General features: G+C 38.0%; 1 protein-coding gene and 1 pseudogene across 1 annotated transcript; one reads left to right on the forward strand and one right to left on the reverse strand.

Moving 5' to 3' along the window:
* Nucleotides 1–8,697: 8,697 nt before the first annotated feature.
* LOC149210409 (protein DETOXIFICATION 16 pseudogene) lies at nucleotides 8,698–9,908 on the reverse strand (annotated as a pseudogene).
* Nucleotides 9,909–11,272: 1,364 nt separating this feature from the next.
* LOC149210410 (disease resistance protein RUN1-like) lies at nucleotides 11,273–58,324 on the forward strand. The gene is made up of 8 exons (XM_089398953.1): nucleotides 11,273–11,384; nucleotides 54,741–54,826; nucleotides 55,009–55,116; nucleotides 55,443–55,756; nucleotides 55,951–56,102; nucleotides 56,209–57,236; nucleotides 57,351–57,632; nucleotides 57,849–58,324. The coding sequence occupies exons 1-8, from the start codon at nucleotides 11,273–11,275 to the stop codon at nucleotides 57,858–57,860; spliced, it is 2,094 nt and encodes a 697-aa protein (XP_089255079.1). The 3' UTR covers nucleotides 57,861–58,324.
* The last annotated feature ends 13,765 nt before the right edge of the window (nucleotides 58,325–72,089 follow it).

Raw genomic sequence — 72,089 nt, forward strand, 5'->3', positions numbered from 1 at the left:
AACTATTCATTCCCCAATGGAGTCGCCATTTTGTTTCAGGGAAAACTAGTGTCGATTCGAACTTCTAGTCCCACTAAGACGGGTAGCTATCTTAGAAATAAACAATGAAAGCTTTTCAAGAGTTCCTTTAAGTGTGATAGATGGAAGAGAAGAAAAGAGGACCAACCTAGATCTTCTGCTTTGATCCTAGCTTGATTTCTCCTTTCCTTGATAGAATTTGCCACTCCTCTCCTAGTTGTCTCGCTTCAAAGAGTACCTGTAGAGTCAAAGTAACAACAAACTATCAAAGCCTCTCTATCTAAAACATCATAAACAATGTAGAATCGGAAACACATTGACCATACAATTGCATTCATAAACAATAAGATTCACAAATACACGATTATATGGAGGAAAACTAAAAGAACTTTATTAATAGTAATGTAAGAGAGGATTACAACCCAGCTGTCTGATCCAGCATCATCCTCCCAGTTGTAGAAGCCCTCTTCACCTCATGAACAAGCAAATCACCCAACAATGCAATGTCTCTTCTCACCAACAAGCCAACGACACTTCCTTACAAAATACAAAGTTCCAGCCTCTAGATCTCTTAGATGAGGGATCCATTTATAGATGTCTTGCAAGGGTGTGAGTCAGCTCTAGGTTTTTGATTAGTGTCATTCCATTGATAGTTCTTGGTTCCACTTGGAGATTTCAATGATCTCTTACTCATCCCTAGGCGAATTCAGAGAGGCAAGTGTCACAGGAGAAGTTTCTGGAAGATTCCATGATCATCCACCTTGCAAACTGTCTCTGCCATTTGTCTATTCTCGCTGATCACACCCCACAAAAGGCCATTTTAGTATGCATCGCACCTGGCTAGTTAGGCAGTCAATATGCATCACACCTTGCCCATGGAGCAGTCTGTATGGTCCAGTTTTGGCCAGTTCTGAGTAGTTTTTCAAGTGGAGCTTTTGGGAAATGATGTAATCAGTTGACCATGATCCTTTAGGGTATGAAGCAACACTTTTAGGGACTTAAGGAGTCCTTAGTTTATGGACATATGAGTTTGGGGTTGCAGTGCCCAAATATGTCTATAACACTTATGATTAAGAATAGGTTGCTTTTGATGATTTAGTAGTTTGCTTACATTTGTGCTTTTCTGTAGCAGGTTAAGAAGTGATCAGAGAATATTCAAAAGGCTAGCAATAGTACCTTGGCCTCTCTTCCTCCCTCTGGGACCATGATTTGAGGCAAAGACTCTTTTGTTGCCCCAAAAACACAGATTTTCTCATTCCTAGGACTTCTAGTGTTTGCAGCCCTCTAGTAGGTTAATAGTCCAGTTTTGCTCAGATTTAGATCTTCTTTGTCATGTTCACTTCCTGATTTGCAATATTCCTTTTTCATGCTTTTCTTTCTCACATCATTTCGTAGCATTTCCTTATCTACATCATAATTTTGGCCATTTTAATGCAAAACTCTGTTTTTCCTAGGATGCACTCATTTCATTGGTTGCTTGACTTTCTTGGTTGACTGTCAGTTTCTATGTAGAAGATCTCTTCTAGAAGTAGGCTAGCTTACCAGCAGTCACACCCTCTATCTGATCCATGCCCTATAGGTCTCCTAAACCTCACCTCAATTCTGCCCTAGTTTTCCTTCATTTTCCCTAGAATTTCTTCCTCTCTTCTTGAGCAAGCCAATCATCTTTCTCTCTCCTGGTGATTCATGGTAGACCTTAGGCACCCTAGCACCTCATTCCAACCTTCATCCACCTTTTCCACCCACTCTCACACCCTCAAAACGACGAAAACTGCTCTTGTCTCCTCTTGTAGGCCTCCTGTAGTTTCCCTATTTTCTTCCTGTAGTTTTCCTATGTCCTCCTGTAGTTTTTCCTGTAGGCTTTCTTTTGAAGGCAAAGTGTGGGAAAAGCCTCCAAAAGGCCAGCTAAGACCTCCTAGGACCCATCCACACCATCCTACATCCTCCCAAGCTCCAAAGCCACCTTCTAACGCAACTTGTTCACTGCCACACTCACACACAATAAATTAGATGCATGTTAAATTCACATAAAAATCCAAAAATATGTTTTTTGCTTATTTACTTCCAGAAATAGCATGGTTAGATGTTGTTTACTTCTTTTAGTAGGTAATGGCATTTCTTTCATGGTTTTCATAGTGTTTTTGGAAAAAGTAGAATTAGCTTGTTAATTACGGTTTACTAGGCTTTGCTTTACATTCCAATCTTTCTCCTTTTTGCAGTTAGAATAGCAGTTAGAATAGCATTTCTAGAGTAATCTTTCTTTCCTTTCATCACACATAGAGCTTCTTCTGAAATATATAGGAGTTGGTTTGAGCTCCTAGTGATCTCGTGCCGGCTGACCAAGTGACAACCTGCAGTGAGAACTAGTACTTGTGCATATAGCACTGATGCTTCCAAGTTTGTTACGAACTACCGGGTTGATAAGAGTAAATATGGCAGCCCAGGAGTTGTAGCATTCTTGTTACAATACTAGCGCTCACCACACCGACGATGCAGGAAGAAGATTCAATGGGTGCTTCACATTCAGCTGCCCAAGCATCGGTTGCTAGGGTTTCAAGTGAGAAGAGAAAAAGGTTTTTTGGCATTAAGCTCTCTGTAGCACTTGGAGCACAAGTTCATGGTGGTCGCACTCTCGAAGAAGCCGTCGTTGTTCAACCAGTGAATGGGCCCTTCCGAAACTTGTCTCCCATTCCCTTCCTCTTGCATTTTTGAGCTCTCCTGTGATGCATTTTCCAGATGCTTCCACTGTAAGCCCAAGTCTGAAGGCACAGAAAAGCAAAAGAAAAACCCTGAGATAAATCTTTCCAAAACGAGCCCTGCCTCCTCCTGCGCAGACGATTTCACCTGAGAAACCCCGAGTAGAAGAAAAAGAATCACAGAGAAAAGCTTAGCAGATTTTTTTTTCAACCTCTTCGCCCATAACTAAAATGCCCACCATTCCACCGACCATAACTGAAGACCATGATGAATAGTCGATTTGTCTCATCGCACCTCCGCGCCACTGTCGGTTTGTCCCATCGCACTTCCATTCAAGAGAAAGCTGTCAAATTATAGTGAAAGAGGTAGACGGAATTTGGAGGTTAACTGATTCAAAAGGAAAGCATATCGGCTTAAATATGACATAGGAGGGTTGTAAAATGTACATGAACATATTCAAATGCACACAATGTAGAAAATGACACGCATGAGGTTGAGGGTCGAGACTTGAGCCACGGGCCTTTGAAAATTCAAAATTTTGAGGCTTATTAGTAAAGAAGGTTTTTGGTTTTCTTTCAAGTCTAATTTGTGACTTTTTAATGGGAAAGTGTTTTGTGATTTTTTAATGGGAAAGTGTTTTAGTGAAAATACTTCGACCAATTGAACTAATCATTATAGCTAGCAACAAAAACCTAACCAATTAAGCTAAAGAACCCAACCAATCTAACTAGTTCTCAAGACTATTTAAGTATTAAGTTATCTTACTTTAAATTTTAATTAGTCATAAATTTTAATGAGTAATTTAGATAGAGGCTAAGTTAGACAATTTGATTAGTTATAACTCCTCCTCTTTATCACCATGAGTTAGACATTGTTTGTCAAAATAAATATCTTAAACAATTTTTGGGTTTCATAGAGCTGGACTACACTGGCAAGATATTGTGTTTCTTCTCCCGAGGATAACTACCTTCAAACCTAACCCCAAATGTTATAAAATATATACATACAACACTAAATAATTTGACATTCACAAATATACATAGAATAGAAAGTGAATAAAAACAAATAACAGTCATCAAATTTCCTCTTTACAAGAAAGATAAATTTGAAATTTCAAACATACTTGAGCATATAGGTGGTGAGTCGAGGTTCGTGAAGATGTGTGTCATTGCAGGTGGTTGGTGGAGGGTGACGCAGGATAAACTGCCCAAAGGAAATTTCCCTGATTGTCATAATAACCTGATGTGACCCTGTGGGTTATGGACCACCTATACAAATTGAAAGCGTTTACGTTGGTGGGTTTTAAACAAAAACCCAACCAATCACCAAACATCGGAATACAATGAACCTCGCCAACAAACATCGGTCCCACCTGAATGCACAAGACCGGACCTCAAATAGATTTAAACTCGCGTCCATAAACTTCTCAGTTCTGTCTTTCCCACAAATCTTATCAGATAAATTCTCCATCGTTGATCTTCTACCCAATCCAACGGTTGATGGTTCACCTGATCAATGAAACTAATCGTTGGTCCTCCACCATTTGATCAAGGCACTTTTGATACAACGGTTAGCAGCGATATCGCACGCACCATTTGCACCCTTACAGAGCTGATAAGGATTATAAATCCTTAATCTATAAATGTTCAGGTCCATTATGAGATTACCGTCTGATCACTTTATGACCCGATATCCATTGCATATACGAGGTCATCAAATCTACGGCCTGCAGGTCTTCAACTAACACACGGATTACCAAACAGCTTAGCCCTGCAATTGACTGTGACATAAGTATTTGACAATGAGATCGACAGCCAGGATTTAGTCGGACGCTTCAACCACGATCAAGACATCCGTACACTCCTATTCCACGCAGTTTATTCCTCCAAGATTTTTCTTCTGCCATTAATATCTGTCAGTCTAAACGATCCCACGGCTCCCTCTGTGCTTGTTCACTAAAGATGGAATTCGCATTTCCACCCATTAACTCTGCCATACTCTATTCACATTCATACAACAATTAACTTCCTAACATTGGATCGCCATCGATCCTTACAGTGATCGATAGTCGATCAATAAACCAATAACACGAGAATTAACTCAATAACACATAGACATACAAATTCCACATAACATAATTTATATTATACACAATATAATTCCAGTCTAAGGCATTTCAGCCTTAGTCACAAATTCTCCTCTCGACTACATTGAATCCACACTATGTTTACACAAATGTTTCGTACTTCTCTATCACTCTCTGTTTTTCTGTCACACAACACAGACTCTTTATAGAGAAAATTACAAAGTTGCGGATCATCTTAGATCCATGATTTTCTCTTACAAATCGCCTAAATCTCTCAACATACATACATGGCAGATAATTACATTAAATTAAGTCTTCTGGAGACTTATCAATTCCTTCAAGTTAGCCCGTTTTTAACAGAAAATTTCTCCCCATTTACATGATTGTCCACATCTACCCCTCCATAGCTTTGACTTTGACTTTTGATTAAGGGTGGTCGGATGCTCCTGCATTAGACTCCCTAGGCACAAAAGTTTATGACCTCTTGGTCATATGCTTCTCCCTAATCCCATAGCAATTCTACCCAACTTCCTCAGTGGAACTGCCTTCATAATCTTTCTGTGAGCTACAACAAAACCTATGCAGTAATAGTCTTCTCTGCTGCATGATACCTCACCAAGCTTCTCTCCTCAAGCTTAGTCTTTTGGCATCTCTCTGGTTCTCCCTTCTGTGGAACCATATGAGCATTTCATGCTCTAGGTTGCTGCAAGTTTTCTCACCTTCTGCTGCCGCTATCGACAGTACTGTTATCACAAAATCACAACTGAGGGCTGCAATCAAGCATGATTTCATGTAACTATTTCAACCAATCTTTAGACCAAAGATTAGCCTCTTTGATCAGAGAGGGCTCTCTCACAATTCTTGATAAAATACTTCAAACACTAGATGGCTAACTCTTTATTCACTTATGAAAGCATAACTGGTTGGAAACACATCAAACTGGCTCTCATTGGGCTATGGAGTCTATAATATCAAGTAAACAAGGAAAACACAGTGACCTCATGGAAATCAAGGCTCTTAGCATTACATGTCAAACATATTCCACCAACACATAGCTTGCTGTATACACAGGAAGTCAGAGCATATAATTATGAATTCTGAGTGATTGCATACAACAAAACCATAAAATAACATAAAGTATAACACATCATCACTACATTTGATCATGACAATCCTTCGAGAATCTTGAGAAGAGAATAACTCTGTTTTACTATTACTGTCAAAAAAGGTCTTACAATGGCCCAAAACAACACTGTTTTTCTATAAAGTATCCAACCCCTTCTATATTCAACCTTCATCCCTTTATAGGCAAACAAACTTATCCACCTCGAGCTTCCTCCTCCAGCATGAGGGGAGCCTCGAAGGTGGCTATTAACTACTCCTACATGCTTTTAACTACTGCATTAATTACAAACATGCTGAACTATAATTACACACAATCCTAATCAAACTAAAATACTAATTTCATTCTCCTCGTATGCTTGATGCTTTCTTGAATGCTGTGACAACTATCCTCCTTTAGTTAAGTTGAGATGGTTGAGCTTACAGATGCAATGAATGCTGACTTGGGATGCTCGAAAGCGCTGATGGCTCATTTAATGACCAGAAGGTGTGCTCCTATTTATCGGTTTCTGTCTCCCAACATTCTCCTAAAATATAGCAGCCTGCTCTCAAATCTTTTAATAACCCCAAGTATGGAATGATGCCAGGTTTCTGATGTGCTGTAGGTGGTATTTGATAGACAGCTGTTCCTCTTCCTCAACTCCCGCTCACCGTGTCAAACTAGCTGCTCACAGTATCATACTAGCTGCCCTGCGCTTTAAATCATCACCTACAGCAGTTTCGTAGCGCGCTAGGAAACTGCTGTGTGATTTAAAAAACACAGTCCTCCTTTAAACTTCTCACAAAATTGAATAGCTGATGTTGCCAATCTTCGGTTTCACCTTTGCTATGCTGAGATTCAGAATCACATTCCCTGTAACATGAACCTTCATCAGATGAACCAACTGCAATTGATGAGACCACCATGATTTTACCATCTCACTGACTCAACACAGTCCATCAAGCAAAGGATGTAGTCCATTGTTTTCAGCCCGGGCTATTTGGATGGGTACAAGACAAATAAGTTGACAGATCCGGTTTCCCAAAGGTCTCTTTTTATAAGAAGAGAACAAAACATCTACAACATTTGAGTCCCAGCTTTCAGACATGATAACTTGAAACTGAATCCCGAGATTTGAAAAATCCTTTCCTTTTTCTTTCTCTAACTGCTCAATCAGAAGCTGCAAGTATTCTTTACATTTTCTTTGTCCATCATTTTCTTTGTTCAACAAAACATGGAAGGTAAGATGCCTGATACTTTCGCTACAGAGCGCAGAACTAGCAGCATTCTTATCAAAAATGTGATAAATGTAATCTCATGTAGCGCAAGTCTTCTGAGAGCCATGGTTCTTGGAATATTTACAATCTCCCTCTGAATTTGACTTGTGCTTTGGTAATTTTCTAAACTCCAAAACTTCTGTGGCTGGAAATCACTAACATCTTCAGCGATCTTATCCAAGGAAATGTTCTTCAAAAAGGACATGGCATCACTTAGCATGTAAACTTTGAGCTCAAATTCTGATGAGGCCTTGCTTACAGCCTGAGAAGTTTCTTGAGAAGAAGATGAGAAAATCTCCTCTTTGCGGTCTGAACACATTGTAGACTTTTAGGTTTCATCAAAGGCCGATGATGAAGTTTTACCACCCTAACCCTGTTCATGTCATCAACTAGAAGCAATTCTGCTTACCCCAGGAATACACTGCATCCATATTATACTTGTTCTCCCAGAAAACAATTCCAACACAATTTCAACACCTGTTCAATCTATCTTCCGGAATGATTCATCAAACCTGTATATTAAAACCTTGGATACTTGTGCGAATAGGATTACTCCCACGCAGAAATGATCCTAGCTTTGGGGACATGTACAAGTTTAGCCAATTACATACTCTGTCATGGATAAAAATTAGTAACTCAACAGATCTCAGAAATGCCGCCTTTTTAATATCTTCTGTCTCAGGATCACAGCACACTATTTCAAATGGATCCGAAAAAGACGGGACAATGCAATGCATGGAATTTGAAATTAATTCATCTAAATCTTTCTTTGACAGCGCATACTCCCTACAGAGAACATCTGTCACAAGATTTCCGGGAGTTTCAGTTCTTTTAACAACAATAATCATACACGGCAAATGGCGCAACACCACAGCAAAATTTGCGGCTCCTTTATTCGTTTGATAAACACGTCCTTTTCACAATGTGTCAAGAGGTCGATTCACAAATTTCAAATACACCTCAGCACAACCCTGCCGCCAACTGTCACCTTATAATTCAGGTCTCCTGTTACGGTTTCAAGCGGTCAACACGCCTTGCTGATATAGCCACGCACATGGAAATATAATTGAATTAACATTCCATAAGAACATTCTGGTGTATACATTTAATCAAACAATAGGCATGCGTTCTCCAAAGATGCCACACCTCCTTGAATTTCAATCATTAGGATCCATCATAAACTCTAATAATCCCGAAAACAAATCTTCCAAAATTGATTCAACCTTCATATTGATAAGGTTCTGGCTTTTAGCTTCCTCGACCTTCGACATGAACACTTTCAGAACTGCCTTCTTCATATCTGCCTTCGTCTTCTCCATATGATGCTTGTAATCTAACTTCAGATTGTCGACCTTGTGGCAATCAAATTTTATAGAAACCACTTGACACTTGGCATTTAATCACTTAGGACTGCGTGTGTTTTCCGCAGCATCAACCATATGAAGCCGGTGATCTCCACCATTCAATTGTATGGCAGGGGAGTTTGAAAATGGACTCCAACCATGCAGGCCGATAACTTACTGCTCATCCTTTATTATATTACTTGTAACCTTCGGCAATGGTGATGTATAAACTCTTTCTCTTGCCTTTTTTCCCTGCTCTCCCAATTCGTACAAAACGTTATTATCGACAGTAAAACCGTTTGTGCAAATATACCACGAATAAGTCCAAGCCAAAGTCCCCTGCCGCCAGCATGCAGTACAAAGGCCAAAATGACAGCTATAGGCATGCCAACCACATAGTATGCCCCAAGATTTGCATAGGCACCCAACGTTTGCCATCCACATCCTCTAGCAATACCTGATAGAACACCTTGGATGGCATCCATAAATGTTGAGGGTACAAGCAGTGGCATCATGGTTGAAATGTATTCAACTACCTCTACTTCATTGCTATAAGCATAGCCCCATACATTTCTGATAGAGAATAAAATATATCCTATCATAAGAGCCTCAATGACTGCCATACAAACCCCGACACACACTGATAACTGTGCAGTGCGTGAGCGTCCAGCTCCTAGTTCATTGGAAACTCGTGTACTTACAGCAGCACCCACGCCAAAGGGGATCATATATGCAACTGCATCAGTGCTAAGACAGATGGAAAGAACTGATATCTCAAGTTCAGGCTTAGGCAACAAACCGGAGAAGAGAACAAGCATTTCAAAAGACCAGTATTCCAAGCAAAGCATTACTGGAGATGGAATAGCAAGCTTAAGAAAGTTTGTAATGTCATATAAAGCTTCCCTTGAGAAGGATGTCCATGTCTTCTTGCATGCAAGGGAAAATTTAACATAAATTGATAGAAGTGCCACATTTAGCCAATTGGAAATGCTATTTGCAAGCGCAGCCCCTTTATTACCTAATCCAACTTTGAACACCAATACCCAACAAACGGGAACATGGAAACACAGAGTTATTGAACTGCTTAACATCATCGGAAAGACAACACCTTGTGATTGAAGAAATTTCACAAGGGGTTGAAGAGCCGCAGTAGCAAACAAGCTAGGAATCATCCACCTTGCAAAGTTCCCTGCTTCAAAAGATATTAGAGGGTCTTGGCCAAGGGCTACAAGAATGTGTCCCATATATGCCCATATCACAGCAATTGGTATGCTCACACAATAAAGAGCAACAATTGCTCTCTGCAGTTGAATCCCAAGCAAATGATATTGCTTTGCTCCATATGCTTGTCCGCAAAGTGTTTCTAATGCACCTGCCATCCCCATCTTTGTCAGAGGAAGGCAGTTCCAATTCTTCTTAATGGAGGAGAAAGTCGAAAGTAGTCAGTTTTCCTCTTTGCTAATGTTTTTGTTGTTGTTGTTGCATATTTCTTAGATCCATCCATGGTGCCATCATGTTCTCCAGAAAGCAAGGCAGAATTAATAACTCCATTGGTGCTAGCCAATATCAAAGGCTTCTTTCTTCCATCCATTGTCAATGCCTCAGCCAGATTTAGGCTCGATATGCTCATTTCTTAATAAACCACCCCAAATTATACTAAGCAACAACATAGCAGCTATCTGCTTTTAGAGCTTCAGAGTATTTCTGAATTCCTTCATGGACAATTTCTACAAGTTTGAAACTGGTCCCAAAGTCTGTCAAAACAATTACCAAGTACTCCGCAGCATGAACATTGTGGGAACATGAACTTTATCATAAATATTTTTCAAATCTTTCAATCCATTGTGGCGCCCTGCTTTGTGAAAGAAGTTACAGATTGTGAAAAGACAATCCCAAATATCAAACACTCTATGACTTATAAAATTTAATAGATTCTTTGTCTAGAGGATTCAACACAAAATCTCCTGCAAGTCTCCCACATTAGTATGTACATCTTTCACAATCACCCATGAGCCAGAATTCAGAGATAACTCCCTTAATGTATTTGATGGCAATCCTACAATAGCTGCATCATCATAAGGTGTCTCCTTGAACATACTGCCACTGCTCTCACCAACATTCCTGGAGGGAAGTAGAACTCTGTACAATAAGCATGCTAGGATTTGGACCTTCACTGAAAACTCAAACAAATCCCCAGTTTCATAGCACGCTACGAAACCACTCAAACAGATAGCGCTGCGAAACTGCTAAAAAGAATTCTGGCGCTGCGAAAATACCCTGACTTTAAGCTAGACTAAAAAATTTTTGACAACAGCATTTTCAGTGATAACAAGTACCAAGATCATAAACGCTCTAGTCTTCAAAATAACTGCACCTCCTCCTTTTGCACACAAAATCTTCTTCTTCACAGGAAATCTTTCCCTGCTCTGATACCAGTTTGATGCAGGAAAAACCGCCTAAAGGCAATTTCCCTGATTTTCATAATAACCTTACGTGACCCTGTGGGTTATGGCCCACCTATACAAATTGGAAGCATTTATATTGGTGGGTATTAAACAAAAACCCAACCAATCACAAAACAATGAACCCTGCCAACAAATACCAGTCCCACTTGAATGCACAAGACTGGACTTCAAATAGATCCCGCGTCCTTAAATTTCTCGGTTCTGCCTTTCCCACAAATCTTGTCACATAAATTCTCCGTCATTGATCTTCTACCCAATCTGATGGTTTATGGTTCACCCAAACAATGAAACTAATCGCTAATCTTCCACCATTTGATCAAGGCATGGTTGATCCAACGGTCAACAGCGATATCGCACAGACCACTTGCACGATGTTTAATCGCCCTTACGGAGCCGGTAAGGATTATAAATCCTTAATCTATAAATGTTCGGGTCCATTTTGAGATTAACGTCTGATCGCTTTATGACCCAATATCCATTGAATATACGAGGTCATCAGATCTATGACCTATGGGTCTTCAACTAACACATCGATTACCAAACAACTTAGCCCCAAAGTTGACTGTGACGTAAGCATTTGAAAATGAGATTGACGGCCAGGATTTAGTATGGGGCTTCAACCACGATCAAGACATCCATACACTCCTATTCCCCACAGTTTATCCCTCTGCGATTTTTCATCTGCCATTAATATTCGTCAGTCTAAATGATCCGACAGCTCCCTTTGCGCGGTTTCATTGAAGACGAAATTCACATTCCCACCCATTAACTCTGCCATACTCTATTCACATTTATACAACAGTTAACTTGTTAACATTGAATCGCCATCGATCCTTACTGTGATCGATGGTCGATCAATGAACCAATAACATGAGAATTAACTCAATAACACATAAATACATAGACATATGAATTCCACTTAACACATAATTTATATTATACACAATATAATTCAAGTCTAAGGCATTTCAGCCTTAGTCACAAATTCTCCCCTCGACCACATTGAATCCACACTCTATTTACACAAATGTTTCCTGCCCCTCTATAACTCTCTATTTTTCTGTCACACAACACAGACTCTTTATAGAGAAAATTACAAAGTTGTGGATCATCTTAGATCCATGATTTCCTCTCACGAATCACCTAAATCTCTCAACACACATACATGGCAGATAATTACATTAAATTAAGTCTTCTCGAGACTTATCAATTCCTTCAAATTAGCTCGCTTTTAACATAAAATTTCTCCTGGTTTACATGATTGTCCATATCTTCCCCTCCATAGCTTTGGATTTGAATTTTGATTAAGGGTGGTCAGATGCTCTTGCATCAGACTGCCAAGGTACAAACGTTTATGACCTCCTGGTCATATGCTTCTCCCTAATCCCATAGCAATTCAACCCACTTCCTCAGTGGAACTGCCTTCATGATATTTCTGTGAGCTGCAACAAAACCTCTATAGTAACAGTCTTCTCTGCTACATGATACCTCACCAATCTTCTCTCCTTGAGCTTAGTCTTTTGGCATCTCCCTGGTTCTCTCTTCTGTGGAACTATATGAGCATTTCATTTTCTAGGTTGCTGCAAGTTTTCTCACCTTTTGTTGCCACTATCAACAGTACCAAGATCATAAACTCTCCAGTCTTCAACATAACTATACCTCCTCCTTTTGCACGCAAAATCTTCTTTTTCGTAGGAAACCTTTCCCTGCTCTGATACCACTTTGATGCAGGAAAAACCGCCTAAAGGCAATTTCCTTGATTTTCATAATAACCTTACGTGACCCTATGGGTTATGGCCCACCTATACAAATTGGAAGAATTTACGTTGGTGGGTTTGAAATAAAAACCCAACCAATCACCAAACAATGAAATACAATGAACGCTACCAACGAACACTGGTCCCACCTGAATGCACAAGACCGGACCTCAAATAGATTTAAACCTGTGTCCATAAACTTCTCGGTTCCGCCTTTCCCACAAATCTTATCAGATAAATTCTCTGCTGTTGATCTTCTACCCAATCCGATGATTGATGGTTCACCTGCTCAACGAAACTAATTGCTAATCCTCCACAATTTGATCAAGGCACGCTTGATCCAATGGTCGGCAGTGATATCGCACGAACCACTTGCACAACGTTTAACTGCCCTTACGAAGTCGATACGGATTATAAATCCTTAATCTACAAATGTTCGGGTACGTTATGAGATTAACGTCCGATCACTTTATGACCTGATATCCGATGGATATACGAGGTCATCAGATCTATGGCCTGTGGGTCTTCAACTAACACATGAATTACCAAATAGCTTATCCCCGTAGTTGAAAGTGACGTAAGAATTTGAAAATGAGATCGATGGCCACGATTTATTATGAGGCTGCAACCACGATCAATACATCCGTACACTCCTATTCCCCACAGTTTATCCCTCTGCCATTTTTCTTTCGCCATTCATATCTGTCGGTCTAAACAATCTGACGACTCCCTCTGCATTGTTTCACTGAAGATGGAATTCATATTTCCGCCCATTAACTCTGCCATACTCTATTCACATTCATACAACAGTTAACTTGTTAACATTGGATTGCCATCGATCCTTACTGTGATCAATGGTCGATCAATGAAACAATAACACGAGAATTAACTCAATAACACATAAACACATAGACATATGAATTCCACATAACACAATTTATATTATACACATTATAATTCCAGTCTAAGGGATTTCAGCCTTAGTCACAAATTCTCCTCTCGACTACATTGAATCCACACTTTGTTTACACAAATATTTCCTACCCCTCTATAACTCTCTATTTTTCTGTCACACAACACATACTCTTTATAGAGAAAATTACAAAGTCGTGGATCATCTCAGATCCACGATTTCCTCTCACAAATCACCTAAATCTCTCAACACACATACATGGCAGATAATTACATTAAATTAAGTCTTCTCGAGACTTATCAATTCCTTCAAATTAGCTTGTTTTTTAACAGAAAATTGCTCCTGGTTTAGATGATTGTCCACGTCTACCCCTCCATAGCTTTGGATTTGACTTTTGATTAAGGGTGGTCAGATGCTCTTGATCAGACTCCCGAGGCACAAAAGTTTATGACCTCCTGGTCATATCCTTCTCCCTAATCCCATAGCAAGTCAACCCACTTCCTCAGTGGAATTGCCTTCATGATCTTTCTGTGAGCTGCAACAAAACCTCTGTAGTAACATTCTTCTCTGCTACATGATACCTCAGCAAGCTTCTCTTGTTGAGCTTAGTCTTTGTGGCATCTCTCTGGTTCTCTCTTTTGTGGAACCATATGAGCATTTCATGCTCTAGGTTGCTGCAAGTTTTCTCACCTTTTGTTGCTGCTATCGACAGTACCAAGATCATAAACTCTTCAGTCTTCAACATAACTGTACCTCCTCCTTTTGCACACAAAATCTTCTTTTGCACAGGAAACGTTTCCCTGCTCTGATACCACTTTGATGCAGGAAAAACCGCCTAAAGGAAATTTCCCTGATTTTCATAATAACCTTACGTGACCCTGTGGGTTATGGCCCACCTATACAAATTGGAAGCATTTACGTTGGTGGGTTTGAAACAAAAACCCAACCAATCACCAAACAATGAAATACAATGAACCCTACCAACGAACACCGGTCCCACCTGAATGCACAAGACCGGACCTCAAATAGATTTAAACCTGTGTCCATAAACTTCTCGGTTCCGCCTTTCCCACAAATCTTATCGGATAATTCTCCATCGTTGATCTTCTACCCAACCCGACGGTTGGTGGTTCACCCGATCAACGAAACTAATCGCTAATCCTCCACTATTTGATCAAGGCATGCTTGATCCAATGGTTAGCAATGATATCGCACAGACCACTTGCACGACATTTAACCGCCCTTACAGAGCCGATAAGGATTATAAATCCTTAATATATAAATGTTCGGATCCATTCTGAGATTAACGTCCGATCACTTTATGACTCGATATCCGTTGGATATACGAGGTCATCAGATCTACGACGTGTGGGTATTCAACTAACACACGGATTACCAAACATCTTATCCCCGCAGTTGACTCTGACGTAAGCAATTTAAAATGAGATCAATAGCCAGGATTTAGTACGAGGCTTCAACCTCGATCAAGACATCCATACACTCCTATTCCCCGTAGTTTATCCCTCTGCCATTTTTCTTTTGCCATTAATATCCGTTGGTCTAAACGATCCGACAGCGCCCTCTGCACTTGTTCACTGAAGATGGAATTCGTATTTCCACCCATTAAGTCTGTCATACTCTATTCACATTCATACAACAGTTAACTTGTTAACATTGGATTTCCATCGATCCTTACAGTGATCTATGGTCGATCAATGAACCAATAACACAGGAATTAACTCAATAACACATAAACACACACACATACGAATTCCACATAACACACATATACACAATATAATTCCTATCTAAGGCATTTCAGCCTTAGTCACAAATTTGCCTCTCGACTACATTGAATCCACACTCTGTTTACACAAATGTTTCCTGGTCCTCTATCACTCTCCATTTTTCTGTCACACAACAGAGACTCTTTATAGAAAAAATTACAAAGTCGTGGATCATCTCAGATCCATGATTTCCTTTCAAAAATCACCTAAATTTCTCAACACACATACATGGTAGATAATTACATTAAATTAAGTCTTCTCGAGACTTATCAATTTCTTCAAATTAGCTCGTTTTTAACAGAAAATTTCTCCTGGTTTACATGATTTTCCACGTCTTCCCCTGCATAGCTTTGACTTTGGATTTTTATTAAGGGTGCTCGGATGCTCCTGCATCAGACTCCCAAGGCACAAAATTTTATGACCTCCTGGTCATATGCTTCTCCCTAATCCAATAGCAATTCTACCCACTTCCTCAGTGGAACTACTTTGATGATCTTTCTGTGAGCTGCAACAAAACCTCTGTAGTAACAGTCTTCTGTGCTACATGATACCTCACCAAGCTTCTCTCCTTGAGTTTAGTCTTTCGGTATCTCTCTAGTTCTCTCTTCTATGGAACCATATGAGCATTTCATGCTCTAGGTTGCTGCAAGTTTTCCCACCTTTCGTTGCCGCTATCGACAGTACCAAGATCATAAACTCTCCAGTCTTCAACATAGCTATACCTCCTCCTCTTGCACGCAAAATATTCTTTTTCGCAGGAAACCTTTCCCTACTCTGATACCACTTTGATGCAGGAAAAACCGCCTAAAGGCAATTTCCCTAATTTTCATAATAACCTTACGTGACCCTGTGGGTTATGGCCCACCTATACAAATTGGAAGAGTTTACATTGGTGGGTTTTAAAGAAAAACCCAATCAATCACCAAACATTGGAATACAATGAACCCCGCCAATGAACACCAGTCCCACCTGAATGCACAAGACAAGACCTCAAATAGATTTAAACCCGCGTCCATAAACTTCTCAGTTCCGCCTTTCCCACAAATCTTATCGGATAAATTCTTCGTCGTTGATCTTCTATCCAATCCGCCAGTTGATGGTTCACCTGATCAACGAAACTAATCGCTAATCCTCCACCGTTTGACCAAGGCACACTTGATCCAACGGTCAGCAGCGATATCGCATGGACCCATTGCACGACATTTAACCGCCCTTACGGAGCCAATAAGGATTATAAATCCTTAATCTATAAATGTTCAGGTTTGTTCTGAGATTAGCGTTTGATCACTCTATGACTCGATATCCGTTGGATATACGAGGTCATCAGATCTACAATGTGTGGGTCTTCAACTAACACACGGATTAGCAAACATCTTAGCCCCGCAGTTGACTCTGACGTAAGCGTTTGAAAATGAGATCGACAGCGAGGATTTAGCATGGGGCTTCAACCATGATCAAGACATCCATACATTCCTATTCCCTGCAGTTTATCCCTCCGCCATTAATATCCATCGATCTAAACGATTCAACAACTCCCTTTGCACTTGTTCACTAATGATGGAATGCGCATTTCCACCCATTAACTCTATCATACTCTATTCACATTCATACAACAGTTAACTTGTTAACATTGGATCGCCATCGATTCTTACAGTGACTGATGGTCGATCAATGAACCAATAACACGGGAATTAACTCAATAACACATGAACACACACACATATGAATTCCGCATAACACACAATTTATATTATACATAATATAATTCCAGTCTAAGGCATTTCACCCTTAGTCACAAATTCGCCTCTCGACTACATTGAATCCACACTCTGTTTACACAAATGTTTCCTGCCCCTCTATCACTCTCAGTTTTTTTGTCACACAACATAGACTCTTTATAGAACAAATTACAAACTCGTGGATCATCTCAAATCCACGATTTCCTCTCACAAATCGCCTAAATTTCTCAACACCCATATGTGGCAGATAATTACATTAAATGAATTCTTCTCGAGACTTATCAATTCCTTCAAATTAGCTCATTTTTAACAGAAAATTGCTCCCAGTTTACATGATTGTCCACATCTTCCCCTACATAGCTTTGACTTTGGATTTTTATTAAGGATGCTCGGATGCTCCTGCATCAGACTCCCAAGGCACAAAAGTTTATGACCTCCTGGTCATATACTTCTCCACAATCCCATAGCAATTCTACCGACTTCCTCAGTGGAACTACCTTCATGATCTTTCTGTGAGCTGCAACAAAACCTCTACAGTAACAGTCTTCTCTGCTACATGATACCTCACCAAGCTTCTCTCCTCAAGTTTAGTCTTTCGGCATCTATCTAGTTCTCTCTTCTGTGGAACCATATGAGCATTTCATGCTCTAGGTTGCTACAAGTTTTCTCACCTTCTACTGCTGCTATCGATAGTACCAAGATCATAAAATCTCCAGTCTTCAACATAACTATACCTCCTCCTTTTTGAACCAAAATCTTCATTTTCGCAGGGAACATTGCCCTGCTTTGATACCACTTTGATGCAGGAAAAACTGCCTAAAGGAAATTTCCCTAATTTTCATAATAAACTTACGTGACCCTGTCGGTTATGGCCCACCTATACAAATTGGAAGAGTTTACGTTGGTGGCTTTTAAAGAAAAACCCAACTAATCACCAAACTGTGGAATACAATGAACCCCGCCAATGAACACCGGTCCCACCTGAATGCACAAGGCGAGACCTCAAATAGATTTAAACCTGCGTCCATAAACTTATCGGTTCCGCCTTTCCCACAAATCCTATCGGATAAAATCTCCATCATTTATCTTCAACCCAATTCAACGATTGATGGTTCACCCGATCAATGAAACTAATCGCTAATCCTCCACCTTTTGACCAAGGCATGCTTGATCCAGCGGTCAGCAACGATATTGCACGGACCACTTGCACGACGTGTAACCGCCCTTACGGAGCCGATAAGGATTATAAATCCTTAATCTATAAATGTTCAGGTCCGTTCTGAGAATAACGTCTGATCACTTTATGACCCGAAATCCGTTGGATATACGAGGTCATCAGATCTATGACTTGTGGGTCTTCAACTAACACATCGATTACCAAACAGCTTAGCCCCACAGTTGACTCTGACGTAAGTGTTTGAAAATGACATCGACAGCCAGGTTTTACTACGAGGCTTCAACCACGATCAAGACATCTGTACACTCCTATTCCCCGCAGTTTATCCCTCCACCATTAATATCTGTCGGTCTAAACGATCTAACGGCTCCCTCTGCGCCTGTTCACTAAAGATGGAATTCATATTTCCACCCATTAACTTTGTCATACTCTATTCACATTCATACAATAGTTAACCTGTTAACATTGGATCACCATCGATCCTTACAATGATCGATGGTCGATCAATGAACCAATAACACGGGAATTAACTCAATAACACATAAACACACACACATACGAACTCCACATAACACACAATTTATATTATACACAATATAATTCTAGTCTAAGGCATTTCAACCTTAGTCACAAATTCTCCTCTTGACTACATTGAATCCAAACTCTGTTTACACAAATGTTTCCTGCCCCTCTATTACTCTCCGTTTTTCTATCACACAACAGAGACTCTTTATAGAAAAAATTACAAAGTCGTGGATCATCTCAGATCCACGATTTCCTCTCACAAATCGCCTAAATTTCTCAACACACATACATGGCAAATAATTACATTAAATTAAGTCTTCTCGAGACTTGTCAATTCCTTCAAATTAGCTTGTTTTTAACAGAAAATTGCTCCCATTTTACATGATTGTCCACATATTCCCCTGCATAGCTTTGACTTTGGCTTTTGATTAAGGGTGCTCGAATGCTCCTGCTTCAGACTCCCAAGGCACAAAAGTTTATGACCTCCTGGTCATATGCTTCTCCCTAATCCCATAACAATTCTACCCACTTCCTCAGTGGAACTGCCTTCATGATCTTTCTGTGAGCTGCAACAAAACCTCTACAGTAACAGCCTTCTCTGCTACATGATACCTCACCAAGCTTCTCTCCTCGAGCTTAGTCTTTCGACATCTCTGTGGTTCTCTCTTGTATGGAACAATATGAGCATTTCATGCTCTAGGTTGCTACAAGTTTTCTCACCTTCTGCTGCCGCTATCAACAGTACCAAGATCATAAACTTTCCAGTCTTCAACATAACTATACCTCCTCCTTTTGCACGCAAAATCTTTTTTTTTTCGTAGGAAACCTTTCCCTCCTTTGATACCACTTTGATGCAGGAAAAACCGCCTAAAGGCAATTTCCCTAATTTTCATAATAACCTTACGTGACCCTGTGGGTTATGGCTCACCTATACAAATTGGAAGAGTTTACGTTGGTGGGTTTTAAAGAAAAACCCAACCAATCACCAAACAACAGAATACAGTGAACCCCACCAATGAACACCGGTCCCACCTTAATGCACAAGACGAGACCCCAAATAGATTTAAACCGGCGTCCATAAACTTCTCGGTTTCACCTTTCCCACAAATCTTATCAGATAAATTCTTCGTCGTTGATCTTCTACCCAATCCGACAATGTATGGTTCACCCGATCAATGAAACTAATCACTAATCCTCCACCGTTTGACCAAGTCACGCTTGATGCAACAGTCAGTAGCGATATCGCATGGACCACTTGCATGACGTTTAACCACCCTGACGGAGCCAATAAATATTATAAATCCTTTATCTATAAATATTCGGGTCCGTTTTGAGATTAACGTTCGATCACTTTATGACCCGATATCCGTTGGATATACGAGTTCATAAAATCTATGGCCTGCGGGTGTTCAACTAACACACGGATTACCAAACAACTTAGCCCTGCAGTTGAATGTGACATAAGTGTTTGAAAATGAGATCGACGGCTAGGATTTAGTACAGGGCTTCAACCACAATCAGGACATTTGTACAATCCTATTCCTCGCAGTTTGTCCCTCCACCATTTTTCTTCCTTTATTAATATCCGTTGGTTTAAACGATCCGACTGCTCCCTCTGCGTTTGTTCACTGAAGATGGAATTCGCATTTCCACCCATGAACTCTGCCATATTCTATTCACATTCATATAATAGTTAACTTGTTAACATTGGATTGCCATCAATCCTTACAGTGGTCGATGGTCGATCAATGAACCAATAACACGGGAATTAACTCAATAACACATAAACACACACACATATGAATTCCACATAACACACAATTTATATTATACACAATATAATTCCAGTCTAAGGCATTTTAGCCTTAGTCACAAATTCGCCTCTCTACTACATTGAATCCACACTCTGTTTACGCAAATGTTTTCTACTCCTCTATCACTTTCTATTTTTCTGTCACACAATACAAACTCTTTATAGAGAAAATTACAAAGTCGTGGATCATCTCAGATCCACGATTTCCTCTCACAAATTGCCTAAATCTCTCAACACACATACATGGCAAATAATTACATTAAATTAAGTCTTCTCGAGACTTATCAATTCCTTCAAATTAGCTCGTTTGTAACAGAAAATTGCTCTTGGTTTACATGATTGTCCATGTCTACCCCTCCATAGCTTTGACTTTGACTTTTGATTAAGGGTGGTTAGATGCTTTTGCATCAAAGGGTAAGGATGAGTACCTTGAGGGATAACAATTTTTATTTAATCATAATTAAATATTAATTAATTAATTAATCTAGGTGGAAAATGTATTAATAATTTAAATTAGTTAATTAATTACTAAAAACAATTTTATTTATTATATAAAAATTATATATAATTGTGGGGAGCACTCTACAACCTAGTATGGGGTGGATGTTTTAGTGTCCATAAATGATTATAAACATTTAAATGTTGGTTCAATATGAGAGATATATTGTAGCACTAGTAAATGAGTATAAAGATCTAAATGGTTTAATATATAATACATGTTATAGGAAAATAATGATAATAATAATAATAATGCACAATTATAAAATTAATAAATCTATTCAATTCAATTTGTTCTATTGTAATTTTGTTTTTATTAATAAATTTTCAAACCATTTTTTTTTGAAAAAATCATAATATACATACCACATTAATCTATTTTTAACTATTCTTATTTTAAAACATATAAAAACTTAATAAATTTAATTAATAAATATATAAAATTTCAATAATTACCAAAACAAACAAAGAAAAAACAAAATTCTTTTTTACTAAGTTATATATATATATATATATATATATATATATATCTTGAATACTATGCACATCACATTAATTTTTTTATAAAATTATGCATTATGAGAATTTTAATATAAGTAAAAATAGGAATACTTTTATTAATAACTATGTGAAATTTGTATAAATATAAATAATATTATTCCCAGATGAGAGTGACCTTGGAGATAAATGGTGGGATTAGGGAATGAGCCCACGACCTTGCCACGGAAAGCACAATAAATGTCAGAGGTGTTGTGGCCATACACACATGTGACTAATTTTTAATCTTGGAGTTATGGCATATGATGCTTTATGGATTTTGAGTATCCGGTTGCAACACTGAGAGAGCGGCTGCGGGAAGCTAGGCCGCTTGCTACAGGAGGCATGGTCAGAGGAAGGGTGGAGTAGAGTGCATTTTGTTAACATCTTGATGCTATCAATTCTGAGAATCTATGTTTTGTTTTCTGAAGTCAATTCCAAAGGAAATGCTATTGTTTTCTGAAGTCAATTCCAAAGGAAATGCTACCACCTTGGCTTTGTTCGTCGTCTGTTTTATTGATTTCTTTGAGTTGGAAGAAAAGAGTTATGGTCACCTAAAGGCAACTGGGAGAGAAGGGTACGTTATAAAAGTCAGCCACAACTTCTCGGGTGAACTTCGATCTTTCAACACTCTAGGTTCATTTGCAACACTCCAACCTCTAAGTCTGAGTCCCTCTCGACCTACTGGTCCTGGGTAGCTCCTTACTCCATTTGAATCTCTATCTAATTTTATATTAGCTTACTATTCGGCTTTTGGTGTTGGTTTTGGGAAGGTCTTGTTCAATTCTGGGTCTTATACTATATTTTCAATGTCTTGAATGGTCAATTGCTTCTTCATTGTGGCGAGTCTCTTGGGTTGATAACCTTTGATTTCTCCATTTAGTATCTTCTTTATATTTCTGGGTCAATCCAGTTAGCCCTGTACTTACCATTAGTTCATCTGATTTCTTTACCCCCTATTCTCTCGCTAGCTCAGGCTTTTTGTGGTTTAATTAGCCTCAACTTTCTAACACAAGTATTCTTTGCATGGAGCACAAAACAAGGTTGATGGATGTCGAGATCCGAGCTTAGTTTATGCAACAAAACTCTTCGACACAATGAATGCAATCAAAAACAAAAATTTTGATATTGTATCACCCAAAATAAAATGAGATATATATTAGTCACAAGGACCATAAAAGGAAAGGAAAAGAAAGTAGTAAGTTATGAAGGCCATATCAAAATAAAGAGTGAAAAAGCATAATTTGAAGGTTGTCATTAAAAAAAGACCAATACTAACTTCAGTCACTGCAATACTGTAACCACTGGTCAAGAAAATTAGGTACTATCTTATACACAAATCTCATTAGAAAATTAGGTACTATCTTATACACAAATCTCATTAGAAACATATATAATTCCTTACAACCTAAGATCTTACACGGCTATAATCTCATGATTTAAGCCACATTTTTATCCTCACTTGCCTAGAAAATTCATGGTCTAGACTTTGCACCAACAACTAATCCTATGCTTAGAATCAAGAAAAAAAACCATTCCACATGGGTTTGCATGACCACCCAACAAGCAAACTTATCTGGAATAGTTCCCAAGACTGCAATCTAACTTATTAAAGTGGTTGTGATGCCTTTCAAGTGGAAACCTTCATGTGAATTGGTGCAATTTCCCGTTATTTATAGGATTCAACTTTTAGTTTCCACTCGTCTTTGTTTGCATATCTACGAGTTACGACTTGCTGAGTTTCAAACCTATGACCTGACTTAATGCCAACTAGGGCAAGAAGCCTTCGTTCCATGGGTTGTGAACTCCTTAAAAACACAATAAAAAATAAATAAAGTTTAAAATTTAAAAAACAATTTCATTTACCAAAAAAGACATTTAAAAAAAAATAAAATTAAATTTAAAATTAAGAAAAAAATGAAGTCACCTTGGCGGGAAGGTCAATACCTGGAAATCAACCTCCGCGCCCAGGTGGTTGTGTGGCCTTGCCTTGAGGCGGGTAGGGAGGTTGATTCCCATAATTGGCCTCCCCTCCCAAGAGGTTAAGGGGCCTGGCCCCTAGGCGGGCGGGGCACTGTGTCCTGGGCATGGAGACTGATTCCCAGAATCGGCCTCCCCACCTAGGTGGTTGTGGGGCCTGGCCCCTAGGGGGAGTTGCGATTAGTTCCCCACCTGCCCAGGGTCCATGCTTTCCAGCCACCTCAGCAGGGAGGCCGATTTTGAAATCGACCTCCCCTCCTAGTTGGTTGCTAGCCTAATTCATTTTTAATTTTTTTTTTATTTGTTTTTATTTCTGAATTCAGACTTCTGTGATCCATAATGAAGCAGACCGACTATACCTTTCTGGCTACCTTCTTTCTCGAACTGATCTTCTCACACCCAGAGTTTGTGGCTCTTCATCTTCTAATTCCTCCTCCGTTGTAGAGTCTGATTCTTCCTCCTTAAGCTCAAACTCTATCTTCTCAGGTTCCTTTGGTTGGACTTCATGTTTAATAACATCTTTCACCTCTCTGAACACCACATCTCAGCTGTACACAACCTTCCTTGTTACTGGGTTCCAAAGCTTATAACCCTTTAAACCATCCTTATACCCAATAAAGATGCACTTTGCAGATTTACTATCCAACTTGGTTCTTTTCTCCTTTGGAACATGTACATATGCATCACATCCAAATACCCTCAGATGTGAAAGAGAAAGTTTCTTACCAGTCCATACCTCTTGTGGACTCTTATCTTCCAATGATGATGAAGGTGATCTGTTAACCAGGTAACATGCCTGCCTAGAATTCTTGTCCTAAATCGACACCACTGAGCATACTTCTTGCCCTTTCCATCAACGTCTTGTTCATTCTTTCTACAACTCCATTTTGCTGAGGTGTATATGGAGTAGTCTCCTGCCATGCTATACCACACTTCTTACACAATTCTTCAAATTCCTTGCCACAAAACTCTCCACCGTTATCTGTCCTCAGTACCTTTATCTTCTTCTCTGTCTGGTTTTCCACCAAAGCCTTAAATTCTTTAAACATGTCAAAGACGTCAGATTTCTTCTTAAGGAAGTATATCCATGTATTCCTTGAGAAGTCATCTTTAAATGATACATAGTATACATACTTACCAAGTGATGGAACCTTCACAGGTCCAAACACATCACTATGCACAAGCTCTAATATCTGTTTCGCCCTCATACCACCAAAGGGGAAACTCACCCAATTCTCCTTCCCGTATACACAATTTTCACAGAAATCAAAATCCAGAGAGATATTACTCATACCTTCTACCATACTTTTACCATGAAGTATCCGAAGGTCCTTCTCTCCAATATGTCCAAGCCTTTGATGCCACAACATGGTCTTCTCTCCAGAGACCACTAGACTTTCTGCTCCACTTTCAGGAACCATGGAACTATTGCACCCATCAATAACAGTGCTACCTTGCAGCTTGTACAGAGTTCGAATCTGAACTCCCTGCATCAATACTAGTGCTCCCTGAACCATCTTGCAGGTATCCTTCTCCATCACTACTTTTACACCTGCATCATCTAGCTTGCTTACAGAAATCAGATTTCTGGTTAATGCAGGAATGTGCAGAACACCCAGAAGTGTTCTAACCCTTCCATCTTGTAACTTCAACTTTACTTTTCCGCGACCAATGATTCTAGCCTTCCTGTCATCCCCCAAGAAGACATCACTACCATCATATTTCTCATACTTGCAGAACCACTCTCTATGGGGAGTGAAGTGAAAGGATGCACCTGAGTCAATCAACCATGCCTCATGATCTACATGTGTACTTGAAGAAGCCAAGTACACATCCCCACCTTCATCTGAGGTCGTTTTTGCCTCTCTAGAAGGAGAATCATCAGATCCCTTTCCTTTATCAGGAGCTTTAGATTTACAGTCCCTTTTGTAGTGCCCTTCCTTTCCGCATTTCCAGCACACCACCTTTACAGGTTTTCTTGGAGATTTAGATCTCCCACTCGATGACTTATTTTTGTTTCTGTTCTAGGACCGTCCTTGTATAGACAAGCCATCACCATTCTGGCCCTCCATATTTTTCCGTCTCATCTCCTCCGTCGGCAATGATGAGACTATTTCATCAAACTACAAAGCAGTAGCATTGCTACCTATTGCCATAACCAGACTATCCCACGAATCTAGTAGAGAACACAACAAACTGATGCACTTATCTTCATCTGATATTTTAATATCAACAGACAATAAATGACTAATGATAGTATTAAATGCATTCAGATGCTTTGTCACCGAGTCTCCATCTTTCATCCTCATGTTATACAGCTTTTTTCATAGGAACAGTTTATTCACCAGAGACTTAGATTGGTACAAAGTCCGTAACTTGTCCCACAAATCCTTCGCCGTAGCTTCCCCTGATACATTCAGCAATACTGAATCTGAGACACACAATCGTATTATGCTCTTTGCCTTCCGATCCAACTTCTTCCGCTCTTCATCGGACACTCCCATTGGTTTAGTACCCGGATCTACCGCGATCCACTGATCTTTATCCACCAACAGATCCTTCATCTTGAGTTTCCACAACTCAAAACTCTGACCATTAAATTTCTCGATCTCTATCTTTTCACCGCTTGCCATCTTCTTTCACCGCCAAGAATTGATCTCGCAAATCTCCCATTGAACAGGGTCTACCACAGGCCGAGCAAAACCCCTAGGCAACAAAGGTGTCCCCTCGAAGCCAAAGCATCTCTAGTACCAAATGTAGGTTTTAACCTCGTACTAAAATTACCTGCATACAAATTCTAAAACATAGAAAATAAACAATGCGAGAGCATAACACGTAAAACACATATACACAGAGATTTTCTCCTGGATCCCAAAACCGGGACTATTAGCTTGATTTTTCATTATGTTCCTTTCAATGTTACAATACATATTTATACATGCCGAAGCATCCAATACCATGGACCGAAAACCATCGTGTCCAAAACCATGTGCGAAAAATCATGCACAAAACCATAGGTAGGACCACCCAACCTAATAAAGGGTCCAAAAACAAAATTTTCCAGGGCCCTGCCCTGGACCACATAGAGTGGGGTTACCTGCACCCCTCAAACCCCTTGTGAGCCCCCCCGCTATGCAATCAGCGCAACGAAGGGGGGCTTCGCCCCCCTTCTAAGCCCCCACTTATCTATGTGGACTAGTCATAGAAAGAATATAACACAACCCAACAGATTTGAGTTATCGTTGCCACTCCTCTACTTCATTAAAGCTTTTTCTATTGCTTGTGTAAATCCTAGTGTCATTCCCATATGTAAGAAATATCATGAACAAATAAATTTTGTTGGCGAAGTCAACCCAGAATTGAGAGAACGAGAATGTGGTGTCCTCAGCCTAGTGCTATTAATGTCTCCTTCCAAGGTTTTATTGACATTTCACTCTTTTGAATCCCATATGAGAAAATTCTAGCATATAAGATGAGCTCTAGATATGATTTCCCTCGAAGTTGATGTAATAGTGTGATGGTGTGAGAACCTTTTATATCTATCTACATGCTCTAATAGTCTCCATTTTCCAAGAATTAGGGATCACTTCCACTAGCATAAGACTTCACCTTTTAGCCAACTTCGAAATTGTTCTAGGAATTGCATCAAGTGTTCCAGGTTGAGACCATAATGGTCTCCCTTTTTAGAACATTAGGGAGCACTTCCACTAGAAAAAGACTTTAGTTTCTACCAAGATTTGGAATTGTTCTAGGAACTACACCAGGTGTTCCATAGGTGGTGGTCAGTGTTAAACCATTGCCGATTGAGACCTTAAATTCTCCCACCTTAAACCATCATTTCCGAGAGCATAATTAGCCAATTGCTGCTATGCATTTTTATGCATTTTTTGTATTTCATCTCTCTTCCTGGACTCATATATATCCCTTCAGATTAAGGGGGAGAATGGTGAACATGTAATCCGCTAAGGGTTATTGTGTAGAATGTGAAAAGTTGGAAAAGTCCAAGAAACCACTTAGAATATGAAAACCAAGGGTCATAAAACAATGTATTTTATGTAAATCTTTGTAAATAGGAAACATCTTATGATTTAACATACATTGTCTATCATTTGCAAGTGTTTGACAAAAGCAATGAGCAATGCATACAATAGTTTTCACACCTCTCTCATCAAGTGCCCACTACAATGTGCCACCACAAAGTAATTCATTAAATACTAGTGTCTCCATATTTGGTCTTTTTTACTTTTTTTGTTTCCCATTACCAACTATTTTAATAGATGCAAATTGGATCTTCTTTTCAAATTGAATCTTCTTTTTAGATGTTTTTGTTTTTGGTTTTTTAATTCATTTTTAGATTTTTTAAAATTTTAAATTTTTACTATGTAATGTACAAATAAGTGTTCTAAGAATTTTAAGAATATTTATACATTTTAAACAATTAAAATTCACAATTTTTCTTATATATTAAAAATTATCTTTTAAATAACTAAAATGGACCATGTTACTTGAAAATTGTTTTATTAATTATCTATTTTTTTTCTGTGTTTTTTTTTTGTATGCGCTGCTTGTGTGATGTGTAGGGAACATAGTTAATATATATATATATATATATATATATATATATATATATATATATATATTGATTGATTGAATATTTCTAGCTTATGTTCCATAAACATTGTATATAATTCGAGTTTATGCTTGGTAAGCATTTAGATAATTCTAGCTTATGTTCTCTTTCTCTTTCTTCGCTTTGCTTATGAAATATTTAATATGATCATAAAGAATCTCTATGGTGATTTTGTTTGGTGTCCCTTTGCTATATGGATGTTTAGACATATGAGGAGTACTTACAATTTTAATAAGTAGAACTAACAAGATTGTGTGAGAACCTTTTATATCTATATGCATACTCCAATAGTCTCCATTTTCCAAGAATTAGGGAGCACTTCCACTAGCATAAGACTTCACCTTCTAGCCAGATTCGAAATTGTTCTAGGAACTACATAAGTGTTCCAGGTTGAGACCACAATGGTCTCCCTTTTTAGAACATTAGCATTTCCACTAGAAAAAGACTTCAGTGCCTAGAAAGATTTGGAATTGTTCTAGGAACTGCACCAGGTGTTCCATAGTTGGTGGTCAGCGTTAAACTACTGTTGATTGAGACCTCAAATTCTCCCACCTTAAACCATGATTTCAAAGAGCACAATTAGCCAATTGTTGCTATGCATTTTTTATATTTTATCTCTCTTCTTGGACTGATATATACCCCTTCAAAATAAGAGGGAGACATGTAATCGGTTAAGAGTTATTGTTTGGAATGTGAAAAGTTGGAAAAGTAAAAAAAAACCACTTAGAATATGAAAACCAAGGGTCATAAGAAAATGTATTATTATGTAAATCTTTGTGAATAGAAAGCATCTTATGACTTATCATATGTTATCTATCATTTATGAGTGTTTGACAAAAACAATAAACATTGCATGCATAATAATTTTTACACCTCTCTCATCAAGTGGCTACTACAATGTGTCACCACAAAGTACTTCATTAAATACTCTTGTCTCCAGCCTTTTTTACTTTTTTTTTTGTTTCCCATTACCAACTATTTTAACAGACCCAGATTGGATCTTCTTTTTGTGTAATCTAAGTTTTACATGTTTTTGTTTTTTTAAGTTATTTTTAGATTTTTTAATTTTTACAATATAATGTACAAATAAGTGTTCTAAGAATTTTAAGAATATTTATGTATTTAAAAATACATAAAAGTTATCTTATGTATTAAAAGTTATCTTTTAAATGTCTAAAATTGACCATCTTACCTGAAATTTGTATTATTAAATTAAAAAACAAGATTATACCACTTTCCTTTTATTGGCTGCTTGCGTGATGGGTAGGGAACATAGTTAATTGAAAGTAAGTGTGTATATATATATATATATATATATATATATATGAATACTTCTAGTTTATGTTCTATAAATATTATATATAATTTGAATTTATTATATATATATTTTGAATACTTCTAGTTTATGTTCTATAAACATTATATATAATTTGAATTTATTCTTGGTAAGTATTTAGATAATTTTAGTTTTTATTATATATTTTTTTTCTAATATTTAATATGATCAGAAAGACTTTTTAGGGTGATTTTGTTTAGCCTCCCTTTACCATATAGATATTTAGACATATGGGTGGTACTTATAATTAAATAACTAACAAACAAAAACAAAAAAAACTTACATGCAATATTTGTAAAAATAAAGTTACCCTAAGCCTAAGGATTAAATTCATCGAAAAGCTACAGAGATATCAAATTCATTCATGTCGCAGAGATGCTTTCAGTGCAAATTTCAATCTTTACCAAGGACCACAGAGATTATATTAGAGCCACAGATTATATCACTAAAAACGAGCCACGGAGATAATTAAAATACAATCGCACAGATGAAACTTCTTTTGAATACAAGCCGCAAAGATAATTAGAATACTAGCTGCATATATAAAATTTCTTTTGAATACAAGCCACAGTGATGGAATTTCTTTTAAAATTCTAGTCAACATAATTTTGTTGATCACAGTGCATATTAGAGCCTAAAGTGTAACCCTCTGCATTGATGCAGTTACGGTGGATGTATACTTCGTTGTATGTTAATGTGCGGCAACCTTGGAATAGAGAAAATCAAGCTAATAGTTCTAAGTTTGGAAGCTGAGCAATTAGCATGTCAATGAAGACACCTATAACAGAGTGTGATTGTATGTATGTGTAAACATGAAGATTTTTAACAATTTTGCAAGTGAAAATTATATGTGTTTTGGGTAGAGGATCAATTTACTAAAAACAAAAAAGATGATTTTTATCTCAGTTTTGTAGAAAATAAAGAATTAGTACCATAACAACATACACAAGACAACAAATGATGAAGGAGTTCACCCCTCTTGGGCTACATCTCCTGGTCCAACTTTCAATGTTGGGCCTCTTTCATTATTCTCAAAAGTATGTGTTTACATCAAGTTACAATGCTTAAAATGCTAAAAAAATGTCTCCAATGGCTCCAGAACAGTAAAAAACCTCTATTTTGGTTCTTTCTGCACCTCATTTGGCCAAAACCTAAGAAAGTTATGCTTGTTTCCTCTTTTCTCCAATTTTCTGACTAGTGATCCTACAATTCGCCCCAAACCTAGCTTGAGCACCCCAAACGTGGAAAAGACGTGAAAACTTGGCCTACATTCCTGCTCTATGGGAAAAATTATAGGATGTATAACTCTGCCATTAAGCCCCCAATTCCGAAAAATTAGGCCACATGGGGGTCACGTGCCCAGGGGTCGGGGCTAACTACTCGCCTCCACCGGTCGGGCTCCCAACCACTTGACATGCAGTCATGTCGCGCTCCATAAAACCCGAGGCTTAACGCTTAAATTCTACATTGAGGACTACGCTCTCCATTTGCTGGCGATGAGGTCACGTGGTGGCCATATGGCCAGGGGCTAGCCCCTGCTACAAGTTCCTAGCCGCTAGCTCCTCCTGCTCTTTTGTCGGTGGTCGTATAGACTTGCATATGGCCGAGGGTTGGCCATCTTTTCATCTGTCGATGATTTTCAGCCATGGGTCCAACACGTTGTATGGAGGGTGGTGACCATGGGGTTGGGGCTAAGCCCTAGCCCACGGTCCCGTTGCTTGGTTCTCTTGGCGTGGTGACCAAGGCTGGGGCTTAGCCCCAACCCTACCCCCAAACATGCCAATGGTTAAAGTTTAATTACAATCGCATTACTATATAGGTCAAGTATCATTGTAGTAGAGTTGGCAGAGGTATTGCCTGGCCTATGCGACGTTCGGTGTTCGATTCCATGGGGGTTATTCGGCCTCCATACAAAATTTTGGTCAACCATGAGGAGGCCATGTGGAAGCCACTGGTTGGCCCACATGGCACTCCCTCATTGGGCCACCACAACAAACATTCAACCAATGAAAATTAACCACACCTCAACCAATCAACTGATGCCAAATATCAACCAACCATTGGCTGTTGAAGGATCGAGTGATCCTGCCAAGTCATGGCCGAGTCATCATATGGATTGCTGACTAGGCATCCCTGCAAATCGTTTTTTAATTTTTAGTTGTTTCCCAAATTGATCAGAACAAGCTATCAAGAGCATTCGATGTCATATTTGAATGAAACAAGTTGTGTTAGATTCAAGTCGTTGAGATCTATCCAATTGTATAGGTTTCGAGAACTGTCACACACTTTCAATTTTGATCATTTTTTTGATCCCTTGGATCACTCCATATTGGAAGTTTTTGGAACTCCAAAAGAACATTTTTCAGTCAACAAATATATGAGGGTACAATTCCCTCACCCTTCCCTTCTCAATCCACTTAGCTTTTCTTGGATTTGTGCCTTTGAGATTAACACGAAGGTACTCCACATTCCCTCGTTTTGAATTTCTCGTCTTTCTGTCAATGATGGAATTATGTCGCAATTATTCAAGAAATTCTGGTGAGAAATCTTCTTTTGAAGGAATCTGAACATGCTCTCTTTGATCATCAATCAAAGGAGGCTCATATAGTCTCAAATTATCAACATTAACAACTACATACTGTTGGGTCCCTATAATACTAGTGATTACCCCATTACTATTGTAGTTATACCCCTTATTAATATTGTTGTGCCCCTATTGCCCCCATATTGTTATTATTGTGCCTCATAGAATCCCTCTATTGTTATTTTTGTGGCTTTATATTATTATTGTTAGGTCGGCTGGATTATATTGTGACTCCTTAGACTCCTATATATAGAAAGGAGGTTTTGTCATTTGTATCATCCAAGAATTGTTCATTTATGTAATGTAAAGGAGGTTGCCCCCTCGAAGAGGCTGAATTCTAAGGCGTTGATCTATCTTTTCTATCTTTTCTTGAGCTGGTTTCATAACATTTGGTATCAGAGCTTTGGATTCTAGGGTTTCGCTACTCCAAACAGGTCATCGTGGCATTTTCGCTATAACTTTTTTCTGTGACGTTTCAGAAGTCGCAAAAAAAACCCATTTGAGAGGAAATCACGCTGAACCTTGGGTCCGAATTTCAGAGCTTTTCACGCGATATTTGCGGAGATATGATCTGAGGAAGTTGGTCTTTTTGCAGACTCCTGAATTACATTCAAAACAGGTAACCTGGGGAAAATCATCATAACTTTCTCTCTGGGGATCGGATTGAAGTTTCGTAAGAAGGTACAAAAAGAGGACGGACTGTAGTTTCTTGTGGGTGGTTTTCAGATCCAAAGGTCGAAACAGTGACTCGTGGCACGTCGTACACGTTCGCTCTACTGAACTAGTCTATAATCAAGTCACTGTGGGAGATTTCACATAACTCTTCCTTGGAGAATCCAATTTGGGTCAGACTTGTGGCATTGGAAAGAGGACACAGAGGGCTACTACAGGTCACAAATTCAGAACTAGATAATCAGAAAGTACAGAGATACATCAGAGGCAATATCAGGCTTCTACAAAGTGAAAAAAGGTGTGTAGATTTTCTTTAGTTTTTGCTTAAGCTTGGTTTGAAAATTTATTTTGAAGGAATTCAAAGTGCATATTAGAGAATTATTATCGGTAACTGATGCCCCGAGGAAAGAAAATGCAAACACCCAGTAAGGAACCTGAAAGCCCTAACATGACTCATGAAGAAGAAGAAGAAATGCTATATGATATATCAAAATTACAAGAACAAGTGCAACAAGTGTCACTTGCACAAAAAGCAACAAAATCTAAGATGGATGGTTTAAGGAAAGATGTAGAAGCTAAGATGGATGGTTTAAAGAAGGGTGTAGAAGCTAAGATGGATTGTTTAAAGAAAGGCGTAGAAGCTAAGATGGATGGCATGGAAGCTAAGGTGAATGGCATGGACGCTAAAATTGATGGCATGGATGATAAGATGGAAGAATTGAAGATAAATATGAATAAGTTGCTACAAGAAATGGTCACTAAGGGTGAAAGGGTACTAAGGGAAACTCATGATGAGAACAAAAGAAATGTTAATCATGATTCCATAGACTCTAATGTTGGATCGAAGACTTACCATATTCCAAAAATCGATATGAGGAAGTTTGATGGCAGGGATCCCGCCACATGGATATTACAGATGGAGCAATTCTTCGATCTCAATAATGTGCAAAACACACAAAAGGTATGTATGGCAACTTTATATTTGGAACCAAATCAGTTTGTATGGTATCAATGGCTTTGCTCTCGTAAACAATTTATCACTTGGGCAGTTTTTACGGAAGAATTGATAGCACATTATGATGATACAAAAAGCAACACTTTTTTTAGCCAATTGATAAGTCTCAAACAAAAGGGTTCAATAATGGAGCACATTGTGGAGTTCCAAAAATTGAACATAAGGGTAAAAGATATTCCAGAGGAGCATAGGATTGATGTGTTCATAGGGTCTTTAAAGGATAATATCCAACATGATGTTCGCCTTTGGGAACCTGATTCATTAGAGAAGGCATTCAGGTTAGCAAGAAAAATGGAAAGCAAAATTATGGCAACCAGGAAGCATACCACTCACAACTATAAAGACGGAAGTGTTGTTGCCGCTAGTCTTCCACAACCTATAGGGTTGACACCACAACAATTGGAAGAAAAAAGAGCAAAAGGGCTTTGTTACAGTTGTGATAGAAAATACACTAAAGGTCATAAGTGTGCTGAGAAGAAATTATTCTACATAGATTGTGAAGAGGAAGAAGAAAAGGAGCAAGAAACGTCAAAAGAAGAGGATATACTCCAGGAACAAAGCCTAGATAAAGAAGAAATGAATCCGACCATATCTTGTAATGCATTGGCGGGAATTACCACTCCTCAAACCATCAAGATAGAAGGACAAATCAAGAAGAAAAAGGTAATAGTGTTGATTGATTCAGGAAGTACCCACAATTTTATTCATTGTAAGGTAGAAAGAGAATTGAATTGCTTCTTATATCCAGCACCAGAGTGTCAAGTGATGGTTGCAAATGGAGGAACAATAAATTGCTCAGGAAAGTGCCATAATATCAAGCTATCCATGGGAGAATATGTATTGACTAGCCCAATGCTTTCCATTCCAATGGGAGGTGCTGATGTTGTACTAGGAGTCCAATGGCTACAATCCTTGGGTACAATAGCTTTTAATTTTCAAGAACTTTTCATGAAATTTTCTGTGGAAGGAAAGGAAGTTGAATTAAGGGGTATTGCAGGGAAACCGGGAAAGATAATCAGCTCTAACGGTATGACAAAGCTTCTAAAAAAGGAACAAAGAGGTGTAATTGCACAATTATGTTCGCTAGATGTGTCCACAGTGGAATCATCTATTTCTCCAGATCTCCAAAAAGTCTTGGACAATCATTCCAAGGTATTTGAGACTCCCAAATGTCTCCCACCTATTCGTGATCATGATCATGCTATTCATCTGATTCCAGGAAGTGTTCCTCCAAACATCAGGCCGTACAGATATCCCTATGCCCAAAAGAGTGAAATTGAATGTATGGTTGCAGAAATGCTAGAGGCTGGTATAATTCAACCAAGTCAAAGTTCTTTCTCTGCTCCAGTCGTATTGGTGCACAAGAAGGATGGATCATGGCGCATGTGTCCGGATTATAGGGAGCTCAACAAGCTCACTATTAAAGATAAGTTTCCCATTCCTGTCATTGATGAATTATTGGATGAATTGCATGGATCAATTTACTTCACCAAGTTGGATCTTCGTTCGGGATATCATCAAATCAGAATGAAGATTGAAGACATTCTGAAAACAACATTTAGAACTCATGAGGGTCATTATGAATTTTTGGTCATGCCTTTTGGCCTTACCAATGCACCTTCAACATTTCAAGCTTTGATGAATTCAATTTTCAAACCATTCCTTAGAAAATTTGTGTTAGTATTTTTTGATGATATACTAATCTACAGCAAGTCTTGGAAGGATCATGTTGAACATGTTGACAGGGTGTTACAACTATTGGAGGAGAAACAATTATATGCAAAAAGATCCAAATGTTTCTTTGGAGTACAAGAGGTGGAATATCTGGGTCATATTATATCTCATGAAGGAGTTAAGGTAGACCCTAGCAAAATTAAAGCCATTAAGGAATGGAAAATTCCCACATCCATAAAGCATCTACGAGGATTTCTCGGGTTGACAGGGTATTATCGCAAGTTTGTTAAGAACTATGGGAGAATAGCAGCACCTCTAACAACATTATTGAAGAAAGATGCATTTTCGTGGACCCCAGAAGCAACAAAGGCATTCGAACATCTTAAAGAGGCAATGTGCCAAGCACCGGTCTTAGCTACACCAGACTTCACAAAAACCTTTATTGTGGAATGTGATGCTTCAGGAAATGGAATTGGTGTTGTTTTAATGCAAGAGGAAAGACCCATTGCTTTTGAAAGTCGTCCAATCAAGGGAAAGTTTTTACACAAAGCTATTTATGAGAAGGAAATGTTGGCAATACTCCATGCACTTAAGAAATGGCGACCCTACCTAATGGGAAGACACTTCAAGGTAAAAACGCATCATGATAGCCTTAAATACTTTCTAGAACAAAGATTATCCTCTGAAGAGCAACAAAAGTGGGTCACAAAGATGTTGGGTTATGACTTTGAAATCATCTACAAAAAAGGGAAGCAAAATGTGGTGGCAGATGCACTCTCAAGAAAGGATGAGGATGTGGAAGCATTGTTGTGCGCCATTTCTATTATCCAACCAGATTGGATAAACGAAGCAAGGGAGGAATGGAAGAATGACGAAGAAGTGTGGGCACTTATTCAAAAGTTACAACAAGATTCCAGTATGTCTGATACATTTAGCTGGCAAAATGATTCATTATGGTACAAAGATCACTTATACCTATGTAAGAATTCCCAGCTAAAACAAAAGATTCTTATGGAATTGCACACTTCTCCCTTAGGAGGGCACTCAGGATTTTTAAAAACTTACCACAGGGTTAAGAAGGAATTTTTTGGGATGGCCTGAAATCAGATATTCAAAAGTTTGTGGCGGAATGTTTGGTTTGCCAAGAAAATAAAGTTGAAACAATTAAGACACCAGGTCTATTACAACATTTATCCATTCCAAGCCAACATTGGGAGGAGGTTTCAATGGATTTTATCACAGGTTTACCAAAGTCTGAGGGAAAGAGTGTCATCATGGTGGTAGTTGACAAACTTACCAAGTATGCACACTTTTGTGCATTATCACATCCATTTAAAGCCAGTACAGTTTCTACTGCATTTATGGAAACAGTTCAAAAGCTACATGGAAACCCAAAGATTATTGTAAGTGACAGAGATCCCATTTTCACTGGAAATTTTTGGACAGAATTATTTTCTTGTCTTGGTACTCAGTTAGCTCATAGCTCATCTTATCATCCTCAATCTGATGGGGAAACTAAGATAGTAAACAAATGTTTGGAAGGATATCTTCGTTACTTTGTATCTGATAAACATACACAATGGCTTAAATGGTTGCCTTTGGCTGAATGGTGGTATAACACTTCCTTCCATACAGCAACAAAAATGACCCCATTTATGGCACTTTATGGGTATCAACCACCATCCATCACATCATATTTAAGAGAAAATTCTAAGGTTCAGGCAGTGGAACATCACATCGAACATCAACAACAAGTCCTCCAACTCTTAAAGGATAACCTCGTGTTGGCACAGAATAGAATGAAACAACAGGCAGATCAACATCGCAGTGAAAGAAGTTTTGATGTAGGTGATTGGGTATTCCTACGGCTACAACCATATAAGCAAATGTCCCTCAAGCAAGCTAAGAAGGATAATAAATTATCACCAAAGTATTATGGTCCGTACAAGGTGTTGCAAAAAATTGGTACTATGGCATACAAATTGGAGCTTCCTGCAGCTTCTCGATTGCACCCAGTTTTCCATGTTTCATGTTTAAAGAAGGTTATAGGCGACAAGCTCCCAGTTCAAACAATATTGCCAGAACTTGACGAGGAAGGAAAAATTATATTGGAACCGGAAGCAGTCACAGAAACAAGAACTCGACAGCTACGAAATCGATCAATTTCAAAGTATCTTATCAAGTGGAAGAACTTATCCGCTGAAGATTCCACATGGGAGGATGAGAATTTTATGCAGAAGTATCCAAAAATACTCAAGCGTTGAGGACAACACTTTTTTGAAGGAGAGGGGCATGTTGGGTCCCTATAATACTAGTGATTACCCCATTACTATTGTAGTTATACCCCTTATTAATATTGTTGTGCCCCTATTGCCCCCATATTGTTATTACTGTGCCCCATAGAATCCCTCTATTGTTATTTTTGTGGCTTTATATTATTATTGTTAGGTCGGCTGGATTATATTGTAACTCCTTAGACTCCTATATATAGAAAGGAGGTTTTGTCATTTGTATCATCCAAGAATTGTTCATTTATGTAATGTAAAGGAGGTTGCCCCCTCGAAGAGGCTGAATTCTAAGGCGTTGATCTATCTTTTCTATCTTTTCTTGAGCTGGTTTCATAACACATACATTTACATATAATCCAAATGGAAGGTATTGTTACCATTCTTTTCAACAATCTTGAAAGGACCATACCTTATTGGTTTCAACTTTTTACCTTCTCCTTTATGCCTCTCTTTGCTAATGTAAAGCCATACTTCATCTCCAACTTGGAAACTGTGGTCAACACGATGGTTATCATGTCTTGTCTTGTACTTGTCTTAGCTCCTTCCAACTGTTCTTGAACCATTTGATGCGTCAATTGAACTTTCTCAATGAACAACTTGGCCTTGTCAATGTCACTATGACCATCAATAGAAACATCCTTCCCAAAGATAAAATCTAAAGGAGATTTTGGTGAGTAACCGAAACATGCCTCAAATGGAGATGTTTGTTTCGATGAATGCTTTACCCAGTTATAAACATGATGAATGTAGTGTAAGTGTTCATACCAAAGCTTGGGATGTTTGCTGCAATAACCATGAAGAAGATATACCACTATTATATTCACCATTTCTCTTTGACCATCTGTTTGTGGATGGAATGTTGTGATGTTTTTCAAATTGATGACCATGAGTCTCCATAAGCTTGACCAAAACTTCCCAACAAATCGAGAATCTCGAACTGAAATAATGGATTTGGGCAACCCAAAATGCACCCAAACATTTTGAAATAACATTTGAGCAATCTATTATGTTGTAAACTGCTTCTTACAAGGGATCAAAATACACATCTTGCTAAAACGATCCACCACAACATAAAGATAATCATGATTTCCTTTATACATAGGAACTCTTCCTACAAATTCCATAGAGACACTTCCCAAGGATAGGAAGGAACTGGAAGTGGAGTATACAATCCTAAATTCCTATTGCTAGGCTTACTTATAGCACAAGAACATCCTCTTACATATTGTGATACACTTTCATTCATTCTAGGCCAATAACAATACATTTTTAATTGTGCCACTGTATTGCCTACACTGAAATGGCCAACAATAAGATAAGTACTTGTCTCCCTTATGATGTTGACTCTTTCACCCCATGGAATGCATAACTTGCCAAGATGATACAAAAGTTTATCATGCACATGGTAATCCAATTCCTCTACTTTGTTTCCTTGACATAAAGTTGCATATACATCATTAAAGTCTCCATATAAAGCATATTGTTCAACATAGCTCTCATGCATGATAGAATTATGCTTAAGAATAACTGAAGCACTAACAATTGGTCTAGAAAGCATGTCAAAAACCTTGCTATAAATACCTTTCTTATGCCTTATCACCAAGTGAAATTACTACGAGAAAACCATCCATCTGAAGTGCCTCACTTGCTATAGATTTGTTTGTGATTACAAGTATTGCAATGGTTGATGATCAGTGTGAATGATAGTTTCCTTTCCCATCAAATAATGTCTCCTTTTTTTCACACTTTTCACCAATGCATACAGTTCCTTCTCACAAATAGGATAGTTAACTACCGCACCATTAAAAGTTTTAGAATGAAAACATATGGGCTTACCATGTTGCCTCAAGACCGCTCCCATGGCATAATCACTTGCATCTGTTTATATCTCAAATGCCTGTCTTAAATCAGGAAGTGAAAGAACTTGAGTTGTATTGATTCTATCCTTCAATGCATCAAAAGCTTTTTGTTGCTTTCCTCCCCATTGAAAAACCTCAGTTACATTAGTGGGCTTAGGACAATCAACAATGAAATTGACCTTTGATAGATCTATATTCAATTCACCCCCTCCAACAATATGTCCAAAATAAACTAATGAGGTCTTTCCAAACTCACATTTAGACATCTTTATTTTTTTTTTATCTTTCTTCAAGAAATATAAAATTTGTTTCACATGCATGACATGATCTTCACAAGACTTGTTGAATATCAAGATATCATTTGAGTAGACAATCACAAAATCATCAAGAAAAGGTCTTAAAACATCATTCATAACCTGCATGAATGTTGCAGGAGAATTACAAAGCCCGAATGGCATAACCAACCATTCAAACAAACCTTGTTTTGTTTTGAAAGTTGTCTTCCATGTGTCTCCTTCAACAATCCTAATATGATGATAACCACTCCTCAAGTCCAACTTAGTGAAATAAAAAACATCGTTCAATTGATCAAGAAAATCATCAATTCGAGGAAAAGGGTAACGATTCTTTAACGATATCTTGTTTAAGGCTCTGAAATATACACACATTCGCCATGTGCCATATTTTTTTGGTACTAACACAATTGGTGACCCACATGGCGATGTGCTTGGTTTGATGACCCCTTTGTCAAGCAATCTTGTATTTTTCTTTTAATCTTTGCATTCTCCATAACTGGCATCCTGTACATGCCAATATTTGGAAGAGGACAATCTTGCTGCAATTGGATCTCATGTAAGATACTTCTTTTAGGAGGCAATCTTTTGGGCTCTTGAAACATATCATCATATGTGTTAACAACCTCATACAAATTATATTTTAAATTTGCATCACACCTTGGAAAGCTTCATTTTCAACATTCTCTTTGGGTTTGATAATCAAGAGTGCAAAGTTCTTACTAGCATTGACTAACCTCTTCATTTGTCTAGCATTTACAAGTGATAAATTGAGCTTCTTGTTATGTGCTCTAACAATGTACTCAACTCCATTTTTAAACAAGTGATATTTTTTCTCATGGCAATGAAAGATGACTCTCCTATCATATAGATATGGGCTTCCCAAAACAATACCACAAATATCAAGTGGAATGACATCAAGTTCTACCTCATCTATAAAGTTTGCAGTGATGGAAAATATTAATCTACATCTTTTTGTCACACGCAATTTTGAATTGTCACATATCCAACCTAAAGGATATGGTTTAGGATGAGGAGTTGTTCCCAAATTCAATTTCTTGACAGTGTCTTGAGAAATGAGGTTTACTTGTGAACTGCAATCAAACATTGTATCTATCTTGGTATGTTTTGAAATGAATGTAATGTGGAAAAGCTCTATTCTTTCCTTTTCATGTTGAGTTTCATTAAGGCTATTACTTGAAGAACTAGTACTTGCAATAGAGTCCTTACCTTTGAATCCCATGGTTGTGATCTTTGTTTCATCCGAAGAGTCAGATCCGAAATCATGTTGGGTAGTTGCAGTAGTCTTTTGTTTGCCTTTGTTGTTAAAGTTTTTGGGTCTCATTTTAGGATGAAGTTTCCAACAGTGGTCTTCATCATGATCTTCTTTGGAATTATGTTTACATGTAATTTTTTCTCCCTCCTTTTTGATTGAAGCATTCTTCTTGCTTTTGCCTTTGAATTTCCCCTTTCCTTTGTCACCATTATTAAATGGATTTTTTCTGCCCTATTGAGGAACATTCTCCCCTCTTTCTTCTAAATGAGTTGCATGTACACAAACTTCATCTAGTTTTGTAGGGTTAAACATGAGAATTGTGTGTCTCAAATAACCATGCAATCATCCAATGTACTTGAGAAAAGTATCTTGTGAGGACAAATATATACCCAAAATCAAAGCCCTTTTTCTAAATTCTTGAGAATATGATTGCACATTTTTCCCCTTAGCTTGTCTAAAGTTTTTCCAATCCATAATAGCTTTCTACATGTATGCTAATGGATGAAATTGCCTTCTTATTGCAACAACAAAATCATTTAAAGAGGATAAAACCTTACCATGTTTCTTGATGTCCTCTTGAGTTTTGGATTCCCACCAAATTAGTGTTCGACCTTCGAATCTAAGAGAAGCAAGTTGAGTCTTGGTTTCATCATCCTTGATTCTTTGTATCCTACAATACACTTCAATCTGACGAATCCAATTATGCAATCTCTTTGCATTTACCTCTCCATCGTATATTGGAAATTCAAACTTAATATCAAGCTTAAGTAGAGGAGTTTTACCATGACCCCTTGGGGAACTTGGGGGTGTTTTTGAAAGAGTAGTAGTAGTAGAAGAAGATGAGAATGAAGATAAAGGTGAGGATGGAGGCGAAGGTGGTGGCTTCTCACCATTTACTCCATTCCCTTTTGGAGGTTTGTCTCCTTTTCCTTCATGAGGTTTTGAGATTTTTCCTTGAAACATGGAATTCCTCTCCTCATACAAAACCTTCCATATCTCAGATATTTCAAAGAAATCCTTTCTGAAATTTCTCTCATTGTCAGACATCCTTTCAAGTTCTTCGTCATGTGCCATGACTATTGAAGTTTGAGGTTTTATGTTCTCGTTGACACAATATGAGAGCTTGGATCCACCAATTCTCCCTCTCCTATCTTGAGCTTCAACATTGTAAGCATAAGAAAACACTTGAAAACAAATCAAATCTTCACAAAACCCTTGAGCTCTGATACCAAAATTATATGTATGTGTAAACTTGAAGATTTTTAACAATTTTTCAAGTGAAAATGATGTGTTTTAGGTAGAGGATAAATTTACTAAACACATAAAAGATGATTTTTATCTCAATTTTGTAGAAAATAAATAAGACAGAAGTACCATAATAGCATACACATGACATCAAACAATGAAGGAGTTCACCCATCCCGGGCTACATCTCCTGGTTCAACTTCCATTGTTTGGCCTCTTTCATTATGTTCCAAAATATGTGTTTACATCATGTTACAATGCTCAAAATGATAAAAATATGTCTCAAATGGATCCAAAATAGTCAAAAACCCCCATTTTGGTTTTTTTTTCACCTCATTTGGCGAAAAACTGAGAAAGTTATGCGTGTTTCCTCTTTTCTCCAATTTTCTGACTAGTGATCCTACAATTCGCCCCAAACCTGGCTTGAGTGCCCCAAATGTGGAAGCGATGCACAAACTTGGCCTACATTCCCGCTCAGCAGGAGAAATTGTAGGATGGATAAATCTACCATCAAGCCCCCAATTTCGAAAATTACGGCCACATCGGGGCCATGAGACCATGGGCCAGGACCAATTCCCTATCGACTAGGCCCCCAATCACTTGACATGAATTCATATCATGCTCCATAAAATCTGGGGCTTAGGGCTTAAACTTCGTGTTGAGGACTACGCTATCCATATGTTGGCACTGAGGTCACGTGGTGGCTATATGGCTCGGGGCTGGCCCCCATTGCAAGCATCTAGCTTCTAGCTCCTCCTGCGTTTCTGTCAGTGGTCGTATAGACTTGCATATAGCCTGGGGCTAGCTCTTTTAGGTTGGCCCCCTTTTCATCCACCAACCATTTTCAACCATGGGTCGAGTGCGTTTTATGGAGGGAGGTTACCACAGGGCTGGGGCTAAGCCCTGACACATGGTCCCGCCCCTTGGTTCTCTTGGGCGTGATGACTAGGGCTGGGGCTTAGCCCCGACCCTACCCCCAAACATGCCAACGGTTAAAGTTTAAATACAATCTTGCAAATATATAGGTCAAGTACCATTGTAGCAGAGTTGGCGTAGGCCTTACTTGGTTTAGGAGAGGTTCGGTGTGCAATTCCCCAGGGGATGTTCGACCTATATACAAAATTTTGGTCAGCCATGAGGAGGCCATGTGGCAGCTATTGGTTGGCCCACGTGGTACTCACTTATTGGGCGACCAAAAAAAACATTCAACCAATGAAAATTAACCACACCTAAACCAATTAGTTGATGCCAAATGTCAACCAACCATTAGACGATGAAGGACCCATTCATCCTGCCAAGTCTTGGCCCAGTTAATGTATAGACTGCTGACTAGGCATCCCTGCAAACCATTTTTCAAATTTTTTGTTGATTCCCAAATCGATTAGAACACGATATTGGGAGCATCTGATGTCAGATTTGAGTGAAACGAGTTGCGTTGGATTCAGGTTGTCGAGTTGTATTAAGTTGTAAAGTTTTCGAGCTTTGTCGGACACCTTCAATTTTGAGCATTGGTTTTATCCCTTGGATTAGTGATGGCAATGTTGACTCAATTGTGTGTTTGAAAGATTGTTGGTGTGATTGATAGCTTGTGTATTGAGATCGGATGCATATGTATCACTTAGTGCAAATGGAAGTGTGATTATAGCTATTGAATATGTCTAAGCAAAGATCATTGTCATCTTGAAGTAGTGTGATCCAATGAAACACTGATCTAATTGTAATGTGCAAGGGTGAAAGTGTTTGTATGGCTGAGTGAGTATGAGGACAAAGTGTTGCAAATGACAATATTGTCTTGAGAGTATATTGTTATTGTCATATGTATGTATTACTGCTATTTTTGATGTAGTGAGATGTAAGCTGCTGCTAGGGTTTGATGATATTGATGAGCAAAGATTGTAATTGAGTGTTGTTGGGTATTGAGCAAAGTTATTGTTGTTGCTCAGGTTGATAGTCAAATGCATTGTTGAGTAGGGAGAGAGTGTCTTGACATGTTGATTGTATTTATGACTAGAGAGGTTTTGTATCTTTTTTTTGTTATTATTGAGCAGAGAATGGGTGTTCAAGAAGAATATAAATGCAGAAGGAAAGGTGGAGAAATACAAAGATTGTTTGGTAGCAAAAGGTTATTCCCAGGTGTCGGGAATTGATTTTGGTGATATTTTTTCTCTTGTTGCCAAGGTAGATTCTATTAGATTACTTGTATCTGTTGTTGTTTCTTTTGATTTTGAGGTAGAACAGATGGATGTGAAGACAACATTTCTTCACATGGATCTAGAAGAAGAGATCTACATGAAGCAACCTGAAGGCTTTGCGGTGAAGGGTAAGACAAAACTGGTATGCAAGTTAAAGAAGTCTCTGTATGGGTTAAACCATTCACCAAGGATGTGGTATCAGAAATTTAATACATTAATATAGGGATTTGGATTCACCAAAAGCAAAGTAGATCACTGTGTGTATTTTAAATTAATTGGCGATCATGTTATTTACCTGGTCTTGTATGTGGATGACATGTTACTGGTTGGAAATAACAAAGAAATTATCCAGGATTAGAAGACCCAATTGTCCTCCAAATTCAACATGAAAGATCTTGGTGCTACAAACTATATTTTGGGCATGGAAATTAAAAGAGATCAGGCAAAGAGGAAGCTCTAGTTAAACCTAAGGAAGTATGTAGATACAATACTACAAAGGCTTAATATGAAAGATAGTAAACCGGTGAAGGTTCCTATTCCTGTGGGTGTAAATTTATCTGCTAAACAGTGTCCCAAGGCACAAGAAGAGGAAGAGGACATGTCCCGTGTTCCATATAAAAATGCAATCGGTAACTTGATGTATGTGATGGTATGTACTAGATCAGATATTGCACATGCAGTGGGAGTATTGAGCAGGTTTATGTCAAAACCAGGGAAGGAGCATTGGACAACAGTGAAGCGGGTCTTCAGGTATTTGTGTGGCACTAGTGATTATAGTTTGTGCTACCAAGGAAGACCAGGATTGGACAGAGTTTTGGATATTTGTGGCTTTGTTGATGTAGCCTGGGCTAGAGATTTGGATCAAAGAATATCTATAAGTGGGTATGTGTTTAACCTATTTGGAGGTGCAGTCAGTTGGATGAGTAAGAAACAATTTCTAGTGGCACTATCAACTACAGAGGCAAAATACATGGCAACCACTCATGTAAGCAAGGAAACAGTGTGGTTGCAGAGATTGTGTTCAAGCATGGGGTTAGTACATGGAGCTATAAGAATAGATTGTGATATCCAAAGTGTAATTTTCTTGGCAAAGAATCCTGCTTACCATTCAAAGATAAAGCACATTAATGTTCAATATCACTTTGTGAGGGATATGATAGAAGACAAAAGGTGTTACTGGTAAAGGTGGACACTTTGAAGAATATTGCATATGCATTGACAAAACCTATGAGCTCTGAGAAGTTCTCTTGGTGTAGAGAAACAATGGGTGTTATAGGGCTAGATAAATGGCTAAGCTCTCTTGTGGCCCCGTATGGAAAGAAAAGAACAAGTGGGAGAATGCTAGGTTGTGTTATATTATTTCCATGACTATTTGGCCTAGTTAACTGAGGGATTAGAGGGGGGGGCGGGCCCCCTTCATTGTGTCGATTACACAGCGGGTGGGTCATAAGCGATTTGATGGGGGAGGTTAACCCCCCTCTACAGGGTTCGGGGCAACGCGCCAAGGATTTTTTTTTGGAGCCTATATTAGGTGGGGCGACCCTTCCTATGGTTTTGTGCATGGTTTTTGCACATGGTTTTGGGCGTGATGTTTCTCGGTCCATGGTATTGGATGCTTCAGCATGTATATATATGTATTGTAACATTGAAAGTAAAATAATGAAAAATAAATCTGGTAGTCTCGGTTTTGGGATCTAGGGGAAAATCTCTGTGTATATTTGTTTTATGTGTTATGCTCTCGCTATTGTTTATTTTCTGTGTTTTAGAATTCGTATGCAGGTAATTTATGTACGGGGTTAAAACCTACATTTGGTATCAGAGCTATTTTGGCTGCAAGGGAATGCCTTTGTTGCTGAGGGGTTTCGCTTGGGCCTATGGTAGACCCTGTTTAGTGGGAGATCTGCGGGATTGATTTTGGTGGTAAAAGAAGATGGCAAGCAGTGGAAAGATAGAGATCGAGAAATTTAATGGTCAAAGTTTTGAGTTGCGGAAACTCAAGATGGAGGATCTGTTGGTGGACAAAGATCAATGGATCACAGTAGATCCGGGTACTAAACCAACAAGAGTGTCCAATGAAGAATGGAAGAAGTTGGATCGGAAGGCAAAGAACACAACGATTGTGTGTCTCAGATTCAATATTACTGAATGTACCAGGGGATGCTACGACAAAGGTTTTGTGGGACAAGTTAGGGACTTTGTACCAATCTAAGTCTCTGGTGAATAAACTATTCCTACGGAAAAAGCTATATAACCTGAGGATGAAATATGGAGACTCGGTGACAGAGCATCTGAACGCATTTAATACTATGGTAAGTCAATTATTATCTGTTGATATTAAAATTTTAGATGAAGATAAGTGTATCAGTTTGTTGTGTTCTCTACCGGATTCGTGGGATAGTCTGGTTATTGCAATAGGTAGCAATGCAACTGCATTGCAGTTTGAAGAAATAGGCTCATCCCCATTGATAGAGGATATGAGAAGGAAAAATATGGAGAGCCAGAATGGTGATGCCTTGTTTGTACGCGGAAGGTCCCAAAACATAAACAAAAATAAGTCATTGAGTGGGAGATCTAAATCTAGAGGGAGATCTAAAGCTCCAGGAAAACTTGTAAAGGTGTGCTGCAAATGCGAAAAGGAAGGGCACTACAAAAGGGATTGTAAATTTAAAGCTCCCGACAAAGGAAAAGGATCTGATTATGCTCCTTTTGCAGAGGCAAAAACCATCTCAGATGAAGGTGGAGATGTGTACTTGGCTTCTTCAAGTACACATGTAGTTCATGAGGCATGGTTGATTGACTCAGGTGCATCCTTTCACTTCACTCCCCATAGAGAGTGGTTCTGCGAGTATGAGAAATATGATGGTGGTGATGTCTTCTTGGGGGATGAAAGGAAGGCTAAAATCATTGGTCGTGGAAAATTTGAGTTTAATTTGCAAGGTGGAAGGATTAGAACACTTCCTGGTGTTCTGTATATTCCTGCATTGGCCATAAATATTATTTATGTAAGCAAGTTGGATGATGCAGGTGTAAAAACAGTGTTTGAGAAGGATACCTGCAAGATGGTTCAAGGAGCACTAGTATTGATGTGGGGAGTTCGGATTGGAACTCTGTATAAGATGCAAGGTAAAACTGTTGTTGATGGGTGCAAAAATTCCGTGGTTCTTGAAAGTGGAGCAAAAAAATCTAGTGGTCTCTGGAGAAACTACCATGCTATGGCATCAAAGGCTTGGACATATTGGAGAGAAGGGCCTTCGAATACTTCATGGTAAAGGTATGGTAGAATGTATGACTAATAGATCTTTGGGTTTTGATTTCTGTGAAAATTGTGTATATGGGAAGAAAAATCGGGTGAGTTTCCCCTTTGGTGGTAAGTGGGCGAAACAAATATTAGAGCTTGTGCACAGTGATGTGTTTGGCCCTGTGAAGGTTCCATCACTGGGAAAGTCTATGTACTATGTATCATTTATAGATGACTTCTCAAGGAATACATGGATATATTTCCTTAAGAAGAAATCTAAAGTATTTGACAGGGTTAAAGAATTTAAGGCTCTGGTGGAAAACCAGATAGACAAGAAGATAAAGGTGCTAAGGACAGATAATGGTGGAGAGTTTTGCAAGAAGGAATTTGAAGAATTATGTAAGAAGTGTGGTATAGCATGGCAGAAGACTACTCCATACACATGTGGGAAAAATGGAGTTGCAGAAAGAATGAATAAGACGTTGATGGAAAGGGCAAGAAGCATGTTCAGTGGTGCCTAGTTAGGATAGGAATTCTGGACAGAGGTAGTGGAGACATCATGTTGCCTGGTCAACAGATCACCTTCATTAGAATGGGAGGATAAGACTCCACAGGAGGTATGGACTGGTAAGAAACCCACTCTTTCATATCTGAGGGTATTTGGATGTGATGCATATGTACATGTTCCAAAGGAGAAAAGAACAGAGTTGGATAGTAAATCTTAAAAGTGCATCTTTATTGGGTATAGGTATGGTTTAAAGGGTTATAAGCTTTGGAACCCAGTAACAAGGAAGGTTGTGTATCGCCGAGATGTGGTGTTCAAAGAGGTGAAATGTGTTATTAAACATGAATTCCAACCAAAGGAACCTGAAAAGATAGAGCTTGAGCTTAAGGAGGATGAATCGGACTCTACAGCAGAAGAGGAATCAGAAGATGAAGAGCCACAAACTCCAGTTGTGAGAAGATTAGTTCGAGAAATAAGGCAACTAGAAAGGTATAGTCCATCTGCTTTCTGTTCAGATTTTTCTTTATTTTTACTGATGATGATCCCAAAACTATGAAGGAAGCACTAGATTCAGAGTATGGAAAACTTTAGAAAGAGGCTATGGTTGATGAAATGGCATCTTTGCACAAAAATGAGGCTTGGGAGTTGCCGGTTGGAAGGAACCCATTGGCAGCAAATGGGTGTTCAAGAAGAAGACAAATGCAAAAGGAAAGGTGGAGAAATACAAAGCTCGGTTGGTAGAAAAAGGTTATTCCCAAGAGACAGGAATTGATTTTGGTGATATTTTTTACCTGTTGCCAAGGTAGCTACTATTAGATTACTTTTATCTGTTGTGGTTGCTTTTGTTTTTGAGGTAGAACAGATGGATGTGAAGAAAACATTTATTTACGGGGATCTGGAAGAAGAGATCTACATGAAGCAACTTGAAGGCTTTTTGGTGAAGGGTAAGAAATAAATGGTATGCAAGTTAAATAAGTCTCTGTAGGGGTTAAAATAGTCACCAAGGATGTGGTATCAGAAATTTGATACATTTATACGGGGATTTGGCTTCACAAGAAGCAAAGTAGATCATTGTGTGTATTTTAAATTAATTGGTGACCATGTTATTTATCTGGTCTTGTATGTGGATGATATGTTGTTGGTTGGAAATGACAAAGAAATTATCCAGGATTTGAAGACCCAATTGTCTTCCAAATTTGACATGAATGATCTTGGTGCTACAAACTATATTTTGGGCATGGAAACTAAAAGTTATCGGGCAAAGAGGAAGCTCTGGTTAAACCATAGGAAGTATGTTGAGAAAATACTGCAGAGGTTTAATATGCAGGATAGTAAACCGGTGAAGGCTCCTATTCCTGTAGGTGTAAAGTTATCTGTTGAACAATGTCCCAAGGCACAAGAAGAGGCAGAGGACATGTCCCGTGTTCCATATGCAAGTGTAGTTGGTAGCCTGATGTATGTGATGGTCCATAGTAGACCAGACATTTCACAAACAGTGGGAGTATTGAGCAGGTTTATGTCAAAACTAGGGAAGGAGCATTGGACAGGAGTGAAGCGGGTCTTCAGGTATTTGCGTGGCACTAGTGATAATGGTTTGTGCTACCAATGAAGACCAAGATTGGACAGAGTTTTGGATATTCATGGCTTTGTTTATTCAGACAGGGCTGGAGATCTGGATTAGAGAAGATCTACAAGTGGGTATGTGTTTAACCTATTTGGAGGTGCAGTCAGTTGGATGAGGAAGTTACAATCTGTAGTGGCAATATCAACTACAGAAGTAGAATACATGACAACCACTCATGCAAGAAACAAAGTAGTTTGGGTGCAGAGATTGTGTTCAAGTATGGGGTTAGTACAGGGAGCTATAAAAATAGATTGTGATAGCCAAAGTGAAATTTTCGTTGCAAATATTCCTGCTTACCATTCAAAGAAAAAGCACATTGATGTTCAATATCACTTTGTGAGGGATATGATAGAAGAAAAAATGGTGTTGCTGGTAAAGGTGGACACTTTGAAGAATACTGTAGATGCATTGACAAAATCTGAGCTCTAAGAAGTTCTCTTGGTGTAGAGAAACAATGGGTGTTGCAGGGCTAGATAAATGACTAAGCTCGCTTGTGGCTCCCTATGGAAATAAAACAACAAGAGGGAGAATGTTGGGTTGTGTTATATTATTTTCATGACTGGCTAGCCTAGTTAATCGGGGGGTTAGAAGGGGGCGGAACCCCCCCTTCGTTGCGCCGATTGCGTAGCGAGGGATCACAGGGGGTTTGATGGGGGAGGTTAGCCCCCCTTTACGGGGTTCGGGGCAACGCCCCAGGGAAATTTTTTTTGGACCCTATATTAGGTGGGACAAACCTACCTATGTTTTTGTGCATGGTTTTCGCACATGGTTTTGGGCACGATGGTTTTCGGTACATGGTATTGGATGCTTTAGCATGTATATATACGTATTGTAACATTGAAAGTAACATAATGAAAAATCAATATGGTAGTCCTAGTTTTAGGATCTAGAGGAAAATCTATGTGTATATTTGTTTTATGTGTTATGCTCTCGCTATTGTTTATGTTCTGTGTTTTAGAATTCATATGCCGGTAATTTAAGTACGGGGTTAAAATCTACAGACCTAGGGATGTCGTTTGTAATCTTGCTCTCATAATATATGTAATGTTTTTCTTGTTTACAAAATAACATAGAGGTATAGAGGAATAGACATGTGTGAAAATAAATCAAATCTAGTTTCAAATTTAAATAAAAATGTAGGGCTATCTACTATGATATTCCAAGTCTTTTGAGATAGAGAAGCCCCACAACAATTGCAGGTGATGGATATGGGCAGGCAACATGGTCATGCTTGAATAGGAGAGATGAACTAAACTATCTGACGCAACATAGATTCGTCTGACTTATGTTCAACTTTCAAGACAAAAGACTGCGTGCACTCAAGCTTTACTGGGGCATGTGAGGGATGAATGAGAAGGTCGTTGAAAGTTGCAGAATCATTTCTTAGATAGGTGTTGAGAAAAGCAACCATAATTCAACAACAAAACCTACGCACGAGTTTCTTTAAGATGCACCCGAGATGTCTTGTATATGTTGTAAAATCAGAGGAGACTAGAATTGACAATCGTTGCCATCAACATAGTCTTCCTCATGTAGTCGTGCACCATAAAACTCATGTTCAGTGCCATAAACTCCATGAAGAATTCAAACGAACTCTCGTGGAACTTTAGCATAAAAGACTCTGACGTAAATATGGTGCGCACTACAAGTGGAGAGAAGAAGTGTGCATAAAAATCTATGCACAGATGTCACACAGACACAAGAAGTGTAGACGAAAATCAGAGGTCGATTGATTCAAAAGAAAAGCCTATAGGCCTAAATATATTTGAAAATTATATATATATATATATATATATATATATATATTTTACTTTTTTAAATAATTCATATTATGATATAATACTAATTTATTTTCTAATTTCAATTTCTTCATAAAATAAGAGGTTTGCATATTAAGAGATTTAATTTCTCTATACTTTTGGTAAATCCATAGTTAAATAAATCTAAGTTAATTTAATTATTAATTATAATTAGTTATTAATATAATTATTAATTTAATGATTATTATTATTATTATTATATTTATTTTTAGTTTTATGTAATTTGACCCAATCAAAATGTTTTATTGATAATTATAACTATAATTATTAATTATTTTAGTTTATTTTATTTTATTTTGACAAGTTAAAATGTTTGTAGGATATTACATTACATTAAAACATCTTTACCATACTAGACTCGAAAGCCCTTATGACCCCAAAAATATTTAATGAGTTAAATAGAATCACCTTAAAAAACTATTATGTAATCAGCTAACTGAGATTATCTTATCATTGCTTTGCCTCTTCCATGGAAATGAAAAGGTTTTCCGTTCAAATCTTCCCCCGATTTAAAACCTGTCAGAGTTTTAGAAGTTTACAATTGACCAAAAAGTGGTTGTGGAGGGGTGGGCCCTATGTACAAAGTTCAACACTATATGTTAGGGTATGGATCTGTAAATTTCTGTATTGTCTACTGTATATTATTTATTTGGGAGGCGCTAACCATAGGTTGTCTAGTTTTGTGGGAATAAAACGACCATTTTTCTTCCCCATCTTCGATCTATGGGAATTCTTTCGAGGTATTTTCATGGATTCGTTTGAGCCTGTTGAGAATATTGACATTCGACTTGTTTGATTATTATATGACGATTTTACTATGAGTTCCTAGCTACGGGAGCCCTTGAGCTTTTTCACCGGCTTGGCAAGGTCTTCCACGCATTTCACATCTGCTAGACACATGAATGATTACGACTTGCTGCTGAAACATTTGGACAAACCCCTCCTGCAAATTACTCAAACAAACAACTAAAATCAGCAAAATATTGCAACATCCCTTGTTCGAAATACAAACGAAGCCATTTTCTTAATCAATAAATTGTCGCCTGTCGACTTACTTGCGAGAGGGAAGGCTATCTTTGATAGATTTCATGTGGAAGAGAGGGCCACCATGGGGTATCAGTGGAGGCAAGAAACCCCATGAAGAATTGACATTGTCTGTCATGTTGTCCAAGGATGCCGAGGAGGTCATCGAATAGGCTGAAGAAACAGAAAAAGAAGTAGAAGATGAAGATAAATCTCATAATTTTGATATGAAGCGCTCTTACACCATGAGTGCTCATAAAGAAAATAAGGGTTCTAGATCTTGAATTTTTGTCACAATTTTTTTGTTTCTTTCCTTTTGCACAACTGAAATTTCCCTCCCGTTAGTGAACGTGCTGGCCATTTTGTAGCAGGCAACCCATAAGGACGTCTCGGCATATGTTCATAGAAATCATGCCATGTGGAACTATCTCGAGAGAGATTTATTTGGGGCGGGCCATACTCATTGTTAAAGAAGAAGATAAGCTTCTGTTACGCGATTTTCTGTTCATAGCTAGTGGTTTTAGCGTTCCCCGCTGGTGGTCTTTAGTGCTTGTCCTCGAAAAGTCGAACATCCGGTGAAAATTCGAACATCTTGTGTTCTATTGGCGTAGAAATCTATGGATACAACAATCGAGCAATATGGAGGATGCTTCACAGCCGAAGATAAGGACATATGTATTTCTCACACTATGGGAAATACATCATCAAAAGATGAAAAAGGTAGGAAAAAATCAGAGATCGACTGATTCAAAAAAAAGGTTTATCTGCCTAATTATTTGAAAACTTAAAAAAACAATACAATGGACTTTGTAAATTATTAGTATTAATGTTGAGATCATAATAACATCCATCCATATTAATGTTGGGATTATAATGGCAATGATGGATATTTGAATTTAAGTTTGGCTTAGATAATTTCTATTTATTATTATTTGAATTTAAATTTAGCTTAGAAAATTTATATTTATTATAATTATTTTTTAAATCTAAAATAAAAATATAACTTCTATCAATTATATATAAAATTTGAATTGAAATCACCATTAATTAATTTAAAATAAATATTATTTTTCATAAAAATCTTTTGTTATTTTGATTTTCATATGTTATTATAATCTCAAGATTTAAATGCAAAGTAATATCAATATTTTAAATAAATTTTAATCATTTAAAATGATTTAAGTTTTCCATTTTGATTTCTTATATGTCTTTTTAATATACCGAGAGGATAAACTTTTATTTAATTAAATTTTTTTTTATTATAAATTATATTTCTATTTATTATTTTATTATAAAATATATTTAGGCCGATAGGCCTTTCCTATGTTAAGCTGATAGGCCTTTCCTATGCATCAACTTTTCGTCAACACTTTTAACCTGATCCGTTCGATCAGTGGAAACACTTTTAACGATTGATCTGAATCAGAAAACAAAACAACAAAAAATCAAAAAAACACAACAAAAAATAAAAAAAACACGGAAAGTAAAAAAATCACAAAAGCTCATAAAAAAAATTCTATGTAGAAAATCAAGAAAAAAAGAAAAAGCTCATAAAAAACAAGAATGGAAAGAAAAAAACTCAAAAAAAAGAAAGATTTTAAACAGAGAAAAACGCAAAAGGCAAAAGCTAATGACCTTGCGTGTGCACAGCTCATACAACCCTCTTAAAGGCCTTACCGCGTATGCATCTGTGTCTTTAGATGTTATGAATCTATTGTAATGGCGTTGACAACTGGTTCTTCGTCGCAATAGGTGGTTATTGCTCAAGGTCCTTGAACACTGCCAAACGACACTGTCAAACTATTTCGATCAAATTGTTACTGTACTCTGGACTTCCGGTGTGTAATGATCAACCAGATCGCTGGGTGGAGAAGTTCAATGGTTGAGATCACTTCTCTTTTTGCCTTGATTTCTTTAGAAATGGTTCAACAATTTTAATCTCTTCATTCTTATCTAAGATTTAGTGTATACATTAAACATGTAAGAGGATTTGTTTTCACTTGTTCTCTTTTTGGTACAGGAGAAAAAGAAGGGAAAGAACCAATCAATGCCAAAGGCGGCTGTGGGTTCCTGTCTCGCTTCCGATAACTTTTTGAGATTGAAAGACGTGGTCTCTGAAGGAGTCAATGTACGTATTAAAGATTAATTGATTTTTTTAAGTGGAAAGGCTTAATAGCACATGAATGAAGTATTGCTCCGGATCAATCCTTGTGCGAAGAGTAACTAGTGGGATAGATTGGAGAAATAGAGAAAGGGATAGATAGATAAGTAATAGAGAAATTGTGAGATAAAAAGGATAGATTCGAATTCGAATTCGAATTTGAAATTTGTTGGTATGAAATAGAGAAATGGTGAAATAAAAGGGATAGATAAAGAATTTGATGTTTGCCAATATTCACCCTTCTATATATTCAATCATCATAAGTGCTCTTGCTTTTCTCTGTTGGTATTCAGAAAGATATTGCAACAGTGCACGGCAAGACATTCCTTATGGGCTGTCTCAAGGGCATGGGAATGGCACACATGGTTACCACAGGCTTTCTTGTAGCGGCATCTATTTTGGAGCGACACGAAGCAGTCTCTGCGAATAAAGAAGCCTGTCTGTACCTATTGAAGCAGATGAATATATTGGCCAAGTATGTTCAAGAACTCCAACAACGGCCTTGGTTGAAGAACAGGATGGAGGCTCGAATGAAAGAAGCAACGATGTTGATAGTTGAAGCCTCTATCGATTGTTGCACTCAAATTGGCGCTTCAGAATTATCCAGGTGACTACTCACTCAACACACTTTAGTATTCTTAACATTGGGTAAATGGATTCTGAATTCCAGTGTCGTCTAGATCGTGGGAACCAGCTCCTCGTCCAATTCAAATAAATTTACATACTTCTTTAGTCTGTGATTTATGTGGGACATAGAGCCCTTTTATGAAATATGCTTTGTAAAGAAATTTCTTAATGCAGGTTTAACGGAGAAGCGCTGGCTAAATTTCAGAAAAAGTTAGCGGATACGCAGGCTGAAATGCGTTTATGTCAATTCGATGTCATTAACCAGATCGATATGCGTCTACGAAAAGGCCAAGAGCTACAATATCCAGAATATCCTAAAGACGCAGGTAAATTGTGGTAATTTGTGCAAAAATGTTATTTTAAATAATTTTATTGTATTGGACTTTATGAAAGTTTTTGATTTTTTTTTGCCTTTAAATATTGTTACAACAGTTGGAATCGAAGTTCCATTGAAAGATGTTATTGAACGGCTAGAAATGGAAACTGACAAAAATGCTGTAGCAGTAATCGTGCATGGCTTTGGTGGCATGGGAAAGACTACCCTTGCCGACGCTGTGTTTGCACGGCTGTTTGAGGAAAAAACAGAAGGATATAAATATTCTTATGTTAGATTGTTTGATACTATAGCTTCGGTTCCAGATGTAGTAGAGTTGCAAACATGTATATTGACAGACTTGATGATGGGAGAAGAGTCGGAAATCCCGGATATCCGAAGGTACGAGGAAGGACAACAGGAAATTCAAGAGATGTTAGAGAAAGAGGCAGCTTTTATTTATATCGACAATGTCTTGCTTCCAAATAAAATTGAACAGGGCCGAGATGCACTTCATCACCTTCTTCCTAAAAATATGAGGAATGCAAGAAAATTGAGGTTGCTTCTGACTACAAGGGATAAAGATGCAGTGAGAATAAGAGGAGTAAAACCGGTATTCTACCGTATTGAAGGCCTTCCCCATGAAAAGGCATTGGATCTTTTCAAGAAAGCACCGCATGGTGATAGTCTGCAGCAACTACATACTCACCAGTTGAATGACTTAGTCAATATATGTGAAGGAGTCCCGAAGCTTATGATGGTGGTAGCAGGATTCATCAGTTCTGAAAAAGATGTACAACAAGCTTATGGGGCAGTGTTGGAAGCGAGCCAAAACAACTGGAATGGTAAAATAGGGAACGATATGGAGTGCTGCATCTTCGCCTACGAAAACCTTGAGGAGACTCTGAAAGAAATATTTTTAGACATTTGTGTATTTTGCCAAGGACGGGATTGGGAAACACTCTCAAAAATTGTGGGAGAAGCAGAACTGAAAATGCTTGAAGACAGAGCGCTGGTCACGAAAGATGTGAAAAGCATGACTGTAAGGGTACACGATGTGATGTTGGCAATTGGTCTCGACAAGAAGGGAGAAAGATTCAGATTCACCCATGCAAGTGATTTTGAAAAGTTCTTGAAGAAAGATAATGTACGGAAGCTCTATTCTAATCTCAAAAATATATCATATACAGTTTTGTTTCAAAATATAAAATGCCCATCTTGATTCTTATGGTTGACTCAATAATATTTAATAATAATGTAGGACCAGCTTCAAAAGATCAAAGGCATATGGTCCAGCGATGACAGCAATTTACTTTATGTACCGGCATCAAAACTAGATTCGATGCACAGATCTTTAAGAGTTGTTATACTCGCAGAGTCAACAAAGGTGGCGGGAAAATGTACAGAGATATTTAAAGAGCTGGTTATATTCAGGGCGAGAGATTCTGATCTTCCTTTTGATAAGTCAAAGTTAGGAGAGTTCAAGAAGTTAAAGTTGAGCCATTTAATCTGCAAATCGGAAGATTTAGAAAAACTGAACGAGGCAAGTTCCCTTCAAATGTCTGGTCCCTGTTATTTCTCTTCTCAATTTACTTGGAATATCTATAAATCTATATCATGCGCAGTTTTATTAGTTTTTAATGAATTGAGATATTATTTTCATATAACAGTAATTGCATAATTTGCAGATGACTTGAAAGGTACGCACATCTTTATTAAAGGCATCTTTTAATAAGTTTTCTATCTGCCACATTTACAGGGACAAGAATGAGGAAGCAGACCAGCTTTCTAAGGCTGGTTTACAACAGGATATGGGCAGCTGGACAGTAGAAGAGATCAGACAGGGGCAGTCAGTCATATCAAATCTGCCTCCTTATATACAGTCGCTTTGATCACAGTACATCTTCCTCTTTTTTGACAGCAGTTTTTCGCGGATATATATGTATTTCTGTTTATATATTTATCAGTTTTCTTATAGTTTCTTCCAGGTATATAGCCACAGCAAACAGTTTTAGATACATACTTTTTAATGTTTACCTTCCGGTCTATAAACTCATATTTTTTTTGATGTATGGGGTTGTTTTCCTTCCGCTGAAGGAGACCCCAGCTTTTTGTTCGGTTGTCATCATGAGTTTTCCTATGACTCCAATGGGAGGAAGACTGTACAGGTACAAAAAACAGCAGAAGCAGCTCTAAAATGTTGAGCAGACCAGCAAACAAATGAGCCACCTGTTATGGCTTTAAAGACCAATATTGCTTGTAAAACTTTTTATAGTCTCTTAATAAAAAGTTTTGATTTTTTCCTCGGAAAAAAAAATTGCTGAAAAATAAGTCAGCAGATTTTCTGTTTTTTTTGTAAAATTAAGAGAGTAAATTATTAGGGTGGTCAGTGCTCAGAATTAGCTTTGAGAAGATTGGTAGTGTCAGTAGATTTGTTTCAGATTAGATAGTTGATTGATAATCATATTAATAATAAGTTTACTATATAACAATGTAGTTAATGGTTTAATTCAATATGAGATTTACACCAGGTTTGAGCTCACACAATGAGTGTGTTTCAAGTGACTTAAAAGCCATTTTTTATTTTACAAGTGGTATCAGTTAATCATGTCGAATTCTAACCAGATGCCCATTCCAAAATTTGATGGGAATGATTATGATTATTGGTGCATTAAGATGCTGACCTTTTTTATTGGAAAATATTTGTGGGAGATTGTTGAATCAAGTTATGAGGAGCCACCTGATTGGAATTCCCTTACAACCAATGAAAGAACAACGAGAAAGGAAGCAAGGAAGAAGAATGCTCAAGCTTTGTTTTATAATCAGATAGCTCTTGATAAGAGCTTATTTCCAAGAATATCAAGAGCAAAACTGCCAAAGATGCCTAGGAGACTCTACAAGAAGCTTACCAAGGTAGTGATCAAGTTAAGGTGGTCAAGCTTCAGACATTGAAGCGAGAGAATTTGAAGGTGCGTGTTAGTGACTATAGTGTGAGAGTCAAAGATCTGGTCAATAAAATGACTACACTGCAGAAACTGTAAGTAATGAAGTTTTAATTAAAAAGGTATTGAGATCTTTAACACAAAAGGATTCATGTTTTCATAATCATGGAAGAAAGTAAGGATTTGACAAAACTACAGTTTGATCAATTGGTTGGATCCTTGATGCCTCCTGAAGAAAGATTGAAGGACACTTTTGAAGGTGTAGAGAAATATTTTTTTCTCTAAATTACAAATTACAAAGAATGAAGATGCAAGCAACAATAGTGCCAAAATAAATCAAGGTCAAGGTAAATGGCAATGCCAAAATTCTTCAAGAGGTAGAGGAAGAAGTGGCTCAAGAGGAAGAAGTAGTTTCAGAGGAAGAGGTAGAGGTAGATTTGATAAGAGAAATGTTCAATGTTACTATTGTAACAGGTATGGCCACTTTGAAAGAGAATGCATATTGAAAGAAGGTAAAAATACTAACTATGCTCAAGAAGGTGGTGAGTATCCTCGAGATCACTTATTTTTATCTTATGCCAAAGGTGAAAATACTAGTAAAGATGTTTGGTACCTAGATTTTGGATGCTCTAACCATATTACAGGGAATGAAAAGTTTCTTTCAACAAAGGATGGAAGTTTCAAATCTAAGATCCAGATTGGTGATGATAAACCATTGGAGGTTGCTGCCAAAGGAGCTATGAAGGTCCAAACAAAAGAAGGTATAAGGAGTATTCAGGACATTTATTACACTCCACAATTGAAGCATAATTTGTTGAGCGTTTGGCAACTATGTGAGAACAATTATAAAGTAGTCTTTGAAAATAAGATGTACTATCTATGATAAGAATAAGAAAAATAGGGTGATCACTGTTGTGCCTATGACAAGAAATAGGATGTTTCCCTTGAGGTTTGATGAACATAACAACAATCTTGCAAATATGGTTTATGTGGATTCAAGTTGGTTATGGCATCTCAAGTATGGGCATTTAAATTTTCACAGTTTGAATTTTCTAACCTCACATGCATTAGTTTCTAGTTTGCCCAAGGTAGAGGAGCATAAGGAGGTTTGTGAAGGATGTGCTAAAGGAAAGAATGAAAGGGAAAGGTTTCCAAAGGGCACTGCATGGAGGGCTCATCACCCACTTCAACTTGTTCATTCAGACATATGTGGTCCTATGCAGACTAAAATTTTGGGTAAGTCATCATATTTCATCACTTTTATTGATGATTACCCACAAAATTGTTGGGTATATTTTTTGAAGGCCAAAAGTGAGGCCGTTGATACATTCAAGAAGTTCAAAGCCCTCATAGAAAATGAGAAAGGGTGCAAGATCAAATGTTTGCGAACTGACCCTTGAGGAGAATTTTGCTCAAAATATTTCCATAGTTATTGTGATATGAATGGCATTAGGAGGGAACATACTACAACATACACACCCCAACAAAATGACATAGCTGAAAGGAAGAATCGTATTGTGGTTGAAATGGAAAGATGCATGTTACAAACTAAGGGATTGAGCAATTATTATTAGGGAGATGCAGTTGCTACAACAGTGTACATCCTCAACTGTAGCCCCACCAGTGCACTCGAAAAGATGACTCCTTATGGAGCTTGGGATGGAAAAAGGCTTAATGTTAATCATTTCAAAGTTTTTGGTTTTTTGGTTTATGTGCATGTACCTGGTTAGAATAGAAAAAAGTTAGATGCAAGGAGTGAGTTATGTATTGTTATTGGGTATAGTGAGACAAACAAGGCTTATAAATTGTATAATCCTCTAACTAACAAGCTTATTGTCTTAAGAGATGTAATTTTTTATGAAGGGGGAGTTTATGATCATCAAAAAAGCCATGTTGAGAAGACAAAATCTGTTTTGAATGTTGATATAATTGTTGATATTGATCATGAGTAGCCAACTAATGTTTTTGTAACTAGTGGGTTAACTCCACCAAGCAACCCTTCATCAATTTCTTCAATATCAAGTTCAAGTCCAACTTCTTCTCCAAGTTCTACAAGGAAGGTAAGAATTGAGTGATATTTATTAGAGGAGTGCAAATCAAGCACATGAAGAAAGCTCAATAGTTGAGATAGTCAATTTCGCTTCATTAGCCAAGGCTAATTTTGAACCATCTTGTTTTGAAGATGCATGTACTAATGAAGTTTGGATGCAAGCCATGCAAGAGGAGATGGATTCCATTCAAAGGAATGACACTTGGATGTTGACAGAGCTTCCACATGACAAGAAAAAGATTGGCACCAAATGGGTTTATAAGACTAAATTTAACAGTGATGGGAGTGTTGAAAGACACAAAGCAAGATTAGTTGCTAAAGGATTCACACAAAAGTATGGAATTAATTATGAAGAGACATTTGCACCAGTAGCAAGACAAGAGACCATTAGAATGTTGATTTTGTTAGCAGCTCAGAAAAAGTGGAGGATGCATCATATGGACGTGAAAAGTGCCTTCTTGAATGGGTACTTAGAAGATGAAGTATATGTGGAGCAACCACAAGGTTTTGAAGTGGAAGGAAATGAGAATAATGTCTACAAGTTGAAGAAGGATTTGTATGGTCTCAAGCAAGCGCCAAGAGCGTGGTATGCTAGGATTGATGAATACTTTCAGGAAAATGGCTTTCAGAGAAGTAAGAGTGATCCTACCCCTTACTACAAACAAGAAGGTATTGATATTCTAATCATAAATTTGTATGTTGATGGTCTATTGTATATGGGTAGTAGTTATAAGATGAATGATAAATTCAAAGTTTCTATGATGAATGAATTTGAGATGAAAGATCTAGGCATCATGAAATATTTTCTAGGAATGGAGGTTTATCAAAGTAAGGATGAGATTTACATTTGTCAGACAAGGTATGCAGAAGATATGCTAAATAAATTTGATATGATTGATTGTAATCAATCCCCTACTCCAAGTGCTCATGGAGATGTGTTATGTAGATATGGTGGTGCTGATTTAGTTGATGAGAAAACTTACAGAAGTATTGTGGGGAGCTTGATATTTCTAACCCACACAAGGCCTGATATTACATATTTAGTTTCATTTGTTTCAAGGTATATGACAAATCCATATGAAATACATATGAAGGCATCCAAGAGGATTTTAAGGTATGTGAAATGCACTATAAATTTTGGTATTCATTAATACTCTTTTGAAGAGTTCAATCTTGTTGGATTTAGTGATTCAGATTAGGGAGGTAGTATTGATAATCGTAAGTCCATGCCTAGAAATTGTTTCTCTTTTCGTTTCGGTTTGATTACATGGAGCTTAAAAAAACAAACCATTGTTGCCCTCTCATCCACATAAGCGGATTATGTTGCAATTACCTCGGTACGTACACAAGTGCTTTGGCTCATAAACTTTTTGGAAGAAATTGGATAAAATCAAATTCAGCCCACAATGATTTATTGTGATAATGTAAGTGCTATCAAGTTAGCAAAGAATCTAGTTCATCACAGCAGGACAAACCATTTTGACATGAAATATCACTTCATTCGAGATTTGGGAAAGATATTGAATTGAAGCACATAAATACTTAGGAGTAGATATCTTCACCAAAGCTATTGCAAAGCTCAATTTTTGGCACTACGAGATAAGATAGTAAAACCTCATTAAGCATTAATGGGGAGTGTTGGGGATAATGCTTAATTATGTCATGTAATTGCTGACAAATAAATCAGCAAATTTTGTGTTCTTAGTGTAAAATTAGGGTAGAAAATTATTAGGGTGGTCAATGCTCAAAATTAGCTTTCAAAAGATTGGTAGTTTCAGTAAATTTGTGTTAGATTAGGCAGTTGATTGATAATCATATTAGTAATAAGTTTACTATATAACAATGCAGTTAATGGTTTAATTCAATATGAGATTTACAACAGGTTTGATCTCACACAATGAATGTGTTTTATTTGTTCATTTTTTAATGTGTTTTTCTTCATAATTATGTTGGCTTATCAACTAGCTTAAAGAAACCATTTCATATTTTACATGCCTTCCAAATCTCTTCCAGTAATATCTAGGAACTAAGCAATTTGCTAGCACTCCTGGAAATCTTACATCATTGCAAGAACTCCATTTGAACTGGTGTGTAAGTCTACAAGCTCTTCCTGGCCTTAAGGTTTTGTTGTGAACCAAGTAGTATTCCTGAAAGCATCGGACAATTCAAGTTGTTGGACTCACTCGACTTATCTCACACTAAAGTAAATGAACTACCCGATGGGTTTTGCAATATGTCCTTTATAACAAAACTTGAAATGAATGGTTGTCGACATCCAAAGAGGCTTCCAGATTGATTTGGAGAAGTCACAAGTTTAAGAAAGTTAAGCCTGGTTGATTGTAACAGTCTAAAGAATCGTCCAGAAAGTTTCAGCCAACTAAAGTTCTTGGAGCTCTTGGATTTATCATGTTGCAGGACTCTCGAAGAATCATGTATAGATTTCAAATGTCTTTCATCACTGCGAGTTCTATCACTGGATTTCTGCGAAATGATAAAGAAGCTCCCTGAGGATATCCATTACCTCACCTCATTGGAAGTTCTGAGTCTACGTGATTGCTATAAGATGGAAGGGAAATGGATAGACAACATGGTAAAGATGAAAACGCTACAGATTGTGAACATCACAGGAAGCACGTGGTTGGAGGGGAGTTGGGAGAAATTCAAAGACAAAACGATCAATCCACACTTTCAGTCTATACAGGGCACGTAATTATAGCATCCACATTTTCAAACAGGTTCTCTTTTTCCACAATATTGTTAACTCTGGTCATGTTTAGATCTTAAAATATATAATATTGGAGAAAATCGCAGAGCATACCCTCACGTTTTCCTTCAATTCACTTTAACTCGCTTGCGGGTTCATCAAAGGAAGAGAATAATGAAAGACACTTGCAATCAAAATTTGATTGCATTCTCACTAATGGACGAAGAGAGCTGATCAACATATTTGATCTTCCTCTGAACACCCTTATGGGCAGGGTGCACATATTTAGTTTTAAATTGATTTCAAATTTGGCAGAGTATACATTTGCGTTTGATTACGAGGTATCCAGATTGGGTTGCTTTATTGTGAGTTTCACTTCATTTGTTTGATATATTTTTACTTATTGTATGTGTTGTTTTCTCGTGAGTTTCATTTCTTTTGTTTTGGTTTTATTATTTCATTTTATTTTAAATCAATGATCGAAACCCATTTCTCGAATTTTAAAAATATGATCGAAGTTTCAGAAATAAAATCCTTTGCAACCTTTTGCCCATAATTCCAACTAAATTTAATTAAAAAAACCTAAACAATTTAAATATACCTTATCTTATATTTAAGTTCACATCTATCCAACACTTAACCAATTTTAACCTAGGTCACCTTATCTAAGTTCAGGCTTATCTAAGGCTTAACCAATTTTAACCTAAGTCACTTGACAAGGGGACATGGGACTCGAGGATGGAGTGTTGGACACAGACGTGTTGACCTGCGGAACATGATACAATAGGACACATTATATATATATATATATATATATATATATATATAAATTAGATATTTCTTACAAAAATTCTCATTCATGACACAAATTCATTGATTCAAACATAGATTTTTATCTAGATGTAAGTTTTACAAAGTAACATTATGCATAGATATTACAAATACAGTTGTGACATAATGCATATGCATCAATGATCTAATAGGAGAAAGACAAGGTACTATAGTTTTCTCATTAAGACATCAAAATCAAAATGTGTTACATAGGTAGTAGCAATGTCAATAGAAAATAGAAATAGCAAATACAAAACAACTACAAGCCTCAAGGTAGTAAGTAGCTCATGAGTCATCAATCCTCATCATCAAAATCAGCATCATTGTACTCATCAGCATGTTCACCACTGCTTTCCTCTATTGCATCCTCCTCCTCTGTATTTAATGTCATCTCTGCATTTGCTGGTGTGGAGGATGACCCCTCTACAATATCACCATCATCAAAAGTGGCAGACTCTAGCACTCACTCATTAAGATCCGAGTTGGCCAATGTCAACTCAACACTGTTGTCTAAATCCATATCATCAGGAAAGACATCCCACACCTTTGTCTTTCCCTTCAACCACTCATCCCTCTGCCTGTAAATAAGTCGAAGGATGGTGTGCTCATACAACATTGTCTCTGCCCTAGACTGCTCAAACCTGCTCTTCTTGACATCTTACAAATTCTCATATGTGCTCCTATTCCTCTCGCAACAAGAGTAAGAAGTCACCCAAGAGAGGAGCCTCATGTCTAGCTGTTGTAGAGGAGGGCTTGTTGTCCAATGAGTTTCACATCAAGAATAGGGCTTCTTAACCCCCTTTGTCTCTAATCATGTCATATCCTACAAATCGATCAATTCCAATGGAAAACTATACAAAGGCATCCTCCACCTCATCAAGGGACGCTATATCTTGAAAAATCCGCCTCAATGCATCTTTCCTCCCCTCTAAAATTTCACCATCCATGTGAGGAGGGAATCTGCGGGAAGTTCCACCATTCAACCACTCATGGCTATAGTATTTTGGGTTCAATGAGTGAACCAAACAATGTAAAGGCGTGCAATTCTTGTCCCATCTGCTAACAAGAATATCCTGAATGGTGGTGAAGAAGGCCTCTGATGACGTCTCATACTCGGAGCACTCACTCTGTAAAATAATGCTCCTCACATACTCAATCATGGAAGCCCATCCCTCATAAACCTCTCCTAGGATGGGTTCAAGCTCTGTTTCTACAAATTGAAGCAAAGAAATGATAAGGTCCATAATTTGAATAAGTAGATCTACCCTCTCGCACCAAGCATCATCTAACACTATATCCTTCACTCTTTTTGAGGCTATTTGATGTGTCTTTCTCCAAAAAGACCAAAAATCTGAAATAAACATGGCCCCAAGAGTGGACTTGACCCCCCTCAACCTCTTCAACATGATGAATTAAGAGGAAAACCATGTACCCACAATCTTCAACAATGATAGATTATCGTACTCCTTGTAGATAGTGAGGGCATTTGTATGATTTTGTACAATGTTGCAGATATGTCGTGCATTCTCAATAATGCTTCCAATCCAAAGCACATCAAAAGCAATATATTTAAGTGCTAAATTCAAATACTGGACAATGCAAGGTATCCAAAATACTTGTGGATATTTGGCTTCCACAATCATGCTAGAAGTCTTGCAAATAGGTGCATTATCTTAATGATTTGCACACAAGAATCAACACCTACATATTCAATAACTTTAATAAACAACTCATCCATATATTGTGCATCCTTGTATTGTCCAAGTGCGTCCACTGATTTCAAGAAAACTTGACCATTCAAGCAAGACACCATGAAGTTGATGAGTGGGTGCCATGCTAAATCTATCCATCCATCAGAAACAATGCTAACCCTTCGTCAACAATGTGGTTCTAAGCTTGTCTGACCCAGGAGGCACATACCCTGATGGAGCCCCCTAAGTTAGAGCTCAACACATCTCAATAAATAAAGGTGAGCGTGCAACACTAAAGGATATGAAATTTTGATAGAAAAAAATGCAATGGTGAGATCAAGCTTTTCTTGTTTCTCTTTCCTGAAAAATCTTGTCCATTGGACCAAGTGCCATTGCCTTTCTTTTTGCTTCTTGTCCCCCACCAGAACTCTCAAATGGAAATTTGTTGCTACTTTTCCTCAAGAATGGAAGGGGATCATCATTCTTGTTTTTTTAGATGTTGCAGCGACCTTTGCCATACCAACATTGACCTCTTTTTCCATTTCTTTCTTTTTAGCTAAAGACACTTGTGTACATGATTCAATTCCACAACTTGGTAAAGCCAACAAATGAGCTTTCACACGGTATTATGTGATCGAGAAATGATTGTTGCAATAGTTGCATTTCTAAGAAACATTGCCTCCTCCCTTCATCTTGTTGCTCTCTTGCGACATATTTCCACAAGGGATATTTGTTATCTTGAGGCTGTTGTCTTCCCTCAACATTTGAAGCTGTTGTTGCAACCTCACATCCAATAGAGGGAACACTTGTAGATCTTGATGAAATTGGAACAGGAGGGGCATCTCCAATGGGCACATTCTTCCCCTTCCTTTGCCCATTCCCTATTGCCCTTGATTGAGCCATGAAAACAAATAAAGAAAAAATGCACAAATTTGTCAAAAAAAATGCACATGCAAACTGTTGTACATTCTTCCCCTTGCTTTCCCCTTCCCTACTGCCATTAATTGAGCCATGGATGTTGTAAACAAATAAAGAAAAAATGCACAAATTTGTAAAAAAATTGCACATGCAAACCGTTGTAGTAAAAATGCAAAAAAAATAAAGACAAAATGCACATACATGTTTCTTGAATCACCTCCAAAATACCCACAGATCCTTTTCTCTTCGTTCTCACACACCCACAACAAACCCAAAACAAGATAAATGAGAATCGTTATGTTAGAATGGCCCAAATCAACCTTTTATGGCTGTGGAGAGGTCCAAAAAGCGGAACACGTGTCCCAGAATCTGGACACGATCATAAATGATCCAGAGGACACGTGTCCCACCGCATCGTGTGTGATTTTACTGATTTGGGACACGAGAGGGCTGAGGAACGAATCTGGTTTCATAGATTTTAACAAAGTGTTTACCATGCAGTAGAAATCATTCATTTATCTTTTCATGAGTTAATCTTTCATATGTAAAGGAAATAAAACATCATCAACAATGTACACATGTATCATATGTGGGAGGGGAAACTCATAAATATATAAATATTCCTAATATAACTATTATTGTAATTCAATTGTACAAAAATACAACTTTAAAAAACTCGTGCAATCTCCAAGACTTGGACTGCATAGTTTCACAATTACCCATGCAACCGTCGTACACTCCACTGAACTATCGTGCCCACCTGCACGCTCTACCCGAGTAACCATGCACGCCCTGCATGTTCTGCCTAAACTCAAACTCTGTTATGTCACTTTGCCTAGGACGTACCCTCAGGTCTTCTGTAGCAGCCCTCAGGTCACTCGTGCCTAGCCTGCACACGCGTTAACTCAGTTATGGGTCTGTTGTAGCGGCCTCAGGTTCCTTGTAGTGGCTCGGGTCTACTGTAGCGGCCTCAGGTTCCTTCTAGTGGCTCTACTGTAGCGGCTTGAACCCAAGCTACTCGACACTTGTTACCCTCAGTGCCTGCCCTTCAACTCACACTCCGCCTGCAGCCTCATCCGACCTACAATGCACAACCCGACCTCTAGAAACCCTAGACTTTCCTTCCCCAACAAACACCTTAGTGCCTCAGTTCTTTGCCTCATCCTTCCTACCACTTATGGTTCGGTTCTCCCTTTTCAGTTTTTTTCTTATGTTATGAAATGTCTTGTTCGTTGATGCCTTGTGAGCTCCTCACTCCATCGTATTTATATGCTTTCCACCATTTAGAAAACATTCTAACCATCGCACCATTTGAAATTCTATACGGGTCAGCTTGGCTATGTAATTTGCAGCCGACCTATCCACCATACACGTTCCTTTTCCAAGTGTTGTGTCATTTGGGTTGGCCATGGGTCGACCTGGCCATGTACTGTCCTCCAAGTTGCCAACTCGCCCACGATTTGTGACTGTTTCACGCTCAACTCATCTAGCCAGCTCGCCCACCTGACTTATCCACAAACTTGGGCACTTCGCCCACCTGGGTGCTCGTCCACTCGGGCACCCAACTCAGGTCGCCTGACACGCCCTCCCTTGGTGACTTGCTTTTCCTCACCCGCTATCTCCACTATAACGTGCATTCCAGCTTGTCACTTTTAACCGACGGTGAGTCGCCTTCAACCAAAGGTGAGTCACCTTTAACCAAACACCCACCTCCAAGTCGCCTTTAACTGAATGCTCCACCCGAGTCACCGTTAATCGAACATAGGCAACCATCTCACATCTAAGACGTGGCCACATGCCTTTAATCTAGGTTGTCGATTTTTCGAATCTCTTAGGTGCTCACCAACTTGAGGCCCTAACATCCTCCTCCACTCTAAATTTTTTTTCGCCCTCAACAACATCATCTCAGCAACCTTCATCACTAAGATAAATATCCATGTATCGACACCCATATAACTTGTCCATGACTTGCAAGAACATCATGTTTTGTATCCCCCTATGATGGTGATTAGTTGGGTAGCTAATCCAACTATAACATCTTCTCCAGAAGAACACATGGATCTCATTGTTCGACCACTAATTTGTTCCTCCTCACATCCAACTTGTGACTTTTCACCTCCCTTTTATCCTATTTTCCATTATTTTCAAAAATAAAATGCAAATAAATGCATCATACCTTTCCAAATCCTTTCACATTGCCTTTACCATTTTCCATAGCCATTAATTAATCACAAGTGATCCCTATCACTATGTGTTTTCCCAACATTCAGCTTGTAATATTTGTCCTATGATCTTGGTTATTATTTTTCATTTAGTAACTTTACTACATGGATTTTTGACCAGGGTTGTTATAGAACCCTCCACTTTGGGGGAACCATCCTCGGTGCTCAATGATACCTACAACCAACTGAGACTGTTGAAAAGCAAAACAAATTTCCCATGGATCTTTATAACTTAGATCATTGTAGTATTTACAATGATCATACTGTTGAAAAGCAACCAACATGAGAACATAACAACATGGCAACCATAATCACATATCACCCATACCGCTTATTGGAGATTTATAACACAGATCATGGCGGTATTTACATCCATATACATATATACATATATATCAAAGCATAACACCAAAACATATGCCAAAGTATTCGTTCAACCAGTGAATAGAGAACGATACGTAGCTCACATTTGATCATCCATCTACCATGTAACTTCATCGGGCGCAAAGTACTCCCACTGTACTTTAACCTGCTAAATTGCTCGGTTTCGGAGCATGAACACCTTTTTCTACAAAATTCACTAAGTTTCCAGCTAGAATTCTCCTTTTGGGTCCACCTGCAATACAAACATGTCAATCACATGATCAACATATTTAACATACTTTTTAAGCAATGACACATGGAAAACATCATGGACTTTCACGGTCAGAGGCAGTGCAAGTTGATAGGCTACTAGTCCAATCCTCTCATGAATCTTGAAAGGCCCACACAATTGAGGTGCCAACTTGGCACATGATCCAATCCTCAAGGACATCTTCTTGGGCTTGATGCACAAGTATACCGGTTCCCCAACCTGAAACTCCTTAAACATTTTGTTCTAATCTGCATAACTCTTTTTTCTATCCTATGTTGCCTTTAGATTCTTCTTTATTTCCTATATTTCTTGTTCCATCACTGCCAACATGTTTGATCCAATCAATACCCTATTCACTGTATCACTCCAACTGATGGGAGTATTACAACTCCACCCATAGAGTGCCTTAGACAGACTCATCCTCAGAGACTCTTGGTACCTATTGTTGTAAGAGAACTAAACCAATGGAAGATATTGTTCCCACTTTCCCTACTAATGCATGACATACATTCTCAACATGTACTCCAAAATCATGTTGACCCTCTCTGTATGTCCATCTATTTGCAGATGATAATTTGTACTGAAGGCCAACTCTATACCCAAACCTGCAAATAACGCTTTCCAAACCTAGAAGTGAGCTTGGCATGCCTGCCTGACACAATATTCCTCGGAACACCATGCAACCCCACTACATATCTGATGAAGACCTATGATAAATCATTAGATGAATAATTAGACTTCCTTGGAAAAAAATGCACTAGCTTTGTCAACATGTTCACCATGATCGTGATGGAATCATTCTACCTCGATGTCATCAAAAGACCTGTAATGAAATCCATGGAAATGACCTCCCATTTCCATTCTTTAAATTCGAATAGTCTGAAGTAACCCACCTGGATGCTTACGCTCTACTTTCACCTGCTGACAATCCAAACATCTAGCCACAAACTCTGCCACTTCCCTCTTCAAATTCAACCAATAGTAGAACTTATTCATTGTTGTCAACATCTTCTGATACCCTAGGTGACTTGATTATGGCTTACCATGAAATTCCCTCAAGATAAGATTCTTGAGCTCACTATCATCTAGCACATACATCTTGTCCCTAAATATGACCAGGCCATTTGCTATGAGATGATAGTCCACATCCTGATCACCTATACCCTATTATAACTTATGCATAATCTCCCTATATCTATCATCTTGTTGTCCTTCCTGCAAGATCTGATCATGTAAATTTGTCCCAAGGGAGCTCATAATTGCTATATTATTCACCTGTATCCTCCTACTAAGAGCATCTGCAACCCTGTTCTCTTTACCTTTAATGTCTCTAATCTCAAAGTTGAGCTCATTGATAATGGCCAACCATCTAGCTTGTCCAACATTCAAATTCGGTTGGTCAAATAGATAACTCAATCCACTGTGATAACTCATCAAGATGAACCTTCTGCCAAGAAGATAGTGCCTCCACATCTTCAATGCATGGATTATAGTTTCCAACTCAAGTTCATGCGTCGAATAATTCTTCTTGTGATCATTCAGTTTCCTTGATTCATCAAATACCACCTGCCATTCTTGCATAAGGACTCCACCAACTTCTCTCTTGCAAGCATCTGTACATACCACAAACTCTTTGTCCATATCTGCAATCTTTAGAACTGGAGTATTTGTCAACAACTGCTTCAACTACTCAAAACTAGTTTGGCATTCGTCTGTCCATTCAAATTTCTTACCTTTCCTTAGTAACGATGTAATAGGATAAGAAATATGTGAGAAGTTCCTGATGTACCTCTTGTAATAACCTTCTAAGCCCATGAATGATCCTACCTTATCCACATTCCTAGGAGTTTCCCACTCCATGATAGCCCTTATCTTTTCTGGATCCACTGCTATGCCTTCCTTGGAAACCACATGTCCCAAGTAATGTACCTCTCCTTGAAAGAAACTACATTTACTAAGATTAACATACAACAGATTCTCCCTTAACAATCTCAATACTGTTGCTAAG

Source organism: Pinus tabuliformis, chromosome 1_2, assembly GCF_031772625.1.
Source record: "Pinus tabuliformis cultivar Carrire ecotype Pingquan chromosome 1_2, CPIR1, whole genome shotgun sequence".
NCBI classification, from domain to species: Eukaryota; Viridiplantae; Streptophyta; class Pinopsida; order Pinales; family Pinaceae; genus Pinus; species Pinus tabuliformis.

Coding starts and splice junctions, on each gene's coding strand:
- LOC149210410 (XM_089398953.1), top strand. CDS start 11,273: ATGAAACTAATCGCTAATCTTCCACCATTTGATCAAGGCATGGTTGAT. Junction 11,385..54,740: donor TAATCGCCCTTACGGAGCCG/GTAAGGATTATA, acceptor TCGTCGCAATAG/GTGGTTATTGCTCAAGGTCC. Junction 57,237..57,350: donor AGTTCTTGAAGAAAGATAAT/GTACGGAAGCTC, acceptor ATAATAATGTAG/GACCAGCTTCAAAAGATCAA.